The sequence below is a fragment of the Cyprinus carpio genome, chromosome B5 (assembly GCF_018340385.1).
Source record: "Cyprinus carpio isolate SPL01 chromosome B5, ASM1834038v1, whole genome shotgun sequence".
Classification (NCBI taxonomy): Eukaryota; Metazoa; Chordata; class Actinopteri; order Cypriniformes; family Cyprinidae; genus Cyprinus; species Cyprinus carpio.
In genome coordinates, this window is record NC_056601.1 from 37659105 (window position 1) to 37728837 (window position 69733).

General features: G+C 38.9%; 2 protein-coding genes across 3 annotated transcripts in view; one reads left to right on the forward strand and one right to left on the reverse strand.

Moving 5' to 3' along the window:
• The window catches only part of hook3 (hook microtubule-tethering protein 3), a 33362-nt gene extending 26680 nt beyond the window's left edge, over positions 1-6682 (forward strand). For both annotated transcript variants that reach the window (XM_042723366.1, XM_042723367.1), the window contains 6 exons: positions 1570-1604; positions 2034-2116; positions 2292-2392; positions 2470-2574; positions 2744-2815; positions 5166-6682. In XM_042723366.1, the coding sequence (XP_042579300.1) occupies positions 1570-1604; positions 2034-2116; positions 2292-2392; positions 2470-2574; positions 2744-2815; positions 5166-5306 (537 nt within the window). In that variant the 3' untranslated portion in view covers positions 5307-6682. The remainder of the gene's footprint in view (positions 1-1569; positions 1605-2033; positions 2117-2291; positions 2393-2469; positions 2575-2743; positions 2816-5165) is intronic.
• A 6027-nt stretch (positions 6683-12709) lies between these two features.
• Positions 12710-60063, reverse strand: trabd2a (TraB domain containing 2A). The gene is given in 8 exon segments (XM_042723369.1): positions 12710-14295; positions 17133-17318; positions 24851-24941; positions 39246-39420; positions 41023-41169; positions 57898-58220; positions 58223-58460; positions 59543-60063. Coding segments are annotated over 8 exon segments (1467 nt in total). The 5' UTR covers positions 59663-60063; the 3' UTR covers positions 12710-14108.
• Positions 60064-69733: the final 9670 nt, after the last annotated feature.

Here is a 69733-nt window from a genome sequence, read left to right on the forward strand (position 1 = left end):
TTCCTTGAGGTTTACTTATAATGCTAATAAAGTATTTTTGCACACACACACACACAAAAGTAAATATATGTAAAAATGATTATCATTCTGACCCTCTGTCTAATGCATGTGAGTGTTTTGATGACATGATCAAAATAAAACCATTAATCAGCCGCTGTTATGATTGGCTAACGTCACTGCATCTGAGTTTTGACAACAAGATCAAATTAAACCGGTCAGTTCCAGACGAAGCATCATGAAATCATGTACTTACGGTTTGTGATGCAGCTGCAGTCAGATCTAGTGTCGCTTCATTCTTCAACAAATGATTCTTTGTGACTCTCTGTTCCTCGATTACAAAACACGATCCTCTGACGCGATTCAGGACGCCATTCAAATAAACTATCCACCTGTTCCTGACACTGGGATCCTCCTGATATCTGATATCTGTTGATCGAGTGTCAGCCGCTAGCGAGTGACCGCCAGTGGGCGGGGCCTCTGGTGAGAAGCAGACTATTGGTCGACGGCTCGCTCTGGAGGCGTGTTTATGCAAACGACTGCACACAGATGACATCATCGTGCCGCTCAGATTCAAAATGAGCTGTTTTTGGATCTCGATTAAAGAAGTGCTGTGTTTATGGAGAAGATCGAGGCAGATCTGTCATGTCATGCCCTCTGTAAATCTGACTAACCCTGACGCGCGTCTCTGTGCTGTGACGTGTCCTCACTAACCTGTTCTGTGATGTCACTCATGATGTAGCATGATCCAGGTGTGCCATCGGTCATCCGGCCGGCTGCGTGCGGAGGGTGATGCCTTCATCATCATCATCAGAAGTGTGTGTCCGTTACTTTACTCTGACCCTCATCCGTCTGTGTGTCGTTGGTCACAGGCTTTGCTCTCTTCTGTCTGTGCATCAGATCTCTCTCAGTCTGCTGTGAGTACAGTCAGGCATCATGCAGCTCTGAGAGTGTTCTGGGCATGCGCACACACACACACACACACACACACACACACACACGTGTCCTGCAGCTGATGATCAGAGGAGTGTGATCCGTCTGCTGATTGCTGGACAGTTGTTGAATGAGACGAGAGTTTGCTGAATGCTGAGTTGATCTGATGTGTCTCAATCACACTGGACTTTGATTGTCAAGTCATCGAATGTATTTTTTTATTTTCACCAATTTAGTTTTGCTCATTAGAGTCAGCTTTGAACATTTTGTTCAGTATGTAATCGTTTGGTCATTTATTTGCTCTGGTGCTGATTGTTGAATTGGTGGTGTTGTTTTGTGATGAAGTGTGATTGTGGACGAGCTCTTCAGCGTCCTCTGCTGGACACTGACACACTAACACACGAGCAGTGCCCCAAAACCCCTCCCCAGCACCCTCAGAAGTGCACACTGTGTAGGGCGGCGTGTGGATGTGTTCTGTTGGTGTACAGCAGGAGGCGCTGTAGTGCTTCACATGAGCATTAATGCATTGTGAACCGTGTGTGTGTGTGTGTGTGTGTGTGTGTGTGTGTGTGTGTGTGTGTGTGTGTGTGTGCGCGCGCGCGCTCTGGGCAAACTCTAACCTCTCTGCTTCTGCTTCAGACGGTCCTGATGAAGAGGAAGTGTCAGGAACATCTGTGAGTATAAATTTATTGAAATTGAGATTTATACATCATCTGAAAGCTGAATAAATAATCTCTCCATTGATGTATGGTTAGTAAGGAGGACAATATTTGTCTGAGATACAACTATTTGAAAATCTGGAATCTGAGGGTGCAAAAAAATCTAAATATTGAGAAAATCATCTTTAAAGTTGTTCAAATGAAGTTCTTAGCAATGCATATTACTAATCAAAAATTAAGTTTTGATATATTTACAGTAGGAAATATACTAAATATCTTCATGGAACATGATCTTTACTTAATATCCTAATGATTTTTGTCATAAAAGAGAAATGTATAATTGTGATCCATACAATGTATTGTTGTCTATTTCTACAAATATACCTGTGCTACTGATGACTGCTTCTGTGCTGCAGGGACATATATAATTGTTCTCATCTGCAGGGACAAATTAAGCGACGCCACTAACGAACTTCAGAAGAAGAGCACCGCGATTGAAGAGCTGGAGAACAAACACACTTCCAGCAGTAAGACTCACTGAGGATCATACATGAACGTGTGTGTGTGTGTGTTTGTGTGAGTGTGTGCGTGCGTGTGTGTGCGTGCGTGAGTGTGTGCGTGCGTGTGTGTGCGTGCGTGAGTGTGTGTGTGAGAGAGAGAGTGCAGATTGTGGTTAAACGAGAGCTTGTTGGTTGTTTTCAGTTCAGAAGATTGAAGAGCTGGAGGACGCACTGAAGAAGAAGGATGAAGATATGAAACAGATGGAGGAGAGATACAAGAAATACCTGGAGAAAGCCAAGAGTGTACGTCTGACACACTCTTCTGCTTGTGTGTGCAGTGCTGATGTTTATGTTAAATGTGTGTGTGTTTCTGTGTGCAGGTCATTCGTACGCTGGACCCCAAACAGAATCAGGGTTCTGCTCCTGAGGTTCAGGCTCTGAAGAACCAGCTGCAGGAGCGAGAGAGGATGATGCACACACTCGAGGTCACACACACACACACACCACACACACACACACACACACACACAGTCACACACACACACACACACACACACACACACACACACACACACACACACACACACAGTCACACACACACACACACACACACATACGCTCTGTCATGTGACTGTACTGTGTCTCTGTGTGCAGAAGGAGTATGACAAGACGAAGACTCAGAGAGACCAGGAGGAGAAACTCATCGTATCTGCCTGGTACAACATGGTGCGTATCAGCAGGACATGAACACAACCTTACGCTGCACTTGAGCCCTGCCTCTCCTCCAGCTGTCTGGATAAACCCTTCCGATGCTAGCTTGTGGTTAGGTTTAGTGCTGTCGCCACATGATAAGCTTTCACTTTGGTGAAAAACTGCAGGAAGATCTTTAGGTTTTTGTCATAACAGGTTTACAGATGCATCTCATGCACGTTAAACTCGCAGCACACGCAGAGGATGAGTTCACTGAGTCACGTGTTGCTTGTGTAGTAATGAACTTAATTTATTCAAACATGTGTCACAACTGGCTGTCAGAGAGAAAGTGTATGGATACTGCAAACAAAAGTATTGGACTTATTAACTTATTAAAACATGTGTATATACAAACCAAGCAAACAACATCACATGTCATAGACTACAGTGAAGAGATACGTTTTTAACTTTGATTTAAAGATATGTAATATTGGTGCAGTTCTAATATGGATTGGTGAAGTGTTCCAAAGCTTAGGTGTGGCTATGACAAAAGCTCGTTCACCGCTGGATATTAATTTAGACTTTGGAACAGTTATCAAACTCTGGTTGGCAGAACTAAGTGTCCTCACCAGATGATATCAGAAAGGTAAGAGGGAGTGAGGCCATTTAAACATTTAAAAACAAGCAGAAGCACTTTAAAATCAATTCTAAAGTGGACTGGCAGCCAGTGTAAAGACATTTAAACAGGAGTAATATGTTCGCAGTTACAGTGATCAATTCTAGAAGAAATAAATGCATGAATTGCAGTTTCAAAGTACTTAAAGTCTTCACTTTAGCCAGCGCTCTTAGTTGGTAAAAATATGATTTGACAACTAAATCAAATTCTAGTGTACTATCAAATAAGACACCTAAGTTTTTTTTACACATGATTTAACTTAAGAAGATAAAACACCAAAATTTAAATAAGAAATATTTGGGGCTTCAGAAGAGCCAACACAATGATCTCTGCTTTACTTTCATTTAGATTTTAAAGGCATCAGAAAGACAGGCACAGAGGGAGTCTAAGCCATTTTTGTGCTTCAGGGCAAATAAAGTTGAGTACCGTCTGCATAGTAATGATCGTACAAGCCACGCTCTTCAAAAACAGAGCCTAAAGGAAGCATATATAGAGAAAACAATAAAGGGGCCAACATAGAGCCTTGGGGGATCCTCCTATATTGATTGAGAAGCTTCTATTTTTAAGATGTGACTGAAACCAACTTAGTTTGGTTCCTCTGATGCCCACAGCTTGTTCTGACCAACCAGGACCTCATGGTCAACTATCAAATGCTGCAATTTAATCTAATAGTACCAGTACATATTGACAAACAATATCTCAATATTTCTTGATATTTTGATGCATTTAACCTGCAGTTGCCAATGCATAAATAATGTTTTGATATTTTAAACAAAACGCAGAATACTGATATTAGAAATTATTTTAAAAAATGAAAAGATACTTTAAATGTGAAATTAAAACCGCCAGCAGATGGCAGCAGGTCACTGTTAAAGCGAGTAATTGCATTTGATCCGAATCTTTTAAAACTGTGTTCTCAAATTCAAGTTTAGCTCTAACCAGCTCCAACTCTCACCTGTTTGGAAGTTTCTAGTGTTCCTGAAGACCCTGATTATCTGGATCAGGAGTGTTGATTAGGGTTGGAGCTGAACTGTGCAGAGCTGTGGCCCTCCAGGAGTTGAGTTTGAGACCAATCATTTGATCTGAAGATTCAGGAACGAAACACCGTCATGTTGCTCAGAGACGCAAAACAGTGCTGTAGCTGTGTTTGGAAATATTTTTGTTGTTGAAATAGTGCAAAACAGGCAATATGGTGTCTAAAACTTAAATCTCTTAATATTAACTTCTTGTTTATTGAACTGTTCTGTAAATTCAATAACACATTTGTAATCATGCTTATTTTTGGAAGAAAAAAAAAACGGCATTCTGCATATGATATTGATTAGCTATATGAAATAATATAAATATATACGTTGTCTACCCCCATATGTGATCGTTCTTAATGTATTTTAATAGACTGAATCATGCAGTGACAGAACGTGCACTAGTCTAACCTTTTAGACTTCTTCATGTAATGTAAGCCTGCACTCTGTAGGTGGTTTTGTTTGGTTTTGTGATATACTTGATAATGTCAAATTGCTCATCCTTCAAACAACAATTGCAATATTATCGCAGACAATGTATATCACACACCCCTATAGACAACTCTAGTACAGGTGTAGTGTGCACTAGGTGGTGTACTTGCACTAAGCACAGTGAGAGATGTGTCAGATATGAAGGGTTAAATCATGATCTGTGTGTGTGTGTGTGTGTGTGTGTGTGTGTGTTCAGGGGATGGCGCTGCAGAAGAAGGCGGCTGAGGACCGGCTGGCCAGCACGGGTTCGGGTCAGTCTTTCTTGGCGCGGCAGAGACAGGCCACCAGCACCCGCCGGGTGTATCCGGGCCACGTGCAGCCCACCGCAGCCAGGTAGAGCGTCGCCACGGCAACCCTCGCCGCAGCAAATCAGGACGCCCGACTCCACCCCCTACCCCCCCCCATCCTTGCTGTCTTAATATGCTCCGCCTCTCCACTGATCTGACCAGTCGGGTTATCCGGACACGCCCACTTTAACCTATCAGCATTAATGAATGAACACACTCAAAGGAGGCTTTGCAGTATTTTAAGGGTTGTTACTGACACACAGTGTTTTATTTGCTCTTAGACTGGTCTAAGTTGCTGTTCCCTCTCTCTATTCTAATTCTCTTTATTCTTCTTTAATATCTATGCATTGAAAGAGAGAATGTTGCACCTAACATGATGTTTATTTAAACGCGTCGCTCTGTTGTTTCTTCCAGGGTGCTTTCTGTTGCTTGTTTTGTTGATTTCTTCCCAATGCCTTAATGCAGACTCACCGCTGCTGACTGACACCTGTCAATCTCTCTCTTTCACAGTGACGTTAAAGCATGAGCGGCAGGGGGCGGGGCTGCATGCCATCAGGGGCGGGGCTGCTGATGTCAGGGGGCGGGGCTGCATGACTGCGTGTGATTTGAGTTCATGCTGCTGAATTTAACCCATCGCTGCACACTAACTAACCCAGATTGCTAACCGCTGTCCTCCCGATCAGAAGTGGGCGGGGCCGGTGCCTGTCAATCATGCTGTCGGCGAGAGCTCGGCCGCCGGACGCTTACGCTTTAAAGACGGATGAACTCCGACATGTTTTCATTTTAGTCGCATCATTGTGGAGTGATCAGTATTTTCTGTAGTCTATGCTCATCATACCTTCAGCGTCTGGATGCTGGACGTGTTTCAGTAGAATCAGTGTGAGAATGACAGTGTTGCATCCGCTCCTTCTGTTTGTGTTAATGCTTTGATGATGATGATGATGATGATTCTGACACAATGTTACAAACCACAGCAGTACATATTCTGACATTTAAACCTGCTCTGCTGCTTCTCTTCTTCAGCTGTTACTAAGTATTCATGTAATAACGCACAGCGATTGCCGGACGGTATATATTTTACTCCTGCAGTGTTCTTGTGTGGGTTTTAACAGGCGATCGAATGTGTTTCTCATGAGTTCAGAGGTCAAACACAACCGTCCATGAGCAGAGAAACACCTGATCGATACTTCAGTCGTGATCTGTGCGATTGAACATTCGTCTGAAGTAGCAAATATTCGTTCCATTTGCCAAGTTTTATATTGCTTGTATACAATATGTACATACTGTATGTGTGTGCGGCCTGCGGAAGTGGGTAGATGCGTTTCATAATGTGTCTCCATTCACACTCTGTTGATGAATCTGTGCTTCCAACGCTGCAAGACTGTACAGTTGTTATTCAAGTTGTAAATAAAGCTTGTAAAAAACATTCATGTGTCAAAATCACGGCTGTTCTTTCTTTGATTTGCTGTAGCATCTAACATTTGCAGAGAAAATCAGTGTAAATGAATCCACAACTGCACAATCGTTCTTCCTGAAATCATCTCAGGAGGCTTCATTTCAACAACTGAGGCCTGTTTCGTGAAGAGCGTGAAGAAAAGCAGGGATTAAAGTCCAAAACCTGACTTCAAATAACCAATATATATACATATACATAAATTAATCGGGACTAAAGCGGTTCCATAAACAACACGCAGTCTCACTAATTCAATCCAGTTTCATTGTGCTCTGATTCTTTGGAAGGCCCTGATGTCGATCATGGATCAGTGGAAACTGATGCTGTTTTCTTCAGTGCACAGCTGACACGTCACAGTTATATTCTTCATCTGTAAATGTCAGAAAATCACACACATATATCCATTTTGCTGTCAGGAGTGAGCAGACGGAGCTCTTCTATCAGCGTTTGTCAGTTTACACAGCTGAAGGGCGTGTAATGACTCCAGATCCTCCAGTCAATCTTACAGCTTTGCTTTTATTTCATGTATTAAGGTAAGAAGTCGTTTGTCTCTTCATTGTCAGAGTTGATTAATCCACCGAATCTCCGCTGGACGTTCAGTTCATGTGATATTTGATCAAGTACGTTTGTTAATCTTAATCTCTGTGTTTCTGCAGGTGTTTCATTACTGATGAAGCATCAGGTCTGACGTGTTCTCATATTCCTGTGCGGTTTACGAGATCAGGGTTAGTTCATGTCTGTGTGACTTCTGTGGAGAACTAAAAGAGTCCTAATGCAGCTCTGGACAGAAACCATCACAGTGACCACGACTGACCGAGACATCATGACAGTCGTCCGCATCAATCACGTGTGTTATATTCCAAACCTTCTGAACTCATGCCGTTCTGTGAGTGAGGAGCAGAAACTGCTTCATGATGAACCTTTATGTCTAAATGGTTCCCTAAAGAACCTTTAACCTCTGAAGAACCTTCCGGTTTCACAAAAGCTTCTTCGTGGTGAAGGAAGGTTCTTCAGATTATAAAAAGGTGAGAAAGAGATGGTTCTTTGTGAAACCAAAAACGGCTCTTCTTGGCATCGCTGTGAAGATCTGGTTTTATTGACAGGACAGGAGGGACGCTGTGGCGTCTGAAGTTACTCATTTCTGTTTCTCTCGTCGAGGCTCTGGATCACAGAGACTGGTCAGAACAGAAACATTAGCCAAAGTGTTTCACAGGCGTCTTTAACCCTCCTCGCTCTGATCCGGCCCAGAACTGATGTCATTTCAAAAACACTTCCAACAAATTAGTGCCATCACTCAAAGACGATTATTCTGATCGGCCGAGCCTCTGGAAAACTGGCCTCACAATGTGTGCATTTATGAAACTCTTGGATTTTAATTGTAAATGACCTGAAGCCGGCGACGGCACAAAGCACTTATTGACGATCTCTAGCGCGGGTTCGACTTCACTCCTGACGCTTTAATTAAAAACACAGCTGAGAGATGCCGGACCCATGTCCTGAACACCAGACCCGCTTGATTTCACTCCAGACCGCACAGCTTCACTCTTACAAACAAAGGTGCTTCACCATGCCATAGAAGAACCTTTTATGTCTAAATGGTTCGATAAAGAAACCTTTAACTTCTGAAGGTGCTTTGTGAAAGAAGGTTCTTCAGATTATAAAACGGTAAAACCAACAATGGTTCTTGTATGGCCTCACAGTGAAGAAGGTTTATGTTTAAGGGTGTTCTCTGTTTTCAGCTGGATTTGACCAGCAGCGTCTGTTTCAGATCATCAGATCACGAGCGCAGTGGAGATCAGTCTGAAAGAGTTAAACACAGATCTGTGGCTTATGATGATGAAGGTGATGATGACATTTTCTATAAAACTGCTTTCATTATAAAAAGCTCTGTACAAATCCTCCTGACTTTAAGAGTCTTGTGACATCCATATCAGACTTTATTCCCAGGAAACAAGCATAAAGATGAAAAAGTATATACTGTACTCACCGACCGACAAAGAGATGAAAGGCAGGAGTCTTCTCCAACATCACAGTGTTCCAGCAGATGAGAAGAGACTCTAATGATGTGTGTTAAACCTGCGCTGAGTACAGTGTTGGGGAAGGTTCAAAGTAATGCATTACAATATTGAGACTAATTGCAGTACTTGTGGAAAGTAATGCATACTTTTTGTCACCTGAGCTGGTCTTGTATGTTTAGTTTTAACAACAAATAACCCCAAAAGTTATATTTTTGGCGACTGTAATCCCTTTGACAGCAAAAGTGAGATGAACGCTCCTGGGTCTGAAGGAAGCGTCTCTGTCCTGATTTCTCTCCACACGAGGACAGGAGAGCCGTCAGTCGATACACACAGAACTGAGGAACTGCGCTTAACTCTGATATTTATTTAAAAGTGATGTTACTTCTGATTGTAAAGCGTTACTCCAACACTGAATACTGCGTGTGTCCAGCACTAGATTCTGGGAAGTCTTTCTTGTGTTCAGTGTTGGGAGGAACTAGTTACATGAAACGGAATTATGTAATTTAATTACAAAATAAATGTCACTGTAATCTGTTACAGTTACTGAGAAGAAAAAAAGTGTAATTAGCTACTTATGAAAATGTTAACGATTGCAAAGGAGTCACATCTGAATGTTTTCACACACATACTGTACAGATTTGATTGATTTCTTTCCCAGATTGCATCAACTGCTCTAAAATATGAGACACTAAGGTTTAGGAGTTTAGGACACATGCTTATTTGAGAACTGTTTCATTTCCTATTTGGGTTTATGTACTTAAACTTATGAACTTGTTAACGCTTTAGAAAAGTAAGCAAAAAGTAATCAAATGTAATCAGTTACATTAATAAATTGAAATAGTTATTTTATTACATTTTAAACAGGGTAACTTGTAGTCTGTTACATTGCTTATGTTCTCTGCAGTAATGCAAATAAAAGCTATATAGATATTTAAAAATGTGTATATATATATATATATATATATATATATATATATATATATATATATATAAACAGAAATATATATATATATATATATATAAAAAACAAATTGACTAAAGCTCTAAAATAAAAATGAAAACAGAAAAGATACAAATAAAAAATTTTTTTAATCAAAACCAGTATCTTACTGATACTAAAATAACAAGTGCATCACGTCCCTGTCATCAGAAGTTTATGATCTGCAGCCCACTGGTGAGTTAATGATGTGGGTTGGTTTATTATATATATATTAAAGCTTATTGTCATTTTGAATTCATTCATGTGTAACTGTAGCTGTAGTAAATGAGAGCAGCTGCTGAGTCTTTTATGAAGAGTTACGGTCTGTAAAGCTGAAAGGGTTTGTGAATGAGGAGCGGTCGTCATCTGTGATCATTACAGATTTGACTCTTCTGTTGGCATGTCTGTGTCTTCTGTCACATTACTGGGTTTTTTTGGCATTCACAGGATTGTTTTGATCTGTCTGGTCTAGTGGTGATTCACTGAAGCTGTTTTTCATTGAGGGTCATTCGGTTGTGTGATGTGGTCACATGACTGTCCGTCCGGTCGACTGATTCAGGACCATTACTGGAAGTCCACGGTTCATGTGGTGGACTCAGAGCTTTGGTTCCGACTGCTCTTCACGCTCAGCGCTTCATTTGTCTCGGAGCAGTACTTCAGAGCTGTTTTTCTAGGTTTTACAAGCATGAGCTGCTGTTCTGAAATGTGTTCATCGAGGCCTTTCCTGACCAACACGGAAGCTTTGATGACCATCACATTCCTCAAAGAGTTTCCGTCTGCTGGACTGTGTTCTTGTTCATCTGTGAAGAGTCCCTCAGTCTCATGCTGAGCATCTCCTGAAGGCAGAAGCTCAGTCTCCATTACTGCAGAAATCATCCCATCATCTCTTCAGCAGCACGCAGATATCTGAAGCTGAAGGGTTTAGTCCGTCTTCATCATCGGTGTGCTAACACTGATGAAACTCCTTTGTCAAATTTACACATTTACGTTTTCTCTAATAGGAAAAGAGAACAAAAACATTGATGACTCATCTTGAATTCATGTGGCTTTATTCCAGAACATTTGCATTTTGGCTCTGTATTTCTGCTAAATGCAGTTAGTCAGTTGCCACACACACACACACACACACACACACACACACACACACACTTTCAGATATTTGTGTAAAAATATATTTCTATATCCAAAAAAAAAAAAAAAAAAAAGTCCAAAAATGCTAAAGTATGTTTTTAAAAAAAAAGTTACATATACATCTTAATATAAAATAAATTTTATGCTTATATATGTTTTGGCAATTTTTTGTTTAAAAAAAAAAAAAAAAACATTTTAAAATACATGTTTTGGTATCCAAGAAAACTTGTTCAGATATGTCACATTTGAAGAAAAACTAAAAATCAGCAAGGAATATACTTTATATATACATCTAGTTATACATCTGGTTTTATCTAAAATGTGGATAATAATAATAATAATATTACTATATATATATATATATATATATATATATATATATATATATATATATATATATATATATAAAATACCTCTAGTTATAAATCTGATTTTATCTAAAATGTGGCACACCTGGAAATGTATTTCCAATTCCAAAAGTAGATTTCATTGAGCTTCACTGTTTATAACATACATATATTTTGGCAGGAATAGATTTGTATTTTTGTCATATGGGACCAAACAACAAACATTCCTCTCATGTCGTTCCAAACCCTTATGACTTTCTTTCTTCTATGAAACACAAAAACATGAATGAATGTTGGTAACCAAACCATTTTGACTTCCATTGTACAAACAAAAAAATTAACTAAAAATCTTCTTTAGAGTAATGATGGAGATGAACAGACGCTGCGCTGATTATTAATATTTCTGTTTTGATCTGGTGCACCTGTTTCTGTGTGGTTTCTCCTCACACACATGTGCGTTTGAACATACAGATGTTTCTGTCCGTCAGATGAATGAACCCAAACTTTGTTCTGTTTCCCAAAGATCTGTTTGATGTGAATCACAAAAATCCAAAGCAAAGAACCAGCATCAAATGAACTTCACAAATGCAAAACATAAAGAAATTAAAATTGCATTCATTTGAAATAATGGTTAAATATGTCAATTCAGGTTTGATCATGTGAATATTTTTCCCCAAGTCTCTCTGTTCATATTTTATATAATGTACTTCTCAGGTGTAAGATGGACTGTGAAGATGAGCAGCAGGTGCTTCGTGAACCGCGGCCCTGCATTAATGCAGTGAGAACAACTGAGAGCAGACTGGCTTTGATGTGACGCATCTGTCCAGATCAGTGAGTCTCACGAGTGTTTGAAGAGCATTCATCAGCATTTCCGTCAGTCATTAGCCTGTGTCTTCCTCTAACATCTCTGTACTTCGAGCTGCCCGCTCCAGCAAACATTCTGGTATTCTTTATAGTTTTTGCACTATCAATATGCACCGGGGTGTTGAAATCGCTTTTGAATGAGCGCTCACTGTTCACTTTTGATCAGGTGCACTTTGTGTAAAGGAGCACATCTTATTAAGATCAGTGATACACTATATTGCCAAAAGTATTGGCACCCCTTCTAATGAGCAGGTTTGACTACTTTAGTAATCTCCATGAGTTCAAATCTTAATGTTGGAGCATATAGTGATATTTTAGGGAACTGTGTGCTTCTAATTTAACAGCAACAGTTTGGACAGGACTCTTTTCTGTTCTAACCTGCCAGTGTCTCTGTGTTTAAGACAAGGTTCAGAAAGAAATGATTGATTGAGTCAGTGTGGAAGAACTTGACTGGTCTGCTGTGAGACAGAAACTCATCACCAAACACCAGTGACACATACATAAAATGAGTTTTTGGCTCAAGGTCTGCGTTTAAAGTGACAGACAGAGCAGATACTTTCAGTTCAGAACTGTAGCATGCGTTTTCCAGATTAACTAAATGAGTTTTATTTCTATAAAAAGCCAATCAACAGTGAGGCGGTTTACCTTTTCTATATTAAAAACAAACAAGCAAGCCCTGCCCAGATTTAAAAAGTAACTCAAAAGTAACTTAACACATAACTTTCCATGAAAAGTAGCTAAGTAATGCAATTAGTTACTTTTTAAGGGTGAAATGCAATATTGTAATGGGTTACATTTAAAAACTTTCCCCAACACTGTCCAGATTCATACACCAGTCTAAACTGTGCGCTAATTATAAATGATCCCTGACAGCAGAGATTTGGACTGAAATAAAGGTTTACTCTAGCCAAACACACACATTCCCAGAAAAGGATCATTCAGATGTTCTCATAACTGTATTCAGTTTGTATTTGACATTCATTAGAAATATCTGATCTCAGATCAGCTCTCACAACCCAACTATGATATTAACCACAACATTTTTGGTAGTGATGAATGATTTACAAAGAAAAATCCTTTCACACATTCATTGGCAACCAGAAATAAACCAACCCATTCAAAATCATAAATTGGTCTTATGATTTATTTTAAAGAGCATAATAAAAGATCTCTTCCAAAGAGTGGCGGCGCCAGTCGCTGGTTCAAGAAGAACCTGATGAGTTCAAATAACTCAGTGCTGGATCTGGAGACCTCCTCTGAACACACAGCTGTCAGGACGAGGACGAGGACGAGGATGATGAGATGCAGGTATCAGTGTTCATTTGCTGTGAGGAGAGCCAGGAGATCAGATCCCTCATAAACCTCGCTGCTTCTGTTCCAGCGTCAACCACAGAACAAGAAGTCATGTTCAGAAGCTGAGAACGCCGTGACAGACGCAGGAACAGAACATCTGTGTTCATCTTTCCTTTGGAGAACCTTGAACTAGATAAATACTTTATTTCTTGTAACATCATAGACAAACATAATTACCGTACCGTCACAAACACCAGATATGATTTACATTGCATCATTCTGTCATAAACAATCACATAATCACATTTAAATCAGCTAACACTATCTATTCAATAAATTAAATGACTCATTCCTATGTCATAAACACAACATTTTAAACAATCATCAAATGCATGAAGTTGACAGATAGAAGAAGAAACTCAACGGCGTGAAACTGGCTTCTGCACAAACCGCCTGTAAATCTGCTTTCATGTAAAAACCGTCACTGTAATGAAGGAAGTGATTTGTTTTCTATGGTTTTAAAACAGAAATTCACTGCTGCTGTTTCATGATTGGAGCCAGTTAAGCTGGTTAGTACACAAAAATATAATGACTCTTCTTTATATATTTATATAATAAGTGAACAAACAAATGCTTTATTCAAATCTCTAAATTACATCTATTATACATCTGATTCTTCAAGAGCGGAAGTGAAGCGCTTGATTAGTCCAGCCTGAAGCAGCAGCGGGAGGTTCAGGGTTAAACTCGAACCCGCAGCTCTTCAGACGTCAGGAAAGCAGCAGCAGCCGCAGGATCTGAACACACAGAGCCGTCGCAGTGAGGGCGGGGCTCCAGGAGGAGGAGCCTGAGAACGTCCTGTGCTGATTGGCTCTGCCATGCTCCTGTGGGTGTGTCTGGACTGGGATGTAACCGTTGATGATGCGGACGACAGGAGGCGGAGCCTCGGCCGTCACACTGCAAGAAACAAGAGAGAGAGATCTTGAGAAACACACGCCTTCATCATCATCATCATCATCATCATCTAATGGTTATTCAAATCCAATGTACAACATCTGACATACAGTGAAAATTTTGAATGATACTCCACTCCAGTTTGTTCAAAATCAAAAATGCTGTTTCTAGAGTTATATCTAGCTGACTATCGAGAATATGACCATACTTTATCTCTGAGTTAAATGTGACGTTAAATTAATTCATTTATCCGAATAAACACTAATCAACACTATCCACGATTTAAACACAGATCGATCGATTACATTATCCTCAGATTCAGTGTCGTGATTTCAGGTTTATTTGGTGCTGTAACTGGTAGTAAAGAGGAAGAGGTTATTAGTGATCTATCAGCAAAACCACATTTAGTGAGTGAATTTAGTGACAAAAGTGACAGAATTTGAAAGCTGAGACTTTGTGTTGTATCAAAAGTAACAAAGCTTGTGAATGTTTCATTGCGTTTTGTTCACACATCAACTCATAACTGTACAGATGGATTCTTGGGATTTAAGAATTGGTACCGGTTCATCAAAATGAGAATCGATTAAAAACGCTAAAACAATATTTTTCATCTCAGCTCTAATCATCATAATCTAATGACTATCCAAATCCATTTTTGGCAGATTTCGAGCTGAGCAGTGAAATGTGCAGGAGTGGTATGAATCTGATGATGGCTCACAGTCACTCAGATCAAACACAGGACTGCGACTCTACAGCCGTCTTCAGTCACGTGAGCCTCCGAAATCTGCTCGTTTATGAAATATGAAGGAGGCAGGGAAAATAAATGGAGGTTTGGAGTCTGTCAGAGCTGCTGAGATGGACGGGAAACACAAATAAAGAGTCTGAGGATTTCATTCCCGTCCTCCATCTGTGTCAACACACGCGTGTGTGTGTGAGCGTCTGTGGACGCGATGAAATCCAGAGACGCGTGGTTCTGTCTGTTCTGGATCTCATACTGCGGCCCGTTCCCCTCCACGGGTTCAAACAAATGAAGTCTATATTCAGGACCCTGTGTTTGTTTTGACCGTCTGGGACCTGCTTGGTTTTCATAAACAGTTTATTAAAGAAATATTTTTTTTACTCAGAATTACGTGGGCGACTGTAAAAAGTAAATTCAAGCAGGTTTCCAGAACACGGTTCAGGCTCGGCAGAGAACATGTCGTGTGGGATTAGACACGGGAACAAGCATCAGTCTGTTCATAATGTGACACTGAGCCATGAAACGTTGGTGTACATTAAATATAGCTCATACAGATGAGGAATTTTGGACGCAGATGCTTCATTTCCAGCACAGAGGACAGTCAGTCTGAGATTCTCAGTCAGGATCTGTGTTTGGAAACAATGTCCCTCGTGTTCATTAATGAACTGCACTGAATGATATTCAGCAGGTTGTGACGCGTCTCGAGTATGTTCAGCGTTCCTCTGCAGCAGGTGAGGACTCGTGTCGGGACAGAAGCGGCTGAAGTGCTCCGGGCGTCTCGCAGGAGTCTCGCAGCCGCTCCGGCCGACACTCGAGACGCAGCCGCAGGCCAGACCCAGCGTCCGGAATCCCAGCCGTTATCCAGTTCTCATTCCCACAGTACACGAGAACCGCTCCCATACAGACGTGTCTTCACCGGTTACTGACCCGTGACAGGTCATTATCATTAACCATAAAACCGTTAAAAAAAATATTAATTTAAAAAAAAAAAAAAAAACACAAAAAAAAAAAAAACAAAAAACAAAAAAAAAAAACAAAAAAACACAAAAAAAAAAAAAAATAGTAAACAGTAAACAGTAAATATAAAAATAAAATATTAAACTATTAAATTTAAGGCTAACTATACTAAAAAATAAAAACTATAAGCATGTTTAAAAAATAAACTAATAAAAATGACAACAAAAACTTTAACCAAAATTTGAAAAACTATTTATGCGTATTAAAACAACAACAACAACAAAAAACAATAATGGCAAACACACAAAACAAAACAAACTAAAATTCAAATGAAAACAGAAATTTAATTTAATTTAAAATGACAAGAACTAGGTTCTATTTCAGAGATTTTAATAACTATAAGTAACTTGTCAACTAGCAATCATTAGAGGATTAGCGACTGTCTGCTTAATATCTTGATTTTCATGAACATTCAACTCAACTTATTCTACTAACCCTAACCTAACAGTCTATGGGTCAGTTTTACTAACAGCTTGCACCAGTGCAAACCGTTAAAATAAAAATAGTTAAAATAGTACTTTCAGGTTTTACTAAAGATGCGCGGTGACGAATTAGCTCTGAAAAGGCATGGACACAGTTATTTTTGCACCTGACCTTTTTGAATATGCATTTCTAGGAGTTTCCCTTTCAGACGCACAATTTCTGGGAGGAGAGTATTTAAAAACGTATTACACAACACATTTTACTAACAGCAAATTACTGGTATTTGCACCATCATTAAACGCCAAAATAAAGCATGTCTTAAACTATTTTGTGCTTGAAATGGCTGGCACCGCTGAGATGAGAGAGGATATTTTCCACACGTATTATTAATTTATTTTGAATTTCAGAAGAACACCTTTTCCGAACATATCAATTGCCAAGCCATGTTTTTTTCTTATTTGCTTTAGGAAATAAAAGACGACCTTGAACCCTCAACTAGGAGTCACACAATACCAGCTCTATCAAAACTTATAGCAACCCTTCATTTTTTGGCGTACTTTTCAGCGTACTGTGGCTTTCTTTATTTCTTTCTTTCTCGGTATATTGCGCTGGTTGATGTGTGAATGAGTCTGTGCTCTTTACAGGTTTGTGCTGGTCTCACCTCTCCTCCATCCGCACCCAGAGGTCGTTGAACTGTCGATGGCGCTGCTTCTTCTGCTTGTTGCGGCGCTTCTTCTTCAGCCTGTGCTCCACCTTCTCCAGGAGCTCCAGGAGATGCGGCTCCTCGTCCTCCTGAAGATCTCGGCTCTCGTGGAGGAACGGCTCCAGAGGCTCCCGCTCCGAGACGCTAAAGCAGAAGATGACAACCAAAACTATCATATATTAAAAACACGATATATTAAAAACACGCTTTAGTACATACACCAGTATTGTCCCTAAATCACAAAAAACTTCTCAAAGCACAAAAAACAGAAGTTGTGATCTTTGAATAAGAATGCAAGAATTCAGTTCAGAAGAAGTTGATTCAGTCAGATGTGTTTGTATAGTGCCTCCACAACATAATATAATATCTCAATATCTTCATGCATTATAGTCAGATTTATCAGATTAGAAATGTAGGATAATGTAGTTACATTTTGTGACGATATAAACAGTCAAACAGTTGATTTGCTATATAGTGAATATCGCTTTATGTGGGTGTACTGTATGTATGTGGATAAAACTGGAAATACATCCAACTTTCTATGAAGAGCAGAAACTCCTCAGAATAACACTCGACAGTCGCTGGACTGGTGTGCAGTGAATGCAGACGCAGACGCACACATCGAGTCGCTGTCGTTCCTCCATCTGCTCCTGATCAAACCTCTCTGACTGCTAAAGCATCGCAGGAATTTATGACAAACGCTCCGATGCAAATAAGCAAATAATGGAACTTTCCGGACCTCGGGTTTCCAGTGTCTCCTTCAATCTGCCAGTCCATTCATTTCTGGAAGCGAGTGCAGTCTGAGATGGAAACACTGAATGTCCTGGACGATGCTGTGACAGAAGGAGGGATTGTTTCTGCTGGCCGTGTGAGATGGATGGTGTTTCGCTGATGATGGATGGGTTAATCGGACTGATAAGAGCACAGTGCACGAACATCCTGTGATTCTTCTGTACAGTCTCATTTTTATATTTTCAGATATTTTTTACTATTTTTAAAAATATTTTTATATGTGCATTTAAAAGTTTTAGTAATTTTGTTGATTGTTTTTGTCTTTTTTTTAAATGCCTTTATAATTTTATTTTACGTTACGTTAAACTAAATGAAAATTAGAAATGTTGTCTTGGCAACTAGCTGAAATAATATGTTTCAGTTTTTAATATATATATATACATATATATTATTTCAGTTAACTCTCATTTTATTTAAACAAACTAAAAATGATTTAAAAAGAACTATAATAGCTATATACTGTAGTTATATTTAAAAAATACACACCAAACTAAAAATTCAACTAATTCAAAAAGAAAATATAGAAAAAAATGTAATTTCAAAATATTATACTTTAAAAATAATAAACATTAAAAAAAATGACTAAAAAAAAATTTGCATAAATTAAAAATAAAATTTTAATATTTAGTATATTTTATTACTCCTAATTAATTTTAAGTTAGAAGTACTAACACACTAAAACTAACAATTAATTAAACTATAATAAAACATTTTATTTCAGACAATATTTCTTGTTTTCATTTGGTTCAAGTTAGACACACTAAAATTAAGTAAATGTAAACTAAACTTAGTAAACTAAAAAAACAAACAAACAAACAAACAAACAAACAAAAAAAACCTATAATAACTATGTAGGCATATAAAAAATTATTAAAACTGACAAACACAAACAAAAAAAAATAAATAAATAGAAAACTTGTAAAACCGAGAATACAAAAGTAAAATGTTAAAAATGACAAAAATTAGGTAACGTTTCTAATTAGACTGTCTTTTATTTAGACATTCTAGTAACTATAAGTATTTCATTTCAGTTCACATTTATTTTAAGTAATGATTTTTTATTTTTTTTGTAATAACTCCGGTGTGACACATATGTTCTTTCACAAGTCCTTCAGTACAAATGTGTGTGATTTCTAACAGCACACACACGTCATGCACTGAATCCAGATGATTCTGTTCAGCCCAACAGAAGACTGCCCTGCTCTGTGAATGAGTCCTGATGTGTTTGCTGTGCTGACCTGAGTCAAACCAGAACTTCTGACTGCCTCAAACCCGCGTCTCCTTCACTGCACTCAGATCAGACTGAGAGACTCAGAGCGCCTTCATATTTCTGCATAAGTTATGATGAAACCCATGAGCCCTTCACACAATGGCCCCATTCTGACCGCGCCGGGACCCTCATTATGAGCCCTGCATGTGGGTGTGTGTGTGTGTGTGTGTGTGTGAGTGAGAATGTGTGTGAGAATATGTGTGTGTGTGTGTGTGTGTGAGTGTGCGTGTGTGTGTGTGTGTGTGTGTGTGTGTGTGTGTGTGTGTGTGTGTGTGGTGCATTAAAGTAGTTTGCTCATTTTTCTGGCCTAAGACACATTAGGGTGTGTGTGTGTGGTGTGCATGCGTGTGAGTGTGTGTGTGTTGTGTGTGTGTGGGCATGCGTGTGAGTGTGTGTGTGTTGTGTGTGTGTGTGTGTGTGTGTGTGTGTGTGTGTGTGTGTGTGTGGGCATGCATGCGTGTGAGTGTGTGTGTTTGTGTTTGTGTGTGTGTGTGTGTGTGTGTGTGTGACCATGTGTGTGTGTGACCGTGTGTGAGTGTGTTTGTGTGTGAGCATGCGTGTGTGTGTGTGTGTGTGTGTGTGTGTGTGTGTGTGTGTGTGTGTATGCGTGCGTGTGAGTTTGTGTGTGGGTGAGTGAGAGTGTGTGTATGTGTGTTAGTGAGTGTGTGTGTATTTATTTGCTTATTCTGACATTCATCAAATCTGTCAGTAGTTGGTCCTGATATTCACACAGAATGCATCTCTGCTGAAGAACATGTGAAACACCAGCTGAGCTTCTTTAACTTCAGTGCAGTGCTTTAGACTCAGTTTCATGAGTGAGACGCAACAGTCAAACATATCCTTAAAGAACAAAATTACACAGAAATTCAAAACACCTTCAATAATCATCATCTGCTGTGTTTGATGATGCTGACAGACTGAAAGCTGCTGCTGTTTTCCTTCACTGTTAATAATCATCTGCTGCTGTTATACTGACAGTCAGGAAGAGTCTGAATCACCTCGACCTCTAAAACTGAATGTTTTGGCTAGAAAATATTTAGCATTTGTCTTATTTTATATTATTTCTGAACATATAGGATATGTTTAGGATATGTTATTTGACCCTCTAACTCTAGCAGTCTATTCTAATTCTATTTTATCTATTTGTTGACTTGACCCTATAACACTTGCACTCTCTATTTTCTCTAAATGTTTGTTTTCTTTAAAAAAAAGGCCTCTAAAGGCCCCAGTATACTTCAAATGAAGTTCGTTTTCGTTTTTCTTTTGGGAGCAAAAAGAAGTTAGAAAAGGCTGAGCGAAGGTGTACTGTTTTCGAACATTTCGACACCCCTGCGCTGCAGGAGGCGGAGTGTAGATTAATGTAAACATGACTCGAGACTCTCGCGCGTATGCCCTAAACACAACAACGATGAAATAATGAAGTTCAGGCAATCTAGGTGTGAGACGGGCACCAATGGTCAGAATATTATAGACAAAAGAATAATGATTATCAGCAGTTCAGAGTCAAGTATCATGTTTGCAATACAAAAGAACCATTCTTTGAATGGTTGAACAGACACTCGCAAGCTATCTGTCTTCCGGCACAGCATCATCCATGAAGGACCCGGCATTGCCCTCCAGGCAGCTGCAAACTACATCTACAATGGTGGGCAAAGGGTACACGGCAGCCGGTCAGGCTGGTGCTTTCTTGCACACCATGGTGGTGTTACAAGTATACCAAGCCAACCTGCTGAAGGAGCTCGATGAGGGCGAGGAGATTAAGTCTGATGATATCACAGAGCTCAGACGAACCACTGATCTGTCTCTCTGTGCCACCAAAGAGACCGCCCGCACCATCAGCAGGTCTATGGCGGCACTGGTGGCCACAGAGAGACAGCTGTGGTTGACCCTGTCTGAGATTAAGGAGAAGGACAGGGTCTTCCTTCTGACTAGGAAGGCCTCGGCTAAGAAGCCCTGATATATGTGTTACAGGGCATTTGAGGGCAGGCCCCTCGGGGGAAGAGTGGTGTACACTTCATCATATGGTGCCTGTCTCTCCTCAGAACGTAGCAGTACTGGGAGGCTCGCTACCTCCACGGAGGTCTCTAGAGCAGCTAGATCGTGCACCCCTGCCGGTCCTCCACTTCAGGGCATCCAGCTAGCAGCTCTAATAACACAAGAGGTCCCTTAGTAGACTATTTGGCAGTGTGGAAGCTTCTGCCAAATGTGTCTCAGTGGGTCCTGCACACTGTAGAAAAAGGCTACCGCATTCAGTTCGGTTCTCCTCCGCCTCGTTTCAACAGGGTGATCCCCACTCTGGTGGGCTTCGAGCAGGCTCTAGTAATGGAACAAGAAGTAAACACTCTCTTGAGGAAGGAGGCCAGCGAGATGGTCCAGAGTACTTCATTGGTACTTCATTGTTCCATAGAAGAATAGGAGGTTGTGTGCCATTTTAGCTCTGCGTCAGTTGAACCGCTCAGTCATGCGACTGAAGTTCAGGATGTTCACACTCAAACAAGTCGTGTTTCAGATCAGGTCTGAGTACTGGTTTGTCACGATCGACCTAAAAGACACATACTTCCATGTCTCAATCCTTCCCCAACACAGGAAGTTCCTGAGGCTTGCATTCAGGGGCGAGCTTAACAATATCGGGTCCTTCCATTCGGCCTTGCACTCTCACCTCACATTTTCACCAAGTGTGTGGATGCTGCTCTGGCTCCACTGCGACTCCAGGGCATCTGCATACTAGATATTCATGCCACTCCCGGCTCCTCTGTTCTCTTGCCTTAGTTGTGGTCTTCCACACTAGGCAGGGATTTGAAAGTCTAGCAGCATGGGCATACTCGTTCCCAAAGCCTTTTGATGCAGCTCGAGTTCCTGAAGGGGAACATCTCTAGGTTACGAATGCAACCATGGTTCCCCGAGGAAACGAGACGCTGCATCTCCATACTTCCGGCAACCCTCCCATCAAACATCAACATTCATTCGCCCATCATTCAGCAGCATTCCCAAAGTGTTTTGACACAGGGTCTCATTCCTTTGGGGAACCATGGATACATGCATCACCTAGAGATGTTTTCTTGAGAATGTTACTTGAGTAATAGTGTTTGTAAGCTGAATAGTTAAAAAACAAAATGGTTCTCTTGAATCACATAATGCGGAGAAAATGCATGCAGTGTGTCTGTGTACACAGCACTGTCAATCTTCTGCGGTGGTGAATGTTGTGCTGTCGAAGCAGCCGCTCTTCACATCTCTTCTAAAAACATCTCTTTGCTGCAAAAACTGCTTCTGCTGCTTGAAATCTTGCAATTATGTGATTAGCAGATTATAGTCCATCACTGGCAGTGAATGCATGTTTGTCCCCTACTGACGTCTGATAATGAACTGGAGATTGTTTTTGTTTTTGAGGGACAAAAATGTGGACAGACACAAAAACAGAACAGACTAATAATTCTGCAGACGAGACTCTTGTCAGCAGCTCCTCATCTGCTTCGGTTCTAAACAATGAAATTACACAAACCACAGACTGGCCTTACTCTGAAAATAATTTCCTGTTAGTATCAGTAGAAAATAATAATAAATAAACAGACTGTAACCTCTTTAGGGAATCCCAGCCAGTTATCCCAGCGTAAGTGATGAAATACACACATCTGCTGATGCACATTAATGCAGTTCAACAGAACACAACATCAGTCTGAAACTGAAGGAGCGCTTAACAAAAATAAAACTTAAACACAGAAAACAGATAAACCAACATTAAATATAATCACACCAAAACCACATGCAGAATTAGTTCATGTTAACTAATGTTAAATGGAATCATACTGTAAAGTGTTACTGATATTTGTTAATTATCAGAGTGATTGTTAGTTCTTCAGGCAGCTGAAGGACATTTTTTGGTCCCCATGATGAAACAAGCTAATAAATCACACAGAATTAAGTGTTTTGAGAGTCTAAAATGTCTGTAGTTTAGTGTGAGGGTTGGATTTAGGGTTAGAGGAGAGAAAATACAGTTTGTACAGTAGAAAAACAATTATGCCTATGGAATGGAACTATAAAACATGGAAACCAGTGTGAGTGAGTTTGTCTGAGTGTGTGTGTGTTATAGTGTTTGGGTGTGAGTGTGTGTTATAGTGTGTGAGAGCTTAGATCGGGCCCAACAAATCAAGCCCGACCCTACCCGAGCCCGAGCACGTTGTGTCCGAGCCCGGCCCGGCCCGACATGTTCACTGTAATTATGGGCCCGAGCCCAACTTAAACCCGACCATTTTTAATATGTGGGCTGTTATAACCAGGGGCGGCGCCATGTTTTTTTTTAACGCAGGTGCTGCTGTGCTAGATCATTTAGGCTACAGGGGGGGAGCTGCGCAGTTATATATATATATATATATATATATATATATATATATATATATATATATATATATATATATATATATATTATATAAATACTATTAATAAATGAGCAAAAATTGGCCACTCAATAGTAAATATTAAATTATTTTAATTATCATAATTAAAGTTTTAATTTTTATTAAATTGAACAAGCACAACATTCAGCATTCAATTAAATATTCTTAAAGATTAATTATTATTAATAATGTTACTTCAACATATTGTTATTTCAACATAATATGTGTGTGAGCAACAAGCAAGATGTGCATTTGTAAATTCGGTGAGTTTTAAATGTGTATGTGTGACCGTGGCGCGCCGGCGCCTCCATGTCATTATTATATTGTCTGCTATATTGCTTTTTATGTATTAAATCCAGGCAATTGGTTGATGAAAAATTTATTAAAATGAAGATACAATTAATACTAAACGAAATTCACTTTAAAGAAAATCTTTCTTCAAAACAAAACTTAAACTTGAAACTAAATGTTCTTATTTAATGGCTAAAACACGTATGCTACTACAGACTCTTTTTGTACAAATTGCAGCACATTCATTTAATTCTGAATTTTGCACATGTAAGTTGAAAGGCATTTGTTTGTGCATAGTAACATATCTGTAACATTTATCAAGTTCATAATTGTGCGTGTATTTATTAATTATCTTAATGAATAATACGACAAGGAAGAAGCATGTAAACTGCGTTGTTTGTTTATTCAGAAATAACTGAATGGATCGTAAATGGATCTGAAATTCCGAATAAAGAAAAGTAAAAAATAAAAATAAAAATAAAAAAATAAACCGTGAACAATGATGAACACAGAAAATGATGGGCTAAGACAGTTTTTTTTTTTTTTTTTTTGCTGTCATAGGCAAGCAGCGTGCCGCATTTTATGCACGAGACAAAGCCAACACATATGTTGTCACTCCCCACGACTAGTTTAAAATGTTTCCATACCTCCGATTTTCCTCCAAACTTGCTCAAAGTTAATTCTCCTGTTTTAATTTTTTTCTTTGCTTCTTCAAGCTCCATGTTGCACTTAAGCTACTGAATAGTACAGCACGCACAGCAGGTGTGATACGCCACGCGTGCGAGACTGCTGCGCATGACACATGATGTGCTTTATCACCCGACCCGGCCCGAGGATGGTGGCGGGAAATATCTATTCAGCCCCTGTCCAACACCCGTCTCCTCCACCTCAAAACCTTCAAAGCGCAAAGTGTGTGTTATAGTGTGTGTTACCTGTGTAGCGTCTGTCCAGCAGGCGTGTGCTCCACCTCATAACCTTCACGCCGCAGGACGTCAATCACAGAGTTGTTTCCCAGAAAGTGACCTGAAACACAAACACTCCACCTTCAGTCTCTGAACTCAAGTTAGTCAGTCTGACGCACACACACACACACACACACACACACACACACACACACACACACACACACACACACACACACACACACACACACACAAACACAGCCTGCGGTGCGGAAGCGGTCTGTAATGTTAGATTACTGCACTGATATTTCATGTTCGTCTCGTTACAGGTAGAGCGGGTCACATGACAGTCCTGTTTGCCTCTGGGAATCATGAACTTCCTGTCAGAGACTCTCTGATGGATCAGGATCACTAGTGTGTGTGTGTGTGTGTGTGTGTGTGTGTTTATGTGTGTGTGTGTGTGTGTTTGCCCTTGCTGAGGTTCAGGTTTTCAGTCGGATCCGATGCTGCTAATGTCAGAATGCTGTCAGTATTATTTACATAACTGTCAGTGTTATTATTATTATTAACCATCAGTAGCTAATCTGGAGGATCGTGATGGTTTATTCTTTAATAACCACTGATTTTAATCACCCATCATGCATCTGTAACACTGAATCAAGTTAGTACAATGAACTCAGTTTTAAATCCAAAATCATAGTATCAACGAGTGTTCATAAACAGCGGCACAAACTTGCATGATTGAACTACAGCTCTCGACCAGCGCTTATACACAGATTCATGTCAATATAACCAGGACTTATAGAGATCATGCTTTTGGCACAATAAGCAAGATATACCAATTATATAATTATTTATTTACAGTGTTGGGGAAAGTTACTTTTCAAATTAATGCAATATGTGGTTACCCCATTAAAAATTAACTAATTAAATCACTAATTTACTTTTAATATAAATCAACTCATCATGTTACTTTTGCATTACTTTTTGTCACCTGAGCTGGGCTTGCTTATTTATTTTTACTAACAAAAACCCCAAAGGTTATATTTTATAAGTAAATAAATATATCCCTATAAGTAAGTATAAGTAAATCCCTTTCACAGCAAAAGTGAGATGAATAATCCCCTGTCTCTGTACTCACTCCTGATTTCTCTCAACCCAGGACAGAAGAGCTGTCAGTCGATACATGGAGAAAAGAGGAACTGCTGTTACTTATTTGAAAAAGTAATTCTGATATTTAATTGTAAATTTAAAAGTAACATGTTACCTTACTAGTTACTTGAAAAAAGTAATCTGATTACGTAACTCATGTTACTTGTAATGCGTTTCTCCAACACTGTTTAGATTAATTTAATAAACCTTTATTTAACCAGAAAGAAGTGCTTTGTGCTGTGTACTATGTGTTGTGTACTATGCATTGTGTACTATGCGCTGTGTACTATGTGCTGTGTACTATTTGTTGTGTACTATGTGCTGTGTACTACGTGCTGTGTACTATGTGTTGTGTACAATGTGTTGTGTACTATAAGCTGTGTACTATGTTTTGTGTACTATGCATTGTGTACTATGTGCTGTGTACTGTGCTGTGTACTATGTACTGTGTACTATGTGCTGTGTACTATGTACTGTGTACTATGTGTTGTGTACTATGCGCTGTGTACGTTGTGTTGTGTTGTATGCATTGTGTACTATGCGCTGTGTACTATGTGTTGTGTACTATGCATTGTGTACTATGCGCTGTGTACTATGCGCTGTGTACTATGCGCTGTGTACTATGCGCTGTGTACTATGCGCTGTGTACTATGTGTTGTGTACTATGCGCTGTGTACTATGTGCTGTGTACTATGCGTTGTGTACTATGTGTTGTGTACTATGCTGTGTACTATGTGCTGTGTACTGTGCTGTGTACTTTGTGTTGTGTACTATGCGCTGTGTACTATGCGCTTTGTACTATGCGCTGTGTACTATGCGTTGTGTACTATGTGCTGTGTACTGTGCTGTGTACTATGCGCTGTGTACTATGTGCTGTGTACTATGCGTTGTGTACTATGTGTTGTGTACTATGCACCGTGTACTATGCGTTGTGTACTATGTGCTGTGTACTGTGCTGTGTACTATGTACTGTGTACTATGCGCTGTGTACTATGTGTTGTGTACTATGCGCTGTGTACTATGCGCTGTGTACTATGCGCTTTGTACTATGCGCTGTGTACTATGCGCTGTGTACTATGCGCTGTGTACTATGTGTTGTGTACTATGCATGGTGTACTGTGCTGTGTACTATGTGTTGTGTACTATGCATGGTGTACTGTGCTGTGTACTATGTGCTGTGTACGTTGTGTTGTGTACTTTGTGCTGTGTACTGTGCTGTGTACTGTGTTGTGTACTATGCGCTTACTACTATCCGCTTACTACTATCCGCTTAGCACTATATGTCGTGTACTATGCGCTGTGTACTATGCGCTGTGTACTATGTGTTGTGTACTATGCATGGTGTACTGTGCTGTGTACTATGTGCTGTGTACTGTGCTGTGTACTATGTGTTGTGTACTATGCATGGTGTACTGTGCTGTGTACTATGTGCTGTGTACTGTGCTGTGTACTTTGTGCTGTGTACTATGCGCTGTGTACTATGTATTGTGTACTAAGCGCTGTGTACTATGTGCTGTGTACTGTGCGCTGTGTACTATGTGCTGTGTACTTTGTGTTGTGTACTATGCACTGTGTACTGTGCTGTGTACTATGTGCTGTGTACTGTGCTGTGTACTATGCGCTGTGTACTTTGTGCTGTGTATTAGTTCAGCAGAGTTACACTGGAAATGCAGCACTGAATGGCCGTATTGATCGATGAGCGAGTGGTTGAGAATGCGCCAAAGTCAATGAGAAGAGAGCGAAGAGCCGATGGAAGGCTGAGATAAGAGCCGCTAACCACCTAAAAGCTTTTATTCAAAACTTCCTGAGCTCAAGCTTTTAGCGCGCTTGTTTTCTTAAGGGCCCGTCGCATACTGAGTGCATTCATGCCGTCAGGAGGAAACGCTCCGCAGACATCCAGAACCCAGAAAGCAGCCTGTGTCCTTCAGAGGCGCTCTGATTATTAGAGCAAATGGAGTTTCTTTTCCATACGCCGTAATATTTATATTAGAGATGTTGAGCTGGAGCTGAGAGGCGCGTGCTGGATAAATAAACGCACCGGTGGCGCAGATGTTTGCGCAGACGTTACTCTGCGCAGGAGATCCTGCCACGCTAAAGACATCATTAACTAGTCCATTAGTGAGCATTAACTACTCTGAAGTCGATAAAAACCGATCCTATATTGTCTCATCAAAGCATCTTTGTGTTTATAATCATTAAAGACACTCTGATTTATCACTATTAATCTCTTTAAATCTGATCCAATCATAAAACAACATTTTAAATTTTTTGTCTAGTTTTCCAGTACAATATCTAAACATTCTTAAATCAAGATACATTTACTTGAGATGCAAAATGCCGTCAAATATTTAGTCTTGTTTTTTGAAAAATAAATTGAGTTTATGCATAAAACAAGAACAAATACCTGCTGATGGAGTCTCGTTTTCCCTTTAAATTTTTCTGACCCAATTGGCAGATATTTTTCTTCTTTTATGCATGAATTCTGATAGATTTTTTTTTTTTCAGAAAACAAGACTTAATAAATACACGGTTACTTAAGAAGTAAAATGACTTAAGATATTAAGTTGTGTATTTCCCTAAATAATATTAGGGTTTTTTAATCCTCCTTTATTTATTTATTTATTTTTATTATGATTTTCCTTTTATGTCCCTTTCTGTAAAGCACTATGAATTACCACTATGTTTGAAATGTGCTATATAAATAAACTTTCCATGCTTTCCTATTTGTGACAAAATTACTGAAGAAGACAATAATTTTTTGCAGTGAAAGAACATGTGATTGGAAACCCGCTGCTAGTCTCAGCTAGTATTTCTTTCACCATAATTCATCAGATGCTGCTGTTTGCAATGAAAGAAATAAAGCAGCGCTCCGTTTCATTCACCCACATAAACCTCAGCGTCGCTAGCCGGAGCGGACGTTTCCAGCTAATACACGTATCACGTCTCATTTGTCTTATATTTAGCCTCCGCTTATGGGCAGATTATGGACTTATAAAACCACAGCTGTCATTTGCCTTCGTCCACAGACGCAGATCATCTGGAATTAAACTCCGATTAATGCTGATACATGAAGAACGAGGGTTTAGTTACATGTGCGGTTTGTGCATCAATATAACGCTGCTCTACGACTATCATTAGCCTGATGCCACCATTCGAGAAACCCCTAAACCCAGTAAACGTGGTAATTATGTTGAAAATGTACAGACTCGACGAGTCTGAGCTTTGATATTTAACAGCCGGACAGAGCGGCTCCTGCGCTGACCTCTGACTGACCCGGGACCAGAGCGAGGACAAAACCAGAGCTAATGGAGGTAACTAACCACTGGTTCAAAACCACAACCCTGCTGTCCAGTGTAATCCTACCGGAGCAGAGAAACACAGTCTAGTGCTGATATAGGGATATAATCACTGACTGCCACATCACGGCAAATCAAACTAAAGCTGAGCACTTGACACAATGAGTTCTTCATGGAGTTAAAGGAGTAGTTCACCTCAAAATGAAAATGTGTCCACCCTCAGGCCATACAAGATTAGGATGAGTTGTGTCATGTGTCATGCCATCAGTGTCTCAGCAATGGATGCCGTCAGAATGAGAGTCCATACAGCTCATAGGTCAACTATTCCCAGACTAAACAGAATATTCTTGTTCTGGGGTTTCCTGCATCTATAAACTCAATCTATAAACTCGTCTCACAAACTCATGTGAACACTATGGAAATGTTGCTCGAATTACCAGGATTGGAAAGAGTTTGTATGTCCAACATTATTTCCATTAAAATGCGCCTGAAAATGCACAAATTCAAAAGTCGGAAATGTATTCGATACAAAGCCACACCCTGCTGATTTTAATAAGGTGCAATGAATAGTTAGTTGTTGTTGGAAGCTCGAGTCTTGGCATAAACGTGTTTTTCTTCAGTTTGGATTATTAGACGTGGTGCTGGAGGTAAGCGCTGCATAAAATCCAACAAAGAAGCAAAGCCAAATAAAATCCCTCAGTGTTATTTCAGCACTCTCATTAATACTCTCTGCTCCTCCGTCCAAATCTGAAGTCATGATTCCTTCAGTCAAGGAAACTTCATAAGTCACAGGGAATTCTAAATGTTGTTATTGTTGAAGGCAACTTAAAAGGCGCTTCATCTCGCCTCGAGTCTCCTCGGTCGCTCTAAGTCTCTGATAAGTGGGCGACGAGCTAAAGACAGGAATAAAACAACTGCAGCACATGTTTTTACAGTACTGTGGTATTTTTGTTGGAAGTCGTGTCCGTGGAGGAATGTTTAATGGCAGTTAACATGCTTTAATACTGAGAGCTTGAAAGCAGAGAGCCATTCCTGCGTGATCGGCTCTCGACGGCGCTTCGATGAAAAACGACGTGCTGTCAGTCGAAACGCTGAAGGGACGGAGACACACAGACTACAAAAAACAAGACTGAACACAAACTGACAGCTGTGTTGCTCACAACAGCTGTGCTTCATCTTTTTGACAAAGGTGATACCTTCTTTTCAGGATTCTTTGAGTAGAAAGTTCAAAAGAACCTTTACCTTTAAATCTTTCATGTCACAGTTAATGCAATAAAAATAATTTATTCTTTATCCCCATCATTTGAATGTATCACAGTTTCCACAAAAATATTGTGCAGCACAACTGTGTTCAACACTGATAATAATCAGAAATGTTTCTTGAGCAGCAAATCATCATATTAGAATGATTTCTGAAGATCATGTGACACTGAAGACTGGAGTAATGATGCTGAAAATACAGCTGTGCATCACAGAAATAAATTACACTTTAACAGATACTCACACAGAAAACAGCCGTTTTACATTTTAATATTTAGCTTTTTTATTATACATTATTTTTAATCATATAAATGCAGCCTTGATGAGCAGAAGAGACTTCTTTCAGAAGCATTACAAAAAATATTGTAATTATTCCAAACTTCTGACTGCTAGTAAATTGTTTATAAAGGTGGATTTGCAAAATGTGCATCAGAACAGTGCAGTAAAGCAACAGTAAAATCACTGCTCCACAGGCAACTGACTCTACATGTGAAATCTGCAGTACAAGCTACGATAGACTAAAGACGGTGATTGTGAAATCCTGCTGATGTCTGAACACACCAGATGTTTTCCTCACACATGTGGGCAGATACACTGATAACATTCGCTCCTCAAACACCGGCGCAATGCCCCAATTATACTGAAAGAGAGAATTCCAGCGTTCATTCAGCAGAAGCTGCTGATGTTGAGGGTGAACGAGTGAAGTATGTAGTGCACAAAAGCGGGAATGTGACGCCCTGCGATGCCAGAGTGAGATACACTTCTACAGACACGGGTGGCTTTACTAGGAAACACTCAACAAAGAGCTCAGGCTTTACACAGGCATCCAGTCGAAGCACAGCAGTAACACAGCGCTTCACACAAACCTGAGCCGTCTGCCGTGAACCAGGCCTTCAAACGAGACCAAACAAGCCTCGCAAATACAGCCTTTAAAGTGCTTAGAAATAAACCAAAACAGCTCAAAATCAAGATGTAAGATGACACCATATTTTGTCACCTCTACATCTGTTGATTTTTACAATTTTTACTTCAGAACCAGAGTTCTCAAGTTTATGGAAAATATTGAAACTTCTGGAGTGATGGAGTAGTTTAAGTTTTTAGGTCACACTTTATATTAGATGGCCTTAACTGCTATGTACTTACATCAAAAAAATAAGTACAATGTACTCATTGTGTTCATATTGAATTGCAAAACACCCTTTTTGCTACTGAGGTGGGATACGGGTCGGTTAGGGACAGGTTTGGGTAGGTTTAAGGAAGGGTTAAAGTGTAAGGGAAGGGTCAACAGTGTAACTATAAATGTAATTACATAAATTAATTACAAATGTAATTACATATTTTTTAAAAATATAATTACAATGTAAAAACATGTATGTACACAATGAGTGCATTGTACCAAATGATTCATTTAATGTAAGTACATCATTGTTAAGGCCACCTAATATAAAGTGGGACCAGATTTTATATATTTTTATATATCATTTATATATATATATAAATGATGTAGTGTGTTGTTGTGTGTGTTTGCTGCTACAGGAAGTGTGTGAGTGAAAGCAGAGAGGGCTGCACACTAACAAGGGTGTGTTTCATGCGCCGCTCCTGAGGGCTTTTATTCACTACACACCGGAGCAGAGCGGAGTGTAAGCGATCCTGTTCCTCGCTCTGCTTTCACGCTGTTCTGGGGGCCGTGGCTTCACGAGACCAGAAACATTCAGAGTCTGAAACACGTCCGCTGGAGCATGCATACGTGTGTGTGACTCGAGCAGCACACAGCACACACTCCTGAACACACACACACACACACACCGTGCAATGGTTTCACAAAACAAACAAAAACAACAAGCCAACTAACAATAGTACAAGTAAAAATACTTCATTTGTGTGTATCTGGATCCATCGCAAAACACCACATGATCTGAGTCTGAATCAGAGCAATTCAGACAGCAACAAATATTCATACACGTTTTCTTTTAAACTGCTTTTTGTTTGCCAAAAAAAAGAAGAAGAAGAAGCAGTGTTTAAAACTTAATTAGATTTTATTTTAAAAGATTATTTAAATTTAAATAATTAAAAAAAAATTCTATGCATTGATTTTATTAACACAGATCATTTGTATTAAATCACAAAACAGAGAATTTATGAAAAAATAAAACTGACAACACAGAATTTCTTCTTATAGGGCCTTATTATTGTTTAAAGTTTAATAAGTCATCAAAATGTTAAAGTTTTATGAATTAAATTTATTGGACATCTTTTTTTGATTGATTAATATTAACTTAATTAAACCATTTAAATGGAATCCGGGACATTTAAAACCACAGAATACATGGAATTAGAGAAAAAATAAAACAGAATATTGTGAGACTGTAATTCTCATCTCTGAAAGAGAAGATTCGGTTAGGTTTACTCCTGCTGGAATGATCTGATATGATGTGTAACATCTGGAAGTGATCCGAGACACGTCCATCAGACTGTGTTTCTCCGGCGCTTCAGGTGACGGAGAGATGGATCTGGATCTGCTGTGTTTGAGCGGTTTGACCTGAGGCTCAGAAGCGGCGGTGTGTTTGTGTCTGATTGCTGATCAACATGAACACTGCAGGAGTGTTTCAGCGCTGAAGAGAGGATTGCTGCATCGGGGATTTATGAGGTTGTATGAACGACTGTGAAACGCAGTCTGGAGACGCTCAGACGAGAACTTAAAAATGATGGAAAAATATAGCATTTAAAAGAATAAGGAGTTTTAAAGTAAGTTTTACTTCACTACATTCTATAAATGATATAACATCACTGGTTTGAGTCGCATGATCTGACTCTTTCAGAATACTAGCAATTTCTGAGTGAAAACTGTTTCAGAGTAACTCCTTAAATCCATCCGATTCTTCATCCCGAGTAACTGGAGACCGCTTACAGCTCCAGCAATGCACTGTGACCTCTGACCCCACCTGACCCCGAGCTTGGCTCGTGCACCTGGAACAGGGTTTTATGTTTTTGCCTGCAGACAAACTGAAGAGGAAAGTGCAGCTTGTCCATTTATTACGGTCTGTAATCCCAGTTTGTGCTTTTAAATTTTTTTGTAAATTTAGAGATTAGAGATTTTAAAGATTTTATCTAGAAATTAGAATTAAAAAAAAACAACAACAACAAAAAAAGCACAGATGCTTTTTTATAGTTATTTTTAAGAATGTAAGCAGCTTTATTTAGAAATAAGAATTTAACAAAATGTTTTTTAAGCAGATTTATTTAGAAACAAGCACAGATGCTTTTAATTTATATATATATATATATATATATATATATAAATATATAAAAATATATAATAATATATATAATCAATAAAACAATTTAAAAATATTATCATACACACTGCTTTTAATGCAGTAATACTATAATAAATATATCATCTCTTAAGGGCATACATATAATGTTTAATTAGTTTTAAATTTGATTTTTAGAATTTTTATCATACGCAAATTTAAAATATTTAAAATGTTGTTTTATTTAGTTAGATTTTATTTTGCTGTATTTATACAGTTCCTGTGTAACTGGTAGAACATGTAGAAAAGCTCTTGTCATGAAACTCTCCTCAGCGGCTGACATTTACATTCTTACTGATGCATTCAACAGAGTTATTAATCTGAAGCGACCTGTACTGCAATCAAGGTATGTATTTTATCAGATATTGCTTTTAATGGGAATCGAACCCATGACCTTGGCGTTGCGAGTTCCATGATCTTCTGCTTCATGGCATGACATGTCTACTGCTGACTTTATTTCTTCGTTCATGTTTTGTGATGGTGTATAATACTGCGCTGCATGAATGCTGTCGATCTTGAGTGAATGCTCACATGATTAGACTGACGGCACGGACCTCGCTCCAGGATTAGATGAGATTTAAACAAAGTCTTGACACGCAACGCACCGTACATGTGAACATCAGCGCAGCTGTTTGTTTTCACACTGAAGCCGTTCCCTCTTTCATCCCTCCGTCGAGCTGAAACCATCCTGTGAGCATCGGCCTCCGCGTTCAGCTCTGCTTTGTTTGGCAGCGAGAGACGCAGAGAGATCGTGCCAGAGATACACAATCCCACGAGAACCAGAAACCAGCCTGAAACACCACACACTCACAGCCTCGGGATTATTTCAGCTCCGCACACACACTCCCTCTCTCTCTCTCTCACACACACACACACACTCCCTCTCTCTCTCTCACACACACACACTCTCTCTTCTCTCACTCTCTCTCTCACACACACACACCTCTCTCTCTCTCACACACACACACACACACACACACACGCACACACACACTCTCTCACTCTCTCACACACACACACACACTCTCTCTCTCGCACACACACACACACATACACACGCACACACACACACACACTCTCACACACACACACACACACACACTCTCTCTCTCTCACACACACACACACACACACACACCACACACACACACGCGCACACACACACACTCTCTCTCTCTCTCTCTCTCACACACACACACACACACACACACGCATACTCACTCTCTATCTCTCTCTCTCTCACACACACACACACACACACACACTCTCTCTCTCTCTCACACACACACACACACACACACACACACACACACACACACACCGCTGAGCTGGATGTGAATGAAGGACTGCTGTGGACAGTGTTGGGGAGTAACTAGTTACATGTAACGGCGTTACGTAATTTAATTACAAAATAAATGTAACTGTAATCAGTTACAGTTACTAAGAAAAAAATGTGTAATTAAATTACAGTTACTTATGAAAATTTTAATGATTACAAAGGGGTTTACATTTGCATATTTGCACACATCCACATACAGATTTAACTGATTTCTTTCCCAAATTGCACTGACTACTCTGAGACATACCGCCCTATAATTTCTGTGATGCGGAAAACACAGTCTGGTTCATAGAATCCAGTCATAAAAATGGAATTCCTGTAGCCTACTGCGGATGGAATATGCCACATTATGGACGAATAAATCAAAAGTAGGTCAGTACACTTGAATCAAACCACAATATGGACTTGTGTCTGTGAATATTATGCCGCAAAAAGACAATATATGAATCCTGAACGTTCTGCGTGTCTGTGGAAATCAGGCTCGGACTGGCCATGGGGAGAACCGGGACAATTCCCGCTATTTTAATATTGTTATTGTATAATTGCCTGCCGAATGTACTAAAGCGGTTATTTCAGAATTCGCCATTCGATGATTAAATCTGTAATAAATCATGAATCGGTTAGTCGTGACTGGCAATGCTTCGGCTCGTGCTCTCCGCCAAACGGTTTGGATCAGACTCAGAGTGATCAATGTGAGAGAGAGAATGAGTGGACTGTGAAGCGCACAGCTGGAGCAGAGGAGAAAAACTACTGGTCAGGGTTTCAACTGCAGGTCAGTTTCAGCTGTAGATATGCTATTGTAGTTTTGTCTTTGTTTACTTAATTAAGCAGCAGCAGCCCATTGCTCATCAGTCATCACTCAAAATACTGTATAAAGGAGATCATTATTATCTAGTGTAATGTTACAGTACTAATTTAGCAGACAAATAATCATATCATATCAAATTATCTTCTATCATAAAATTAATGCACGGTATTGCATGGTAACCACAAATTAACCATGGTTTTTGCTACACTAACCACTGTTTAACCATGGAACTTGTAGTAAAAAATAAATGCAAATGGTAATTAATTTAACCAATATAAATAAATGCTTGAATAAGACAGTTTTATTCATTCCATTAAAAAAATACTTGTGCAGTGCTGTGAGACTTATTAGGGGTCAGCAGAATGTGGTTTTTAATAATCTTTTATTAACAAAGTTCAGGAGGCAAAGTTCAGACAATTAATTTATTGAACAAGATCAGAAGTGTACATACACAGCAGATCTACTTCTGTTCCCCGACAGTTTCCAGCAGCCCTTCTATTCCTATAACCTCCCCTCGGACACAACGCCAAACACACACGACCTTTACTCTCTTCATGATATGTGAGTGTGAACTCGTGAACTGATGATTAGGACTGCACTGACCAATAACCGCTTAAACCACTGACAGTTTTTAACATTTATACTGAACAAAAACAAATATGATTATGAACTTTATTATTAAAAAAATATATATACAAAGTATTGAAGCAAAACTTCTCTAGTCTTCCCAGTTAAACTCCTGATGGTGAATATGAAGCCACTGACCAATCAGAGTCCAGTATTCCGGTGAGCATGATCTCGTTCTGATGTCCTTTAATTGGCTCAGCTGTGGATCTGACAGGATAACAGCGTTTGTCCGAGAACACAAACATTCCTGCCGTTCCTCGCTGACCTGGGATCAGTGCTAATGAGCACACAATGGAATGCTAATTGCGAGTATTGTCTCGCAGCGCTGCTGTTGTTTTAACCCTGATCAACATGCTCTCTTTATCTTATCAGCTCCAGTCAAACAAACAAGCCCAGAGACTAAACACGCTGCTGCGCCAAACACGCGACCCACTGCTGACTTACAACACAGCAACTAGATTAACTAGCCACTAACTACCCGTTCAAACCCGCAAACTTCAGTTCTTCAGTTATATGCAGCTGCTAGGATGTTTTCACACTGACGTTTAATGGTTTGTTCACATCACTAACATACATACATTACTCTCTCTCTATATATACTACACATACTACACATACTCAACTGCTCAATTGTTCAAATCACTGCTAAATGTAACTATATTTGTTAAAAGTGTATCCTACTTTATCTGCACATATCCAGTCCACTCACGTACAGTGATATATACTGAATAGACAACTGCTTGATTGCTTGTATTGTTACAAAATGTAAACAATATAATCTGATAAATGCAACAATAAAGCATGAAAATATGCACTCCCTAGTGAAAAAAAAGTAGTATACTTAAGCACTGCTTTGGTACAACTAAAGGCTGATTTATACTTCTGCGTCGGACCTACGCCGTAGCCTACGCATAGACACACACCCTACGCCGTAGCCAACGCCGTGACCTGACGTGCACCTCTCCAAAAATCTAACAGTGCGTCAATTCTACGCAGACCTCAGACGCTGTGATTGGTCTGCTAGAACCCCTTCCTCCGTATGTACTTGAGTTTGGTGTGTGTTTATAATGTGCACTTTAATATATTTTAATGTTACACCTTCTTATATAAAATAAAACAAAGCAAAGAACAATTTGTCTTATCATTTATTATACTACATAGCATTATACATCAGTATTTGTCCGCGATAAACAATGTTGATCTGCCGTGGTACAAGTCCTTGTGAAGATTGAAAGAATGCCATCTTCTCTTGTTCCGTTGTTTGTCTCCTTTTGTAGTTTTAAATACTGATTTAATATTTATTTGTCGCCGTCATGGCTATAATAATGCTTCTCCGCCGAGCCGCTTCTTCTTCGGCTTTTGTCATGGTACTGCGGGTTACACCAGCAACATGCCCGTGGACACCACAGACTATCCGACAACAAATTAAAAACTAAAACTGACGCATAGCCTACGGCGTAAGTATAAACTAAAACTGACGCATAGCCTACGGCGTAAAGGCTACGGCGTAGGTCCGACGCAGAAGTATAAATCAGCCTTAAAGTTGTAATAAATATACTTGTTTGTGCTAAAGTGAAACTATTTTAAGTATACTTAAGTACACTTTAAATATCCTAACCCTTCTTGTATTTAAGTTTTGAAATGCAGAATTCACTCAGCATGCACTTCAAATGTATTCTCACACACTCTCTCTCTCTCTCTCTCTCTCTCTCTCTCTCTCTCTCACACACACACATGTTGTGTTTCCATGTTTTATGGGGACATCCCATAGGTGTAATGGTTTTTATACTGTACAAACTGTATGTGCTATCACCCTACACCAACCCTACACCTAACCCTACCCCTTACAGGAAACGTTCTGTTTTTAGATTTTCAAAAAAAAAAAACTCATTCTGTATGATTTATAAGCTTGTTTCCTCATGAGGACCTAAAAAATGTATTGGTATTACTATCCTTGTGGAGACATTTGGTCCCCTTAACCTGATAAATACCAGGTACACACACACCCACACACACACACACACACACACACACACACACACTCAAGAGAGAGAGAGAGAGAGAGTTTGAGAGGTCAATAAGAGTGGAGTTTCCTCCTGTTTATAATCTTCAATCAGGAGTTAAATGAAGCAGAATATGTGGCGGTGAGTAGATTGCGTGTGTTTATGGCCAAATCCAGTTTCTCTAAATGAACTGTGATTACTGCACGAGTGCTGCTACCAAAATAACTCTGAGTAGACTTAATCAGACTTCCACATCATTTCATTTAACGCTGATCTACACATGAACAGCCAGAGAGCCGGTTATTGTGACGCTTCATCAAAGGACCACGGCTACAAACTTGCTCAGGGCTTTAAAGTCAAGATTTGTTCCTAGAAAGAGCATAATCTGGTTTAATCTCTGCGACACGAGCTCACCATTATTTTTAGCAGCAGTGTTTCAAAAACCGCCGAACGCTGGAGGATATTTGTACAGTGAGGTCAAAAACGAGCCACATCGAAGAGCGGAGAGGAAAACATGCCTCAACTAACCCCACAGAAAACAAACCCAAACGGAAAAAGAAGAACATGCAGACTGAAAGAGACTTCAGAAGACGTGTAAGGGTCCGGGAGCGTCCGAAGAGACTGACCTGCTCCGAAGGCGAAGAAGAAGCTCTTGTCGGGCTGCTCCTCCAGCAGCGCTCGGACGCGCCGGCCCATGCGCTCGTTACGCTTGTAGATCAGCTCCTGTCTGAAGTAGAGCTCGATCTCCTGCGCCGTCACCTGCTCGCTCGCCGGCAGCGTCGCATTCTTGAAGTTCGGCACCTGGACGCAAATCACACAGATATCGTTGCAGTCCAGGTTAGAAAAACAGATGCTCTTACAGTTTTTCTTGATTGCTAACACACATTTAGATTGTATTTGTAATTGTAAAAACTTTACTGTTACTTTGTTCTGCAGCATGATAAATTTTGTATTTACACCCCATGCAAGACAGACAATACACAACATTACAGTTTTTCTCGATTGCTAGTATTTATTTACTTATTTAGTTACAGTAACTGACAGTATATACCAATGTGTGTTTACTGTATATTCAGTTGTTTGGTCTTTGAACTTTTCTCTTCTAGTGTTTTCATCTACTGTAATATCTCTTTACAGTAGTGTAGTGAAAGTAAACTTTTCTTACAAACAAAAGTGATCTCACTAGTGTTCTCTAGGCAGTGAAGTAGTGTGTGTATTTGACGAGATATTGACTTGCAAAATGTCTCCTGTTTCCCAAAATAAGACAAAAGAAAATGTGTTTTGGACTAAAATGTTTGACTTTGGAGGTGTTGAAGTTTGCACAAGCTGGTGTGTAGTTTTGAGACTGTGCTTGTAGTTGTGAGAAAATGGGGAATTGTGTGTTTGTTAGCAATCGAGAAAAACTGTAATAGCACATTAAGAAAAACTAAATTAAAAACTACATTTTACTACAAACAAAAAATTCACTATTTTCTAATGAAATGAGGTCTGAAGAATGAATGCTGTATCAGATGCAAGTAATCACACTTCTCTCTCTCATAATACTCTACTATACATAATACACTACTTTTAATACAGCAATACAGTAATGTTTTTAAATTAGTAACGGAGGATTGGGCTCAGCAAGTTATTATTATTATTATTATTATTATTATCTATATATAAATACAGTACAGAAAATATTTACATGTATATATTTATATTCATATAATTTATATTATATATACAGCGGGTAAAATAAGTATTGAACACGTCACCATTTTTCTCAGTGAATATATTTCATTGAATATATTTTTACCAGATGTCGGTAACAACCCAAGTAATCCATACATACAAAGAGAACAAAACAAATAAGTTCAGAAATTAAGTTATGTGTAATAAAATGGAATGGCCCAGGGGAAAAGTACTGAACTACTGAAATGTATTTATTAGTTGTCAGCAGCACCTTTAGAAATATATTTACTGGGAAAAATGGTGACATGTTCAATACTTATTTTACCCACTGTAAATATATTTAATATATAAACATAGCATATTTTGTTAAATATATACATGCATGTGTGTCTATTTATATATACAGAATAAATATACACTGTACACACTCATATATTATATAAACAAAAACTTTTATTTTGGATGCGAGTAATCACGATTAATCTTTTGGCAGCACTAATAACTATCTAAAACACACACACACACACAAAAAAAAAACTTTATGTAAGGTTTTTAAAGTTTCCTCCAAAAAAAAAAAAATAAAATAAAAAATCTGAAACGATCTGTTCATAAAATCAAATCTGAAAAATCTTTTCATAGGAATAAACTGAAAAGTAAAGTGTCCTGGACTCTCTTGGGTGAGACGGATGGAGCGCAGCAGCGGTCAGGAGAGTGACAGGACCTCAGTACCTGCGAGGGGTCGTGGCTGAAGATGATGGAGTTCAGGTCTCCACAGTTGTAGTGCTTGATCAGGTGCTCGGTGGTGTAGGGCATCTGCAGGCCCCCGGCGCGGAGACTCTCCTGCTGCAGGAGCGTCTGATTCAGAGCGAAGATCACCTGAAACACAAACCAGAGCTGTAGTGTTCATCCTGCACACCTGCCAGAGAACCTCTTATCATGCTGTCCACACCTGCACGACTGACTGCGACTGAAGCACAAAAGAAGATATTCTGAAGAATGTTCCCTAGTGAAAAAGAAATATACTTATTTCATGCTAATCATACTACAAATTAATTTTCATATTTATGTACTTAACAAAATGTCCTGCAATTGTACTTTTAGTGTAAAATGTGGCTGATTTTGAAAAATTAATTTTATAATGTAGACCGTTACTTTATCAGAAAATGTAAATGGTGTTGTGGGTGTTTTATAGCTGGATTTTTACCATCTAAAGTGAGTCTGATCACGTAAGGCAAGGCAAGTTTATTTATAAAGCACATTTCATAAACAATGGTCATTCAAAGTGCTTTACATAAAATGAATTAAAATAATATATATTTATACTATATGTGTGTATTTATATATACATAATAAATATGCACTGTAAACACATATATTATGCAAACAAAAACTTTTTTTGGATGCGATTAATCGTTTGACAGCACTAGTTTACATTCAGTGAGCATATCTGCTATGTTTTTCAGTCCTAGGCCATTGAGTGATTGTAAATGAGTAAAAGTACTTTAAAATCAATCCTAAATGTAACTGGAAGCCAGTGTAAGGACCTGAGGACTGGTGTGATATGCTCAGATTTTCTGGTTCTAGTCAGAATCCTGGCAGCAGTGTTCTGGATGAGCTGCAGCTGTCTAATGGTCTTCTTGTGAAGGCCGGTGAGGAGACCATTACAGTAGTCCACCCTGCTGGTGATAAAGGCATGAACAAGTTTCTCCAAGTGACATGACATGACTACTGAAACTAAGTTCTGTCTCCAGAATCACACCAAGATTCCTGACTTGATTTTTAGTTGTTTGTCCTCTAGAGTCAAGGTATGCATTCACCTTGAAAACTTCATCTTTGTTTTCAAATGCAGTGACTTCAGTTTTTTCCTTGTTTAACTGAAGAAAGTTCTGGCACATCCAACTATTAATTTCATCAATGCATTTGCAGAGGGAGTCAATGGGGCTGTAGTCATTTGGAGATAAAGCTAGATAAATCTGTGTATCATCAGCATAGCTGTGATTTGGTTCTTTCTCATTATCTGACTTAGTGGGAGCATATACAGGCTAAACAAGAGCGGTGCAAGAATAGAGCCTTGTGGGACTCTGCATGTCATGGACGTCCACTTAGACTTATGCTCTCCTAGACTCACATAATAACCTCTCCCTTCTAAGTATGACCTGAACCATTTGAGTCTCTCTAGAAGTATGTTATGATCGACAGTATCAAACGCAGCACTGAGATCTAGTAATACTAGCACTGATATTTTGCCAGCATAAGAATTTAAGCGAATAGCATTTATTATCTTTATGAGCACCGTATCTGTGCCGTAATGTGTTCGGAAACCAGATTTACTCCAAGTTGACTCCTTTTATACTGCAGGTTCTTTGTAGCCATGCATTCAGCCCAAGCAACCGTGAAAACATGTTAGTTCCCCTTCTTGGGAGTGGCCCACTGATGAACGACTGAACTTTGAGTCTTCGAAGTGTTTCAAAGAGTTCTCTGAAGTCCTTCTTAAGGAGTTCAGACTGCTCTTTCCGAATATCATTCTTCTCCACATGGATGATAATTTGATTTGCAGTCTTGTGCGTCATCAGAATGTTCAGAAGTTCCTTGTTTACATCAGAGATGGTTGCTTGAGGATAGCAGCATGTAGTTGTAGTCCTGCTACTGATGTTTCTGATAATGGAGTCGCCCACTATCAAGAGTCCTGGGCTCAGCTACGCTCTGAGCTGAATGCCGCTGTCTGCTTGACCTCAAGCTCCTGGATGATACGATCCATGTTAAATCACATTTGGGGATTCCTCACCCACATTTTTTGGTTCTCGCTCCCCGTTTGTGCCATCAATTAGTCTTTCGATCAGTTTTGGTTTGTTCCTCTACACTTGGTATAAACTTTGTCTCAAGAACCACAATCCTTTGTAGAAGTCTGTGGCAGTTCATGCAGAAAGTAGATTCCACAAGAGATTTTTTCTTTCCATCTGTTTGCATGTAGGCAGCTGTGTTTTCCCGTCTCTGCAGTGTAAGTTGCTGGCAGTGTGAGGCAAAGAGTTTTCTTTTTCATAGTGTTATTCCAGCCCCGAAAAGTTTTTAGTTTTAGTGTTTGCGCCAAAAATGTGTTGTCTGAGCACTGTGCTGATCTGCTGAAGTTAAAATCTTAGAAAAATCTGAGAAAAGTGCATAAGAACAAGTATGTTGTTGTGCTACTACTTTACACAGGAAAGTCACAAATGCTGCGCTTACACACTTGATCAGTGTATGAGGACTAGTGCTAGTGAAGACAGACAAGAAGAAGTGTTTGTGTCTGGCGCTCCGGAAGGAGGTTCTGCTGAAGCCTGAGTGAGTCTCTCACAGATCAAAGGCTCCGCAGAGGAGAGTTTCTCTTAATTAGTTCTAGCTGCCGCTTTTTGTTGCTTCTGCTGCTGCTGCAGCTCACCTTTGTGTCACCATGAAATTTCCCAGTGAGAAAAAAAAAAAACACTGTTTAGACTGATCACTCACAATAGTTCCTTTTCCAAACAAACTAGTGTATTTGCTTCCAACAGGAGAATCAATCATGTTTCCTCCACCTGTGAGCTCATAACCAAATACTGCAGATGAGTTTAAGTTTCACACACACACACACACACACACACACACACACACTCACACACACACACACACACACACACACACACACACTCACAAAGAGTTCTTTTCATCAGCGCCGGTGACACTCTCTGGCCCCGTCCATCATTGTTGGAGGGGCTCGTCCCAGAGAGGAGGGCAAAGCCCAGCAGATGCCTTCTTGTCTGGGACAAAGGGCCCCCGTCGTCCACTGGGCTCCCTGCGCTTTCATCCCATGCTCATCAAAGCCTCCTGCTCTGCATTTGAAAGCGCGCCGGCTTTGTGCTGCTCAAATTAGCCTATCGCCACCCCGCTAGCCTCCCAAACTCCCTCCATCTGCTGCGGCCAAAGCATCTTCAGCGACGCAAAAGAGCCTTTTCAGCCCCTTAAATTACGGCGCAGAGGAGGAGGAGGTGCTGAATGAAAGAGCCGGGCCTGAACGAATGCGTTGTGTCCGTTCTGTGGGTCACTGGCCACATTCACACGCGCGGGAACCAGAGAGCCTCCATATCAAAGCACTGCGGCCCTATGAAAGTCAGTAATTCAGCTTTGTGATGGAAATCGCCCATTACGTTACGATGGATGCGCCGAAAACACTCCACAGAGCTGAAGAGTGTGTGATTTCTGCACCGAACACAATCACAGAAATAATAACAATTAATGAGTCCAAACAGGTTTCCCAAACACTGTGAAAATCTGTGACAGGGCTTAAATAATATTAGTCTTAAGACCCGTTCACACCAGAAATAATAACGATAACCATATTAGCGTCCACACCAATGCATGATATCGTTCTGTTTGTTGTAAGCGTGTGCTGCTGTCATCTGTCGCTTTACAGCTTTTTACGATCGCTGGGACATATTTCTCAATACTTGGGTCAGTTCTTCAGAACTCTTCAGACAGCGAGCACAACATCAGCCTCTTGCTTTGGCACAAAATGCATTCATTGACAACATCTGTCAGAGTACATGAATTCTTTTATCACCTCAGCACTTAAACTTTATGCACTACTTAAGCCAATTTGCACGTTTACATACTATTTTCAAAACTGTAAAACTTAAGTTAAAAGCCTAGCGCAATACAAAAATGAATAAGACAAAAATTCTCTACATTACTTCAGTAATATCATATAGAAAAATCAAATACTATCATGTAGCTGAACATCTTCACAAGTGTTAGTCTTTCACTTTCATTACCATCTATACAAAAGGGAAAACCTAGGAATAATTTCGTACTGTAATGTAAACATGGAACATGTAACATTTACTGCAGTGAATTATAAACAGCAGAGAGTGTCATTCTTGTTTTGTAAAGAAATTTTTACAAAAGAAAACACTGTATAATGCTACCTGTTAGTGTTTTTTAGGTTGTCGTGTTATGAGTAATAAAGTGTGTATGATTGGATTGCTAGTGTTATGGAAGAATGAGTTGATTTGAGACGTATGAAATGTTTTGGTAGTTTTATTGCATTTCTTCTGTGACTGGAGTTTGGCTTTGATTCGCCTCAGTGTCAGAAGACAGTCATAAATCTCTCTCAAACCTCACCATCAGGGTTTCATCCAAACCTCTGTCATGTCCACAAGCTAATGTGTTGATGGACTTCTGAGGAAGGACTAGTCACTGGATTAACCAAGTAAACTAGTTTAGCGAGGTATCATTTGCCTTTAGAGGAACTTGTGACTGGAATAGACCAGACTAATATCTGACAAAAAAAAAAAAAAAGTAAAAATCATTGTGGTTACTTTAAAACATGACAATGGTGCACAACAAGTTTTTCGGGTAACACTTTATTTTAAGGTGCCATTGTTAAACATGGTGCAGGTGTTTATTATTATATACACTTAATTATTCATAATTACATGCAAGTAACCCTTAGCCAAACACTAATCCTAACCCTAACCATATAGTAAGTACATGTAGTTAATTAATATTAGTCAGTACTTAAATGAGTAATTACACTGTAACAGGAACACCTTAAAATGTATAAAATGTATAAATAAAACATAAAAATAAACACCTTAAAATAAAATGTAACTGTATTTCCTTTATATTTTCAAAAATAAAAAATAAAAAATAAAAATTGCACACAGGCAACAACAATCCCGTTCACACAGATCTGTGAAAATGACTAAAATGCTGTTTTATGTATGCCAGGCCAAATGAAAACATTAACTTCTTAAATTCCAAAAGTTATGTAAATGTCCCATTTTGTTTTAAGAAAAGCATCAAGTGAAACCTTAGAGTGTACAGCTTTTGTCTGTGAAATGATTAACTTCTGAAATTCCACACAGGCTGACACAACATCACTAGACACTGTTTTCTGTGCTTCATCTCCTGCAGGTTTCACAAAGCGTCACAGTTTGCCGTCTGCTTTGGTTTCATTCCCTGTGGAGGGTCTTTATCTCACCGTGACGTCTCCAGACCGGCTCAACAGCATCACTAAAAGCAGCTCGTACCGCCGTAAACATTCCCGCACTGCATTAGTGAGTTAAACATCAACACGCAGAAGGTCCTCCTGACAGCCGCGGCTCCAGCGCTTCAGACGGCTGCCCCTTCATCTCAAGAGCTACGAGACCACTTAATCTTTCCTTCTTCTGAAAGAGTCACACACAGACAGTGACGATACAATTATTTGACCATACACTACCGGTCAAAAGTTTGGGATCAGAACAATTTTTTAATGTTTTTTTTAAAGTTTCATATGCTCGTCAGTGCTACATTTATTTGATCAGAAATACAGGAAAAATATTTATATTGTGAAATATTATTATGACGTAAAATAATGTTTTTCTATTTTAAAATGCATTAAAATCTAATTTATTCCTGTGATGCAAAGCTGAATTTTCAGCATCATTACTTCAGTGTTCAGTGTCACATAATCCTTCAGAAATTATTCTAATATACTGATTTATTATGCTGGAAAACTGTTGTGCTGCTTATTTTTTTTATTTTTTATTTTTTTTAAACCTATGATACTTTTTTTCAGGATTCTTTGATGAATAAAAAGTTAAAAAGAAGACCATTTATTTAAAATAGAAATCTTTTCTAACAATATACACTACAGTTCAAAAGTTTGGGGCTCAGTAAATTTTTATTCTTTCTTTTTTTTTTTTAAAGAAATTAATACTTTTATTCAGCAAGAATGTGCTAAATTGTTAAGAAGTGATAGCAAAGATTTATATTGATAGAAGAGATTTCTATTTTGAATAAATGCTTTTTTTTTTTTTACTTTTTATTCATCAAAGAATCCTGAAAAAAGTATCACAGTTTTCAAAAAAATATTTGACATTTATAATTCTAATAATTAATCAGCATATTAGAATGATTTCTTAAGGATCATGTGACACTTTATACTGGCGTAATGGCTGATGTAAATTCAGCTGCGCATCACAGAAATAAATTACATTTTAAAGAATATTAAAATAGAAGCCATTCTTTTACATTGTAATAACATTTTACAAGATTACTGTATTTTTTCTGTATTTTTGATCAAATAAATGCAGCCTTGATGAGCATAAGAGACTTCTTTAAATGAAAACATAATAATAAACTACCACAAACCCTTTAACTATAGTGTATATGTAAACAATACTTGAATTAATATTTAAAATATAATTTACACATGAGCCACAGGTGCTGAATGATTCAGGCAACTCACTCATAAAGAGTCATTTATTTAATTTCTGAATAAATCAAGTGAGTGAATGATTCAAACACTCATTAAGAGAGCATCACTAAATCAGCCGAATGATTCAGGTGACACTCATAAACAGTCATTTAATTTCTGAATGAATCAACTGAATAATAATAATTTAAATTTAAAATATGATTCGAGCAAGATGCACACTGAATCACTGAATCATTTGAGTGCTGAATGACTCAAGTGACTCACTCATAAAGAGTTACTTTTAAGAATAGAATAAATGATTCAATGACTCATTCTTGAAAACAGAGCCACTAATGCACTGACATATGTATATGTATTTATGGAAATATCTGTGTCTATAGAAAAAGGAAGCTGTAGGCCTTCAGTCTTGAGCTCTAATGTGATTTTATGTCTAATGTTATTCTAAGTAGGTGGTTCTTGTCTGGAACTAATTGCGGTGTGGTTGTGCGATGAACAGACAAATGCAGGTCGGCGTAGATGCGATGCATTAGTGCTTTGAGCCGTCTAGACTGAGAAATGCAGGTCATTTAGTCTGTGTTCTGCATTTACTCCGCAGGCCCTGTGTTTTACTTTACTGCTCAGTCGCAGCCAAATATTTACGCTGTCTGACAGAATCAGTGTCACACGCTTAAGTAAGTGGCTGCGCTTTGATTGACAGCTTCATCCGGCCCACACACGCAGCCTCAGCCAATCAGCTCGCAAGAACAGTGCACTTCATACTCCAGACGTCTTGATGACGGATTTTAAACATAAACATGTCCAAAGGTCTCTCAGTGAATCTGAGCACATGTGATAACTGACAAGAGTTAGAAAATGATTAAAATGTTGAGCATGCCACAACACTCTCAAAAAAGTGTGATTGTAAGACCCTTAAAGAACAACTTTGTGCTTTATTTACCCCTAAAAGGTTCATAGAAGTACCTTAACGGTGCATTCCACAAACCACAGCATTATGTGAAGTTGCAGGCATCTGCTTGGCTTCAGCTCAAGCGTCTCACACTGAAAATCTTCATGTAGAATCGTCCCTGTAGTGGAAAATATGTGCGGATAACCTCTCAACCCCAAAGAAATGGATCCGCATGTGGCCGCGAGCCATCGGCCGTTTGTGGCTTTTTCAAGCAGCTTCCAAATTGATGTAGACTCTGAAACACTGAAAGTCCATCCGTCAGACCGCAAACACACACCCACGCACACACACACACACACACACACACACACACACACACACACACACACACACACACACACACACACACACACACACACACACACACACACACACACACACACACACACACACACACACACACACACACATATGATGGGAGCAGATTCTAAACATATTTGAAACAGAGTTGCTTCTGAATGCATCCGTGTGATTGTGATTGTGAGGCAGCTAAAGCATCCTGAGCATGAGGACTTTCAAAGAGGAATTCTGAAAAAATTTAAGGAAAAGGCAAGTGTAAGAGCTGCTCGGCTGGTTGGTGTTTTACAGTTTTTTACGATTGCTTGGGCACAATTTTAAAAACAAGGCTCATTTTGTCAAAACACTACACACGATTAACACATCCACACACACAAGTATCAGAACATCTCAGAGCTTTTGCAAAACGAAGCACTTCATTCAAAGCTTTACCATAATTTAACAAAACCAAATTTTGGTACCATATGGCACACACATGGTTCATACAGTTAGATTCAGTTTGAAACACTTAGACACTGCTGGGCACAATCTTAAACACTTTTAACATTTCTATTTTTTATGCATTTTTTTTTTTTTTTTTTTTTAGATATTGTTAAAATACATGAATATACAGACCAAACACAACACATGAGACAAGTACTGCACATTCATGACAATATTTATTTCCCAGCACATCGTAAAATCCTTCAGTACATCATTGCAATTAGGCTAAATTTTGCACTGAAAATCAAAATGTATTCCAAATACAATATACAGTAGTACATAAAGTTTTGTGGAGATGAGTAAACAACACCTCAGCATCATCTCTTCATATGGCTGGGTATGGCCACTTCATCCATATCACAGTCAATATCCTCCCTTGCAATACAGCGAGAGAAGAATCTTCTCAAATGGAGACTCCATCCTCACACAGACTCTGCATCTGTTAGGTCACAGGCCTCCTCCATTGCTTGAATGAGGGGTGTAGCATAGGGTCAGAGGTCATAAACCTTCCACTGCCATGCAGAAGGAGAAAAGGGAAGGAAGGGAGAGTGTTGTGGGAGGTTCTGGAATAATGGCACCAGACACCTAGTCTGTCCACCGCTTAGTCTGTCTAAAAACGTAAGTGGTCAGTGTTGTAAGGACCTATTTTAGCATGCCACCACGTTGACCCGGTACATTCAGAAGAGCTCTCTGGCCAAAGATGTTTCTCCCTGTTCCTCTCCCTGCACCACTGCCTTTCATTTTTGTTGAAGACAAAAATTCATTCATCTGTTAACTTTTTATAGTGCTTACACCTTGATTGTTGAGTTTACAGTTCAGAAAGCACCCAAGTGTCTGCACACCAGATGGATGTGTTTGATCAGTAGCTTCATATGTGTAGTATTTTGGGAAAACAGTGTCTTGAAATGTCAAAGAAGTGACATAATGATAGATTTCTGTGTCTCATGTAGAGAAGTGTGTGTAGTGTTTTGCAAAAAGTGTGAGGCTGAGAATGTGCTTATAGATCTGGGCTGAGGTTCTGCTCTTTGAGTGTAAGGTTTCACTAGCTGTGTGTTATTCACTAGGAATAGTAAAAAATGACACACCAGCTTCGTTGGCTATTGTCATGCCGAGAAACGAATTACTAATTGAAATTCTATAAAAGTGCTACTTTAAAAGGTTTTAGATAAAAACTCTCAAATGAATTAAAGGTTTTTGACTGCTAAAAATGTCTTCAAAAGTGTTTACAAAAAGAAACAAAAGACGAAGGTTGCATGAATGAAGTCAGTTGTGGAAGAGCAGATAATAAAAGCCCCGACTGAAAAACAAACATGAAGCCATTGAAAACGGAATCAGGAGTTTGATTCAGCAGTTCAAAACAGCTTGACAAAGTGAAATTTCCTGCAAAGTTCTCTCCGGCTGGTAAGCACCTTCAAACTACCATTGGTTTGTGGTGATTACATAACAGGTGGGCGTGGCTCTGAGGCTCCGCCTTCTGTGATGCGGAAATCTTCTGTTCAGTCGCTGGAACACGATGAACACTGGAGAGCTGCGTTACAGCAGAAATTAAAGTTGTACTTCTAATTCTACAGTGACACTGACACAATTTATTTACATGTTCAATACTGCAAAGATGCTTGTATTAAAAGAATAGTTCACCCAAAAATGAACATGTGCTGTAAATGTGCTCACCCTCAGGCCAGCCACGATTTGGAGAAATCTTTTGCCTTTCTTAGAAAGCTTTTGTCTTCTCCAGATGTTCACTGATGGACTGGAGTGCTGTGGATTACTTGTGGATTATTGTGATGTTTTTATCAGCTGTTTGGACTCTCATTCTGACGGCACCCATTCACTGCAGAGCATCCATTGATGACACACTGATGCAGTGCTACAACGCACAGAGCGACAGCATGTTCACTGTGAGAGTGTGTGTAGTTTTAATGAGGTCAGTGAGCACACATACACACTCACACACACACAAAGAGCTCCATCCCCAAAGACAAACACTCTTTGGGTGTAAATGACCCTGAAAACGCGTGGAATTCTCTCTCAGCCGGGACCAAGAGTAAACAATGCAGGGGCGCAGGCCGCGAGCAAACGCTTTCACACACGAGACCCTCCGAGAACAACAGCTCAACAATACAGCGCTCGCGAGATTCGCTCTGTGGATCGGTCAGAGAGCCGCCAGACACTTCAAAGAGCGAGTGACCGCCGGCGTGAAAGAGCGTTCGACAGCAGCGTCTTTCATCTGCTGCAGGAGGGGACTGTGGGAGTGCGATCACATCAGCGGCCGTAATGTTGAGCACACAGGACACACACGAGAGTCTGGAGCTGACGGAGACGTTAAAGTGCCTCAGTCAACAGTCAGCAGTGTGACTCCACCAGCATCTGCTCTGAGATTACACCACGAGTGACTGACAAACACTACACAACACTGAGAGAAATAAGAAGATGAGGCTGATATTACAGGCTGATAAACACATTTTCAAAACTTTACACACAAATCCAGAAAATGCACACAAAATACAAAATGCCTCACATCTCTTGCAAAATGAAGCACTGCATTCAAAACATCTCAAAAGCAAACATTGACCATAATATTAATTACTGTTAGATTTTTGTGTTTTAATAGAGAACTGAATGTTGTGTTTTGCAAAAAGTGTTTTATGAAATTGAAAACTGAGTCAAAGGCTGATAATTAGTGTCTGGTTTTGTAGATTTGGTGTGTGCTTCTGCTGTTTGAGTGTCAGCTTTCAGAAACTGTGTGACAAGAAAAGATTCTGTGTGACTTTTTATCTTGCAATTTCAAGTTTATATCTCATAATTCAGACTTTTCTTCATAAAAGTACAAGAAAAAGTTCTGAGATATCAACACAGTTCAGACTTCTCAGGATTTCGAGAAATATATATATTTTTTTATTCCATTGAAGAAACGGCTTCCATACAGTCAGCTGATAATCACGCACTGAAAAAATGTGAGCAATTATCCAATTCATTGCTAGTAAATTTCACAAATAAATACAAAGCAACAGCAAGTAACAATGGATTAAATGTGAAATTTTGAAGAAGACTGAAATTGAAAAGTTTTATTTACATAATATAAATATGAAATTAATAAAATAATTAATTAAAAATTGCTAATTATATATATATATATATATATATATATATATATATATAATATATATATATATATATATATACAATTAATAAAAAATAAAGACTTTTTTAAGTTTTTTTTTTTTTTTTTTTTTTTGGTAAAACATACTCCAGTATTATTGGTTTTGAAGTTCGAAAAAAATGTATTTTTACAGTGTTCTGTTTCCTATGAACTTCAAACTTCAGCCTGTACAGCATCATAAGCGATCGCGCTCCTGTCCATCACTAACACAGTTAACACCTCTCTGATCCTCATGTATTAGCACGTTAAGAGGAACAATAGCGGCTGTAATTACTCACACACACATGCTAATGGAGGCCGACACACAAACAAATCCCTGAGTGACTGTCAAAGACCACACGACAGAACAATAACAGGGAATGATGGACAGAGCTTGAGCTGGAGCAAAGATACGCTTTCACACACACACAACACACACACACACACACACACACACACACACACACATCAACCACAAACTCACACACATGACTGCATGAAGAGAACCCTTCTAAAAACTTTATATTTAATGCTGATCAAACCTAACCAGCCATGCACACACACACACACACACACACACACACACACCACACACACACACACACACACACACACACACACACACACACACTGCAGAATTTAAGTTTAAAGTGTAAATGGCAAATATGTCTAATAAAACATCTGCACTTGGCATCTGGATCATTTAATAAATAACTGAGAACAGCCCTTATACAGACTGCAGTATGAAGGGCGGTCATTCAAAACAAACAAACACAGAAATAAAAAAAGAATAATAATCAGAGACGATAAATCTGAGGAGGTAGAGCAACAAAAACTCCCCAGTAAACTCTCAAACATGAGCGTGTGAGTGGAAACAAATGAGAAACACCTGCTGCTGAAGAACGAGCGAGAGACGCCTGATATACAGCTGCTGACACAAACTGTGAAAGCCCTCCCATTCTAGTTAGGAAAATCCTGCTACTTCACACCGGTTCATTTAGAGAGACTCAGTAAAAACACCTTCGTCTGAAAATAAACCTGACGCACAAATGAGAAACACAGAGATGTTTTTACTGCGGAAACTTCAGGACTAAAACACACCGAGCCAGCAAAATACGAGAGTGTGAACACGTTTCTGAAACATACGGAAACAAAGAGACAGTTTGATTACGTAGCATTCACATGACAATTAATATGTCATTTTCTCAATTTAACTGCACTGACACTATCAGACGAGAACAAAACTAGAACTGAAATGATCTGAAAAGAGTTTGTGTCATAACTGAAGAATTTTACAACACTAATGAATAGTTCACCAAATTTGGTGAAAAAGATTTGTAGAAATGTAGCACTGCATCAGTGTCTCAGCAATGGATGCTCTGCAGTGAATGGGTGCCGTCAGAATGAGAGTCCCAACAGTTGATAAAAACATCACAATAATCCACAAGTAATCCACACCACTCCAGTCCATCAGTGCACATCTGGAGAAGACAAAGATGAAACAAATCCAGCATTAAGATGTTTTTAACTCAAATACATAGAGTCTATAATCCATAATAACACTTCCTCCAGTGAAAAAGTGTTCTGGTGTGAATCAGGAGAGAAATCTGCACAGATCAAGCAGCGTTTAAACAGCTCTGAACATCTCCAGATGTTAAGTGATGGACTGTCTGATCTGTGAGCTCCAGCGCTGGTTCTGCGTGAGACTCGTGGCTCTGCGGCTGACGGTTTGGTGTTTGAGCCGCTGATGACCGCAGACCGATCGCTCCGAGACTCATCTGATGACCGCCGCGCTGCGAGGCGGCAGATTTAAATGTGCCATTTAAGGGGCCCCATCTGCACAAACACCATTTATCATTACTGGCCGTGTTTCTGAAATCCAGTGTGATTTGGCAGCGAGATTATTTTCTCAAAGCTTTAAAGTTATGTTTAACGCCACAAAGTGGTAAGCATTAAAAACACCAGTGGAATTCTAGGCTGAGGCGCGTTAAAGGCGCCAGAAGTTATTAAAGGATTTGGCCGGTTCTTACAGTCCCTGATTTTGTCCGAGCGGGATGATCCTGAGATCCAGCGAGGACGAGAGGTTCAGTCCGTCTGAACTGAGCTGAATAGTGTCACTGCTGTCTTTAGCACCGCTTTACAGAACATAGCTGAGTTTCCATCACTGACTTTGCTTAGGGATGGTAGATATGGCCTATATACATAACGTATAACAAATAATATTATTCTTATTGATATTTTCCCCATATGATTCAAAACTGATATTTATTGCGATATTAGTTTACCGTCAGGGGGAAAGGAAATGCTTTACACATGTCTGTCAGACTTTGATAATGAATGTAAACAGAACTTGTTTGTTTAACAATTAAACTCCACACTTTATTTTTATTTTTTTTATTTAGGGTCCCATGAAATCCATTTTATTTTTCTTAAAATTATGTGTTTTCCATTTTTCTGGATTTTGTGTTTTTTATGATTTAAAATCAAAAATTATGTCTAATGAAATGAATTAATTCAGTTTTAGCAATTTAATCTTTTAAAATGTGATCAAATGATAATATAACAATTTACCCCAAAATACTTTTGCACAATGCACAACAGAAATGTCTAGATTAAAACATATGCTGATCGTATAATATCCTTATGATCATTAATGATAAGTACATTTAGTGTACAGTAGAAGTATATTTCTGTCATAATTTCTTCAAGTTAAACCAGACTTTGGTGCTGGTGAAGATCTGAGTCTCAGTGTGTGTTTGACGGTGGTGTCCTCAAAGTAAACGCTGCTAAAGCAGCTCTGGAGATGAAGTTTGTGTCTCATTTACTGAGACGCAGACGAGTGTCTCATGTGTTTGAGTTTGTGTAGCAGATGAAAGTGTTTATTTCCGCTCTTCGATTAATGCATATCCAATAACAAACTCCAAAGCTTATCATCATTATCCACAGACATTTTATTGCGATCTCAATATGATATTATTGTTTGTCACCCAGCACTAATTCTGTTGTTTTCCTGTTCATCTCTGAAAAACTGTGAAACAGTCTGTACTGTGTAAACACTACAGAAATAAAGCAGACCTGACCCTCGGCCCATGCATTTCACACAGAGGAACTCCAGCGTTTGAGAAGCGAACTAATAGAAGCGTCAGATTCCCGTCAGAGACTGCGGCGTTCACGCATTTCATACTGAGCTGCTATCAGAGACTCGTGCATAAGCCAATCAAAGCTCGTGAAAGCCCAGCCTCGTCACAGCGCTGATGGGATTCAGACGCCTTGAGCTCCTGCACATGCAGGGATCTCATTCACGGATTGAAGAGCTTAGCAAAGACACAGAAACAGGATGATCTTCAAGCTCCATTCATGTGGATTCAGTTTAAAGACGCTTCATACGGAAGACCGAAGCCGCAGCGTTGCTCACGTGATATAACCATCATAACACACAGCAGTATCTTTATCAAGCATCTTTATGCAATGGTTTTACTGTAAGCATCGAGTGTAAAACTAATGTATGTTTCCTTTTTAATAACGCAATGAAACTGTGTCATAGAAAGAAATTAGGTGCTCTGCAGATTGACTGCTGCAATCAGAAACAAGAGAGAATCAATCCAATATCAATAACTGATTATATTTAAGGTTTTTTATGCACTTTTTTTGCATAGTAAAACAAGATGCATATTCTATGATAAGCTGTCATTTGCTATTTTTTCTAGCTATTTTTAAGCCAAGTCAGTGTTTTCTTTGTAGGGTCATTAAAAGCAAATATAGAGAAATCTCCTCTCCAGATCTCACTTTTGGTCACTACTGTATGACAAAAACACAAAAATCACTAAACAATATTGAACTTACTGGAGCTGAATAATGACACACTGTCTTTACAGCAGAATTTGGATTTGTCTCATATTTGATGAACAATTGTTGATTCTGCTATTTTACTGTTTATTAATGTAAAGCTGCCTTGAAACAATCCATTTTGTATGAAGCACTAGAGAAATAAATGACAAAACTACACAATATTATGAAGTTTGTATGATGTTGTGTATTGTTGTATGCCATGATGGTTATTTTGCTGCCATAATGACTCTGTTGTTTTCTGCAGAGCTGCAGAATCAAAGTATTGATACAACATTACGATTCCCTGCGTCCGCCGCTCTGAAGGACTCTATTAGAGCCACACTCATCTGACTTCAACAAGGGGGTTTTGAGTCAGATTCAGACGAGAACCATTACGCTCAAATCACTTTTAATAACACGAGACACTCTGAAAGCAGAGCGTTTGTACAGCTGACGCAGAAGCAGGCCTGCGCGCTAGAGATGCTCCTCCACACTCATTCTCTAAACCACAAGTGATACAAGTACAAGAAAAGAGAGCACGTTCTGATGGTCACACGGTTTGTATATCTGCTACACTACCAGTCAAACATCTTAAATAATTACGAAGTTTTGAGAAGTCTCTCCAAGGCTGCATTTATTTGATCAAAAATGCAGTAAAAAACAGTAAAATTGTTTTTAAAAAATTACATTTAAAATAGCTGTTTTCTGTGTGAATATAATGTAAAATGTAATAAATTGTGTCACATGTTCCTTCCGAAACCATTCTTTGATATTGGTGCTCAATTGTTAATAATATGTTTTATTCATAGAAATATTGTGCAGCACAACTGTGTTCAACACTGATAATAATCAGAAATGTTTCTTGAGCAGCAAATCATCATATCAGAATGATTTCTGAAGATCATGTGACACTGAAGACTGGAGTAATGATGCTGAAAATACAGCTGCGCATCACAGAAATAAATTACACTTTAACAGATATTCACATAGAAAACAGCTGTTTTACATTCTAATAATATTTCACAATTTTATTTTAGGTTACACAATATTTTAAGGCATCCTTGTTACACACGTTGCACGTACTTACTATTGTAATAACAATAAATTATGCATAATTACATGCAAATAACCCTAATCCTAATCCTAACCATATAGTAAGTACATGCAGTTACAGTTTTTTTCAGCCGCTCACACATTTTCAAAACTTTGCCTCTTTCTTTTTTTTCAAAACTTTACTCACAAATCCAAGAATTGTACACAGAATGCAAAACGCCTCACATCTCGTGCAAAATGAAGCACTGCATTCAAAACATCACAAACACATCTCAAAAGCAAACATTTGCCATAATATTAATTCCTGTTAGATTTTTGTGTTACATAGAGAACTGTGTGTTGTGTTTCACAAAAAGAGCTTTATGAAATTGAAAACTGAGTCAAAGTCTGATAATTAGTGTATGGTTTGGTGTGTGCTTCTGCTGTTTGAGTGTCAGCTTTCAGAAACTGTGTGACAAGAAAAGATTCTGTGTCTCAGCAGCTGAAAAAACTGTAATTAACATTACTCTGTACTTAAAGGTATAATTACACTGTAACAAGTCTAACCTTTTTTACTGTATTTTAGACCAAATAAATGCAACCTTGCTGAGCAGACTTCAACCTGAATGAATCCAAAGGTTGTAAACTCAGTGTTTTACTCTCGCTCACCTGAGAGAAGCTGAGTCCGTTCAGAGGATGGCACTGCTCCTCCACCTTCTCCACGGCTCCCGTCCTCTTCCTCATCCTCTGGGCCTCCTGCGCCAGATACAGGTCCAGCACAGGAGCGCCGCGCGTCTTGATGTCGGCCTCGGTCAGAGAGTTGACCATCAGCATAATCACCCACACGGGCCGCTTGCGCTCCCAGTTCCCCGCGATGGCGTTGAACAGGTAGTCTGCGTACAGGCCCTTGCCCCGCTGGTCCGGCGTCATCCAGGACGGCAGCATGAGCTTGACGTACTCCAGGTGAGTCTTGAGCCGCCGGTAGATGTCTCTGGCAGCAGGTCCTGCAGGTTCTCTCCCTGCGGCAGCAGCTGGCAGCTGCTCAGCGCTGAGATGGTGTACGGGTCAGTCAGGTCCAGCTCGAAGCACACGATGCTGCTCTCCTGGAAGGCCTGCTTGGAGTTCTCGGGGATGAAGTCCCAGACACGTGTGTACGGGACGTGAATGGTGCCGTAGAAGTACGAGGGCGGGTCTCGCTTTATCGTCCACAGGAAGGAGTTGAGCTCGCTTTGCTGGAGACAGAAAGAAAGAAAGAGCGTTTCATCAGACAACTAGAGGTTTGGGCTTTTCAAAGGCTTTCAGAGACATCAATAAAAGAAGTCTCTTCTGCTCACCAAATCTGCATTAATTCGATCAGAAAAACAGTAAAAATTGTAAAGTATTATTAGAATGTATAACAACTGTTTTCTGTGTGAATCTCTGTTAAACTGTAATTTATTTCTGTGATGCGCAGCTGAATTTTCAGCATCATTACTCCAGTCTTCAGTGTCTGAAAAGGATTAGAAAAGGAAATAGCTTCATACACTTGTTATTGACCCATAACCTCAAAACGTCCAAATATTGGCCAGTAAATGTCACTCTGTCACAACATCAGTGTTTTTTTGTTCTCTCAGATTAATGAGATGAGGATGTGCAGCTGTGAAACACTTGTGAAAAGCTTGTGAAGCTTCATAAAGATGTTTCCGAGACACTCAAACCAAAGGCAGGCTGTTTGTTTCTGAACGAAGAGCTGATGTTTATTCACAAGCTGGCAATGTCTTCACTAGACAGTTCATATCTAATTAGTGCCAGGCGTGAGCGTCGACCGACGGCCATTCAGGAAAAACACTCCAGAAACAAGTTTCATGCACAAATGCATATTGAATAAAGTGACAGAAACATAGTTTATAGCCCCTAAATATAACACTGTCAGCTAATGCAGAAGCATTGTGTTTTATGTTCAACAAAGTGAGCCTTTAAAACTCGATCAATGTCTGTGCAAATATTGGTTTCTAAGAGCTCTTATCTTCCATTCAAACACTGTGATTTAAACCCTTTTAGTGCAAATAATAATAATAATAAAAAACCCAGTGTTTATATTCCATTATGACACGTGCATGTTCCATATCAAAGAGCTGATGGTGCTTAATAACTTTCCATCACTGGCATAAAGAGTCCTACATTACATTATTAAACCACTCAATGTCATGCAACTTTAACTTTTATGTACATAAATATTCATATTTGCACACTGAATGCTGATGAGCCGCTGATTTGATTGATAATATACTGTGAGGAAGTGATTTGTAAGTTTTTAATAAAGAAAGGCCCTTACTTCGGCGTTGAGGTCGCAGCTGGTCTCTCTGGGGTTCTGCTGGTTTGCTCTCACCATCATCATCAAGCAGGTTTGGAGAAAAGTGCCCCAACTAACCACCATCATCATCATCATCATCATCTCAGTCTTCTGCAGAAGCTCCACCAAACTCGACTCTTCTTCACTGACGATCAGAACATTCCACAAGAGAGAAGAGTGTCCGCAGTGCTAGTGGAGTGACCCATGCTGGACTGAGCCAGAGGACGAACTTCTGCGACATGATGATGCTTGTTAGAGAAACTCCAGCTCCATACGAGCAGATCGTGCTGCAGTGTTCACTTCACACACATCCTGATCGCACGAACACACACTCAAACCGCCGAGGAACTCTTCAGTCTGTGGTTTAGCGGAGTTTCTCCTCAGACTCTCCGAATGAGTCGCTTCTGTTCCTCCGCGGCTTCTGACTCTCACTGCAGCGCAACAAGTTCTGTGTGTGCGTGTGTGTGTGTGTGTGTGTGTGAGTCGGAGGGGGCTTCACCTCCCCCCAGCAGCCCCTCTCTCTCTGGGTAAATGTGAGCATCTCGCAGCCCCGCGGAACTCCTGCAGCAGCGACACACAGCGACTCCGCACACACACACACACACACACACACGCACACACACACAGCGCGCGCGCGCACACACACACAACAAACACACACACACACAGCGTTTGTTGCGCTACAGTGAGAGTCAGAAGCTGCAGAAAGAGACAGCGCGCGCGCGTTTGTTGCGCTACAGTGAGAGTCAGAAGCTGCAGAAACAACATAAAAGTTGTTGGGAAACTTACTTTAGAAATGTAAAATGTTACAAATTTACAAGTTACAAAAAGTTTCAAATACTGTTTTCAACTGTTAATCAATTTTCAAACATTTAAAGCAGGCAGGGTTACATTACAGTAGTATTTAACACAAATTACTGTCAGACTTTCAAAATCCTTCATCACATGAATTAAGATGATAGAAATGTCATTTTTAAGCACAGCCGCCACAAAAATCAGACTTTAGCACCGCTTTTCACTTTGAGATCATTCCGAGGTTAAATGCAGATTTACATTCATAGCCAAATATAGTTTAATAGCTATGATACTGTTTCTGAAATCAAATCTTTGCACAGGTATGACAGGAAACGCTGGCATCTAACAATGCTTTTGGGAAGAAAATAAAATTATGCATACACAAACTGGAATTGTAGCTGAAATAACGTTTTTTATATTTTTATTTTATTTCAGTTAATGTTTATTTTTTTTCAAGTATTTATTATTATTATTATGTAATCACTATTAACACTAATGAAGTCAAGATAGTAATCTAAAAAAAATGTGGAATATGATTCACATAAAATTAAAAATAAAATTAAAATTAAAAAAATATTCACATGATGATGAGGAAGCTGATGATGAAGAAGATTATGATAATAATGATGATGATGATGATGATGATGTTCTACTGGCTGGATTGTGTGTAGATCATGTATTACTGTACATTATATTTACATGATGCTCTTATGTACTATTAATGCACACGCAGTGTGACTAGTGTGTGTGTGTGTGTGTGTGTGTGTGTGTGTGTGTGTGTGTGTGTGTGTGTGTGTGTGTGTGTTTGTGATGTGTTTTCATTTCAGATTTAATTTGTGTGTCAATGGTGTTTCACACTGAGAGCTTTACTAGTGACATCAAGATTATTTAGAGGACAAAACTGTCTTAAAATAAACTGAGATGAATGTTTGTCTCTTATAAAGATTCACGTCACATTAAGAACCATAAAGACAACAATTTCTTGACTTTCTTGGGTGCCCTTCATGGACTGGTTTTGTGAAGAACATGTGAAACAATATCATTTTTACTAGTCCAAAGTGATGTTTCTTACCTTAAGAGTGACATTATAGTGTTTGGTGTGTTTTTAGACTAGTGTTAGTAACAATAGTAATTTTCAGTTAGCATGGACATCCTCATCCTCATCCTCATCCTCATCCTCACAGAGTGTCTTTCTAAAGCCCCTCATCCTCATGCACTGAGGGGCAGGTCACAGCGCCCCCGTGTGGAGCTTCTCAAATCTGCTCTGATTTAACACTCAACATGTTTGGAGCATCTCTGTCTGTTTCTTATTTTACATTCCCAGCAGATCATTGTATGTGCAATGTATTTGATTCCCAGACAGTGAAACCACATAAACTCAGATCTACAGTATATGTGCTCTTGTCTCGTAACATAAATAATATATATATATATATATAGAGAGAGAGAGAGAGAGAGAGAAAGAGAGAGAATTTATATTAAAATATTTAAATCTTACTTACATCTCATGTACATTAGAAAAAATGGTGCAGAAACAATTTTAACTCAGAAATTGCTAGTAAATTTCACTGTTAATTACATAGAAATAAGTAACACGTGGATTTAAACATGAAATTTTGAAGAAGAAAAACTGAATCAGTGTTTTCTTGTGAAACATATAATCTGTAATCTTCCATCCTCCACAAACATCAAAAATGGTCCAGAGTCATCTGGAGTCTGCTGAGAGAGAATCTGTGTCTTAAACTGAGACCCAGAAACAACATGAATGAGAGGCACTGTAAAACACTGGACATTCTCACGGAGCTGATAAATACTGTGAGGATAATACTGTTCACTGCAGCATCAAACCAGAAACGGCCGTCGAATGATACAGCGTTAGCAGAGACACTCTTCTCAGTGCATCATGATTAGAGCAGATCATAATGCTCAAAACACCACAGGCAGCACATGAACTGATAACAACTACCTGCAACACGATCTGAGTCACTTCAGATGAAAGATTCTATATGCAACGAGAATGCCATCTGTAGTTCTTCAGCACTTTATACAATACAGATTGTTTTAAAGCAGCTTCACAGTAGAAAAATAACTGGAAAAATCACAGAAAAAAATATAAATTAATTTAAGAACTGAAAGTGAAACTGAAAAAAACAAACAAACAAAAATATATATAGACAAAAAAACTTAACAAACCAAAACTCTGTTTACATTTTATATATATATATATATATCAAATAAAATAATTTTTACGTCTGTTTTCCTCTCTGTAGAATAGTCACTTATGGAAGTTTTGGGTAAGGTATGGTTAATTACAGTTAAATCTGTGGATATAGAGTGAATTTAGTCTGCATAGAAGTCAAATCTAAGGATTTTCTATTTGACTCATTAAAAAAACAGAATCAATGATGCAGACTTCATCAAATATGAGACAGATTCAGTTTCAGCTCTAAAGACAATAGAGGCATTATTCATAATAATAACTAAAAGAAGATTCCCCTTGTTTTGTGTGAACCCTTGGTATTTCTAACTGACTCGATCCTAATGATCTGAGTGCTCTGTTAGGTTTATATTCAGTGAACATATCTGCTATGTATTTCGGTCCTAGTTCATTGAGTGATGTGTAAAGGAGTAAAAGTACTTTAAAATCAATCCGAAATGTAACTGGAAACCAGTATAAGTCAAGTCAAGTCAAGTCACCTTTATTTATATAGCCCTTTAAAAAAAAAAAAGATTGTGTCAAAGCAACTGAACAACATTAATTAGGAAAACAGTGTGTCAATAATGCAAAATGTCAGTTAAAGGCAGTTCATCATTGAATTCAGTGATGTCATCATGCAGCTCAGTTCAGTTTAAATGGTATCTGTGCAATAATGGTTTTTTAGCTGATATCTGGGGGCTTGCAGCAATTGAGTGGGAGAGTTTGGTCCCAGCATACACCAATTCCTCCATTTTCTGTGAGAAGCTTAGAAGTGGAGATGCTGGAGAGAGGGATAATGTGTCTGGTGAGATGGCCTGTGTCTCTGGTGTTTCCGGTGACTGTGATATGTTGTCCTGGCTTCCCTGGCTGTTTTCTAGAAAGTCATGCTTGGGTGCTGAGTCTTGAAGCTCACATTATACCTCACATTATCTCTGTGGGCAGGGCTGACGAGTCTGCTTACAGACAGGAGGTTAAAGAGCTGTCTGTCTGGTGCAGTCTCAATAACCTGGAGCTCAACACACTCAAAACTGTGCAGAAGACTGTGGACTTCAGGAGAAACCCCCCTGCACTCCCCCCACTCACCATCATGAACAGCACTGTGACTGCAGTGGAGTCATTCAGGTTCCTGGGCACCACTATCTCTCAGGACCTGAAGTGGGACAATCACATTGACTCCAATTGTTGAAAAAGGCCCAGCAGAGGTTGTACTTCCTTCACCAGCTGAGGCAATTTAACCTGCCACAGGAGCTTCTGAAACAGTTCTACTCCGCCATCATTGAATCCGTCCTCTGCACTTCAGTAACTGTCTGGTTCAGCTCCGCTTCTAAATCTGACCTCAGAAGACTACAGACGATAGTCCAGACTGCTGAGCGAATCACTGGTACAACCCCTCCCTTCTATTCAAGAACTGTACTTATGTAGAGTGGGCAAAAGGACTGGCAAAATCACTCTGGACCCCTCACATCCAGCACACTCCCTGTTTGAACTGTTGCCAATCTGGTCGACGCTACAGAGCACTGAGCACCAGAACGACCAGACACAGGAACAGTTTCTTCCCCCAGGCAATTCATCTAAGGAACACTTGATAATAACTGTGGAACACACAACACAACTATTTATATTTATATTTACATACACAAACACTTATTTATCTAACACACATACTTAGTCTACACTTCAAATTTGCACATAATATACCTGTACATACAGTACAGGTCAAAAGTTTGGAAACATTACTATTTTTAATGTTTTTGAAAGAAGTTTCTTCTGCTCATCAAGCCTGCATTTATTTGATCAAAAATACAGAAAAAACAGTAATATTGTGAAAATATTATTACAACTTAAAACAATAGTTTTCTATTTGAATATACTTTTAAAAAATAATTTATTCCTGTGATGCGCAGCTGAATTTTCAGCATCATTACTCCAGCCTTCAGTGTCACATGTAACATCCAGTCTATCACATGATCATTTAGAAATCATTCTAACTATTCTGATTTATTTCATGAGTGTTGGAAACGTTCTGCTGTCATAATATATTTGATGATAAAGGTCAAAAAGAACTGCATTTATTCAAAATAAAAAAAAAAAAAACACAATTCTAATAATATATATTCTAATAATATATTTTCTTTACTATCACTTTTTATCAATTTAACACATCCTTGCTGAATAAAAGTATTGATTTTATTTAAAAAAAAAGAAAGAAAAAAAAATTACTGACCCCAAATTACTGACCAGTAGTGTATATTGTTATTACAAAATATTTATATTTTAAAAACATAGCTTCTTTTTTTTTTTTTTTTTTTTTTTTTTTTTTACTTTTTTTTTTCATTCATCAAATTATCCTAAAAAAGTATCACATGTTCTGAAAAAATATTAAGCAGCAGAACTGTTTCCAACTTTGATAATGAATCATCATATTAGAATGATTTCTAAAGGATCATGTGATAATGATCCTAAAAAATTCAGCTTTGCATCACAGAAATAAATGATAATTTAAAAGTATAATAAATTTACAAAACAATTATTTTAAATTGTAATAATATATCACAATATTACATTTTTTTCTGTATTTTTGATACAAATAAATGCAGGCTTGATGAGCAGAAGAGACTTCTTTCAAAAACATTAAAAATAGTAATGTTTCCAAACTTTTGACCTGTACTGTACAAAACTGCCTATTGTAATATACCTGCACATACAGTTGTCAATTTGTATATTGTTATTCCTTACCTACTTATTTGTATTTTTTATTCTTTTATTATCTGTTTTTGTTCTGTCGCTGTCATTCTGTTGCACTGCGGAAGCTTCTGTCACGAAAACAAATTCCTCGTATTTGTAAACATACCTGGCAATAAAGCTCATTCTGATTCTGATTCTGATTCTGATACACTCTCATACACTCTCACAAAATCCTACACACACTCACTCTCATACAGTCTCATACAGTTTTTTACAGTCTCTCTCACACACTCTCACACAGTCTCACACCGTCATACCATCATACACACCCACAAACGGTGTCAAATGTCCTCATACAGTCTCATACACTTCCACACACTCTCTTTCACTTCCATACAGTCTCATAAACTCTCATACCATCTTTTACACTCTGAAACAGTCTCATACAATCTTTTACAGTCTCATTCAGTCTCTTCCGCCAGTCAGAAGCTCAAAGCACAAATGCTTTCTTTGTGTTGAGGAGAGCGAATCTTTCCGATTATGAAAGCTTGCTGTGCAGCTCTGGGGCTTTTATTGATTTCTCTGTCAACATGCTTTTCAGAGCGTTTATGACCTACATCTGTCTTCCGCCACTAGCCTTTCCGCAATTAATCACACTTCAGTCCCTCAGACTGTAACCATGGAGATTCTGCTCCCTCGACAGGTGAAGTATTTGAGCAAACACGTTTAACAGCTTCGTCCGCCAACGTCCGCCTGTTTGAGCTCTGGAACCAACTTCAGCAAATCACGGGACAGAGCATGTGTGTAAGGACCAGTCTCTGACACAAACGCCTCTGATGGGTCCAAAGTGTTTGCTGAGCAATAAACCAATCACTGTACGTGCAGCTCCTCATTCTCCCATCTATAAAATAAACCCACAAAATCAAATATTGAAGTCATACATTTGTTATTTCACTTTCATTTAGTAGTGAAGCTAGCTGTGTTTGCGGTGTTATCATGTGGAATGTCTTGTTTCGGTATGGTTTGTTGGTTTTAAAGCAGGAGAGTCTCACGTGCTGAATGTGCCATTTGCATTTCTGCACTCAACAGGGGGCACTGTTGATTTACCACACACACACACACACACACACACACACACACACACACACACACACACACACACACACACACACATATATATATGTTGTCTTGAAAGGGCATTTAATATTATGTATATGTATTCATTTAAAAGATGCTTTTTTCCAAAGCATGTTACAATTGAGAAATAAAACTGTAAACCATAAAACCAAGTGAAAAAATGCTTTAAATACTGCTACCAAAGCAGGTTTGAGTGGAGTATTAGAGCAGTGCAGCGCTGGAACGGGCCATGAATGATTGAAATGCTTTTGCCCTATTAATGCTGCAGCAGGAGTTAACTGGACCGTGATAACACACTACACTCTGATATGATGCTGTCTAGGTAGGCAGCTCACTAGTGTTTGGAGCAGAGCTCTGTATAGTGTGCTTGTTGATGTATGTTTGCTGCTAAAGATCATCTCATCTTGCACCTCCTGCTAATTATTGTGTGTGTGTGTGTGTGTGTGTGTGTGTGTGTGTGTGTGTGTGTGTGTGTGTGGTGTGTATGATTAAAACACAAACCATGTGTGTGTGTGTGTGTGTGTGTGTGGTCACGCAGGACTGAGTGCTTAATATTCACTCCAGCGTATTCATGATGTCAACATTAATCGTCCATCCATAATGGAGTGTGCTGCAAACGGCGCTCAGTGACACCAGAGGATTAAGACGAGCCCCAATTAAACCCTGGACAGCAAAATGTGCGTGACGTCTTAGAGAGAAACACCATCTCATCCGCTACGTATAAAACATTAATTACCGTCTTAAGGACATCAACTGGACATGAATTTCAAACAGTTTCAGAGTCATATGAGATTATATGATACCTCACAGCCACATAGCAATGCCCTAGCAACCACCCAGAACACCCTAGCAACCGCTTAGTGCAGATTTTTGCCATGGTGAGCCCCTTTCGTATTTTCTTCAAATGTGAGTTATAGGGGTGTCTAGGTTTGTGCGATATTGACTATATATATAATCTCAATATTTTGGGGATTAGATAACGATGATTAAAAAATATGTTTAGTTTTTTCGCATCCGCATGGTAAAAAATAAATATAACTTCACAATTTGTCAGTCACAGTCACAAAAAAAAAAAAAAAAAAAAAGAAGAAGAAGAAAAAAAAATGCATACAAACATTTCGGACTCAGTGTGCAAGGACCTTTAGTATCGTCATGGATAATCTGAAATAACAGTAAAACCGCCAGTAGGTGGCGGCAAGTCCTTATTCTAATGCGTGATGCATTGAATCATTCATTCATTCAGAACGTCTGATTCATTTAGAAACTAAGCAAACATGACAGCTCTATTACGAATGGATCATTGAATCATTGACTCAAATGATTTGTTCAAAAACAGATTCGTTCAGGAAGGACATAGCAATGTTCCTCTGAGATGCACAAATGTTCTCTTTTGACTTTGTCTGGAACTATGTAGACAATAAGTACCTAAAATGTAATTAACTCAATGTTAACATCTTCTTGTCTTCTTATTAACTGTTGTATAATATCATTTTTGTGATTGAGCTCAAGCACTAATATTCAGCAAAACAGCACTGTTACTTGTGTAAAATAGCTTAACTACATCATATCTTATGAATGTAACAAACAAAAATCCAAACAGGGATATTTTTGCTTTCATAACTTGAATTATAGATTCATTATAACTGCATTCTGCTAGGTTTTATCACACAGTCAATGCTTTTGGACTCTCAAGACATGTTTTTCTTTGTTTTTTGCATTTATGTTTTTTTTTTTTTGGTTATATCAAAAAAGCTCAAACGGGTCCAGCTGTCTGTGTGTGTTCAGACTGTGATTGCCAGCGGATTAGAGCAGGAAATTAATCAGAGCCTCTGATACAGAAGTATCTGCACCATGGCAGCGCTCCAGAGATGATGGATCGGCGAGAGGATGAGGATGACTGGAGGAAACTGGGAGCCAAACGCTCTGAGACTAACGAGCTTCAGAGATTAGACACAGTGTATAAACTACTGTACGAGTGCCTCATGTTGACTGACTTGTGACCGCGTCTAATTGGCACCTTATTCTACTCAAGAATATATAAACAATTCAGATGTCTGTTTGTATGCTTTATTCTGGACCATGTGACTGAGATGTTTTGTTTTTATTGACATTTATGGAAACACAGTCTGACGTCTCTCAGCTGCGACAGAGGATTTAGATTCACTCCAGCGAATCGAGTCTCATATGTTCATCAAAAAGATTCATTCACTGACCATTTCTTCATATTATTGCAGCTAGAGGCATTGAATTGATTCGTTAACTGCACCAATGTTTTATTAAAACTTGCATCTACAAATAGCTTTCTCCTCATATTGACAATAAAGCAGATCCATTTCCTCCATTGTGTGAACTACTGACTTTTGACTTTTATCAAGCTGTGCAAACAAGATAAATGATAGTCTGTAATGATAATAATGGAGCTTTAGTAACATGCTTTTGTAAATGCAGTGTATTTGCCATTCTGTTTCTGTCATATGCAGTATGCTCAGGTTGAGTTTCATGTCAAATGTTATTTATAGAGCACAATTTTACACAAGTGTAGTTGATCCAAAGCATTTTACAGTAAGAGATATAAAAGAATGAATGAATAAAATATAACACACCAGTGGCGATACTATATAAGGGCCAGGTTGGCTCTGGCCTACTCGCTGGCCTTTCTTTGTGGGAAAGAAAAAGAAAATCCTGCATACATGACAATAATTGCTCAAATACATGAACATACAAGCTACTCGCAGTAAACAGTAAAAAAGCTTGTCATTTGTTCCATCACTACTAAAAGTAAAATATGTTTTAAGTGAAAGGTGAGTAAAAGTGGAAAAGATTGCTTTGGTTAATGAGGGTCTTAAGCCCCGCCCTCTCTTGACACAAGAGTGCTGTTTTAATCTTTATATTATGATCCATTTCACGAGCTGCCAAAAATACAATTAACCATCAGTCAGAGCATCAGAGCAGCAGATCTGTCCCAGTGCAGGTGAAGCTCTGAATGCATAAAAACACGTTTGACTCAAACACTCTTTCTAGTCAACATGACGATTGATGTGCTATTGATGCTTTTAAAAGCACTTCTTTGACATTTGAGTCATTACACAACACGAATATGGGTCAGATATGAGGACATAAATCATGTTACTGAACTGAATTGATCTGAATAATGTCACTGTTGTCTTCTGTAGAGCTGCAGAATTTAGATTTGTGTCATATTTGATAAACATTCATATCGTTTATTACGGTAAAGCTGCTTTGAAACAGTTTGTGTTGTGTAAAAAGTTATAGAAATAAATAAAAGTGGTCTGATGTTGAATCAACATGAGTGACATGTCAGATTTGTCTCTTGATTAGAGGTAGTCTTAAAGGGGTCA